The 72089-nt window shown below is 36.0% G+C and overlaps 1 protein-coding gene, 1 long non-coding RNA gene and 1 other non-coding gene across 4 annotated transcripts; 1 reads left to right on the top strand and 2 right to left on the bottom strand.

The window, feature by feature from the left end:
* Positions 1-18211: 18211 nt before the first annotated feature.
* Positions 18212-19466, top strand: LOC133295364 (disease resistance protein RGA5-like). The gene is made up of 3 exons (XM_061494191.1): positions 18212-18348; positions 18568-18640; positions 18742-19466. The coding sequence occupies exons 1-3, from the start codon at positions 18340-18342 to the stop codon at positions 19005-19007; spliced, it is 348 nt and encodes a 115-aa protein (XP_061350175.1). The 5' UTR covers positions 18212-18339; the 3' UTR covers positions 19008-19466.
* Positions 19467-29845: 10379 nt separating this feature from the next.
* LOC133295363 (uncharacterized) lies at positions 29846-33757 on the bottom strand. Of its 2 annotated transcripts, none has more exons than XR_009749324.1 (6): positions 33520-33757; positions 33358-33391; positions 32889-32985; positions 30831-30910; positions 30374-30538; positions 29846-30270 (listed from the first exon to the last, which is right to left on the bottom strand). It is a non-coding gene; the product is annotated as an uncharacterized LOC133295363 (long non-coding RNA). The 2 variants fall into 2 exon arrangements; XR_009749325.1 differs by having other exon boundaries at positions 30374-30532.
* A 28396-nt stretch (positions 33758-62153) lies between these two features.
* LOC133295367 (small nucleolar RNA R71) lies at positions 62154-62259 on the bottom strand. The gene has a single exon (XR_009749327.1). It is a non-coding gene; the product is annotated as a small nucleolar RNA R71 (small nucleolar RNA).
* Positions 62260-72089: the final 9830 nt, after the last annotated feature.

Genomic DNA, 72089 nt, shown 5'->3' with positions numbered 1-72089 from the left:
TGCCAAACGGTGACACTCACTGAGGAGTGTAGCGTTATCATTACGAAGAAGTTTCCTCCTAGGCGTCATGATCCAGGGAGCTTCAATATTCCTATTGAAATTGGGAACACCAAAATTGGCAGGGCATTATGTGATCTAGGGGCTAGCATTAATTTGATGCCCCTTTCTGTTTGTAATTCCTTGGGGATCATCGAGTTGAAGCCTACTTTGGCACCCTCTTCAACTTGCTGATAAGTCTGTAAGAAAGCCCAGTGGAATAATAGAAGATGTTCTTGTGAAGGTGGACAAGTTCATCTTCCCTGCTGATTTTGTGGTGCTGGACATGGAAGGGGGAGCTGAGATGCCTCTTTTGCTGGGTAGACCTTTCTTAGCTGCATCTCGTGCCTTGATTGACGTTGAGAATGGGAAGCTAGAGTTAAGGATGAATGATGAGTCCATTATCATCAATGTCTTTGATTCTATGAAACAATCTTCTGGCAAAGGTGATTGTTTTAGACTCGAGCAAGTGGGGAAGGAAGAAAAATCTTCTAGTCAAGTGCTTGATGAAAAACTTGAGGCGCATAAGATTGTTCCTGCTAAGGAAAAAAAGAATGTAGTGTTTGAAGTTCCTGAAAAAGCAGATGATTACAATGAAGATGGAACCTCAAAAGTGGAATTGAAGGATCTTCCTCAAACTCTAAAAGATGATGTCAAAGAAGTGAGGACGCCTCAAAGGAGGCGTAATCCTACAAAAAAAAAGGCAATGAGAAAGGAAGTGGTGAAACTCTTTGATACGAGAAATTGAGGTAAGCTCCACAGAGGTCAAGTAATTAAGGGAGGTAACATTTCGTCTGTGCCCTTAAAACAAAGGGAGAAAAAGAAAAAGAAAAAGCAAGAAAAAGAAAAAGGGCGAATGTAAAGAAAAGGTGGTTGATAGGAATTAATTCCCGAAATTCTGTGGAAATCTGAGTGGAGCAAAACCATTGACTTGAATGTGTTAAAGTGAAATAATACCAGTTTTTCAATCTCATTGTTGTTTGAGCTATTGTCCATATATTCCTACCCATTAACCCGGCCAAGTTACAATCTGTGAAGTCCTTTTGATCAATTGATGCATGTGTTTGATTCTTCATTTTTAAGAATTTTTGAGAATATGATCAAGCTTATGGTAATGTTATTGCTGTGATGGATTGAGTGATTGATACTCCCCCAAACACTTGAGTGTTGAGCGTTATATGTTTTGTCTTGGTGAGGGGTGTTCAAGCTAGATTCTGACATTTTTATGAGAATATAAGGCATTGTTAGGAGTTCTTTGCATTAATTCAGTCATGCTTAGCATAGTGATCTCTTGATTGTCTGTGTGATGTTGTGTTGGAATAATAGAATGTTTCCTGGATTGAGTCTTGTACATTGCTGGGGACAACAACGTTTAAATCTGGGAATGGTTTGATGTGCCTCTGGCAAGTGTAGTTTTCAGTGTTAAAATTGATAAGAATTGAGTCATACAAGAGCAACTTAAATATATATTTGCTAATTATATTGATTCTTTCTTTTCAATAATATTTCTCACCTATTGCTTGTGTTTTTACAGGAAACAAAGTGAAAATTGTACAAAGCCTGTTAACGCAATTACACACGGGTACAGCACTACAAGTTCCAGCAACATGGCGCGGAATGGCGCCACTATGGCGCCAACCGGCGCCGGTTTCGTGAAAGAATTAAAAAGGTCCAGAAGCATGGCGCCACTTGGCGCCAAAATGGAGCCAAGTGGCGCCAAAATGATGACATTGGTGGCGCCAAAATTCCAAGCAAGATAGCACCCAATTGAACCCATCTAGCGCCAACTTTGGAGGAAAAAAATGTCAGAGTCATGACGCCTAGTGGCGCCAAATTGACGCCAACTGGCGCCAATTTACGTGTAACCCAGTTCCGACTTTTTTAATTTAGACAGAGGCATGGCGCTAACTGGCGCCACACCGGCGCCAACTGGCGCCGGTTTGCAGGAAAATTATACCGTGCTGTGCGAGGGAAATTTTGGAAAAATAGAAGAGACTTATAAATTGGATCCTCATGACAGAATTAGGTATTCAGACCTATTCTTCTGAAGAGAGACGACGGCGGTGCTCAGAGAGGATTCCTGGGATCAAGTTCTTCTTCTACCTTCTCTTTAATTTTATGCTTTCATTGAATATTGGATTTTCAGCCATGATTATGTTTGACTAGTTCTTCTTCGAACCTTATGCGTATTTTATATTTTCTTTGTTAGACTTGATCAATCTAATAGTTGAGGATAGTTTGAGGGTTAGAACCTTAGATAGGAATATTGGGGTTTTCATCTTGAAAGGGGGTAAGATAACAATTACTATGCATGCTAGGAATAGATGTATATTCAATTACAGATGCTTAAATTATTGAGTTCATTGCTTAATTCTCATGATGGGTTACTAAGGGATTAGGATTCCAATTGAGGTTAAAGCGGTAAATTGCCAAGGGATTGGGATTTAACTAATTAATTCTAGATAATAATTTATCTGAGTAATTATATAATTGAATATTGTAAATCAATCTAGAGTAAGAAGTGGGGATGGTGAGTGTGTCCTAGCTACAATGTTTTTCTCATTTTTACAAATCAAATCATTCTTGTTCTTATTTTTATTCTTTAATATAAAAACACAAAAACAAGTCTTTACTTTTAATTCTATTCAAATCGACATTATTTGTCACAAACAAAACCATTTGAACTCATCCATTCTTGAAAGGACTATTATTTGATATACGATCACAATCCCTGTGGAGACGATACTCTACTTACTATTATATTACTTGTGTGATCGGTATACTTGCCGGAGAGCATCACCTACACAAGGCTAATAGATCAAGTCAGACCCGAAGTATTTCACACAGGCCTAGCCTATTTAAGCTAAAGCTTAGCCTAGTCCAGCTCATTACTTTTTCTAGGAAATCCCCAATGAAAAATACACATTATTCCATCTTTTCTATCGAATCGATAATAATTACTACCCCCATTCTACGAAATTGTACACCACAAATAAGAACTAATAAAGAGATCTTTTCAAAAAAAATTGTATTATATATAATACATAATAAAATTACATAATTGATCAAAACAAAAATTTAGTTCTTTTTACAAGCTTAATATGTTGATAAATGTGCGAACCTAGAAATTCATTTCGGACAATTGAATGTTTAAGCCTATTAGACATTCAATAATTAAAAAATTAACTAAAATAATATTATTTTATTATTCAAAATCATTAAAATAATAATTTTATTTATTTTATTTAAAAAATAATATAATATATTCCGACCTGTAGGCTTCTAGGCCCGACATGTAAAAGAAAGCCTATTACTTGCTTTCTAAAGGCTTTTTTAAAAGTACGAGTTTGTTATATTTAGGGGTGTTCACGGTCTGGATTGGATCGATTTTGAAAGCAAAAATCATTCGATCCAACCCCTTCGGTTTATTCATAAAATCATCCATTCGGTTTGGATTCTTTTTCAAATCTAATCTGATCCAATCCAATTTTATTCAGTTTGGCTTGGATCGATTGTCAGTTTTTTGAAAAGCCTAAGATTTGTATAATGATTATTGTGCAAATAACATATCTTTTGTATGTATCAACTTTGTAAAGTTTGTATTATCATTATTGTGCAATTTAGAAGCATTGTACAATAAAAAGTTGAATTACCATCTTTTACCTCCAACTAAAAATTTATAATATGGTTGCCTGAGATACAAAGTAACACAAATTTTCATCTTATAGAAGAGTTGTTGTACAACAATAACTCATGTAATAAAAATATATATACGAATCTTACAACAAAAGCATAACATAGATCAAGCACAACCCACTTTCTCCAGCATGATGGGTTAACGGGTCTTGGATTTATAATTTTGCTATATGGTTTTTGGGCTATGATTGGGGAAAGGCCAAAGTAGGTAGATGGTAAGGTTGGAGAACCATTGGATCGATTTAGATTGGATCAATTTTCACCAACCAATCCAAAAACCTATCCAATCAAATTAAATTTTGAGACTTTTTTCGATTTTTAATTTTTTGGTTTTCGATTTTTCAGTTCAGTCACCGTGGTTTGGATCGGTTGTTGAACATCCCTAGTTCAATTTGATTATATATAATAGACATAGTCTGGCCTAATATAGGCTGAGCCATAGGCTCCTTGTTAGAAAAGTATATAAATCATTGATAGGCCTTCACTCAATAGCTTAAGCTTTTGAGTTGAATTGGTTCTTTACATAGTATCAGAGTGTAACACCCCGTAGTACTCTGGTTGTTAACATACATGATATTTAGCATACACAACGGAAGACTTTATTTGAAAAAGAAATAAAGCGTCTTATAAAAGTACGAGTAAACTTTTTTCAAAATATTTTCTGAAATCATAAACATACATCTACTAATTAATCCCATGAGCCAGTATTAGCGGCCATTGCCCATTAAGATATGACATCAAGTGTCATTCCTGACGGAGTCTCATGGATAGCATAACGGCTGTATTTCGAATAACTGGGAATTTGGTCCCATACATACACTTAACCTGTTTGATACAATAATTTAAACAGATAACTTGCAAATCCCACACAGACTGCAATCCCCTCAATGGGTCAATACAAATAATAAGGCTGCATGCCCAAATTAACTGAATGCATACATCAAGTCTATATTAATCCTAAAGCATAACATCAGTAAATCATCCATGGCTCTAAGGATACAATCATAAGCCTAAATAAATTCATAACATAATCTCAATACAATAATTAAGCATGTTAACAAATCTACATGCGGTAATAAGTCTAAGCATAGTTTAAAATATCAGCTGAATCATGAACTACTCCAATGCGGGGGCCTTGCCCCTATAAGCATCACCACTGCTCTGGGTACCTGAAATGATGTCCCTAAACGGGGTGAGATAACAACATCTCAGTAAGCTCAAGGTTCATAGAGGATCCTCTAATCCCCTGAGCCCACTTCCTGCATGACAAGTCAGATATAAAACATATAATACAAGCATACAACATAAGTATAGCATCATCATATCATCCTTGTGTAACCCCAGGGTCAAAGCCATAGACGGTTACACATGTGTGACTTCCAGGGTCAAGCCATAGACAGTCAACACAACCTCAGTATGAAATAGCTCCAAGAGTCAAGTCATAGGCAACCTACATACCATGATCAATGGCCAGGATCCTCATAACATATATCATCAGTGCATCATCATAACATCAAGATCATATAACATCTATATGAATGTGAATGAATGCACATATACATCATACCATATACTTTCATACAATACAACCATAATGCCCACCATCATGGTGGGGCCACAAGAGAAATGAGTCAACTAGAACTAGGAACTTACCTCACTGAGCTTATCACAAGCTAACTCCAACAGTAAAACACGTATCCTCCAATAAATCCTTAAGTGCAAGGTTCTCTAGTCACACATAGAGTAGGAACCATTCATATCATTAATTACATAGTAATTAATCAAGTCATATACAAGACTTAACCATTTAATGATTCCACTTTCCATACTTATATGCCAATAATATGCCCATTACAAGTCTAGACCATTTATTACTTAATTACATGATTTTAGTTCATAAGGAATTGTTCACTAAGTCCACAATAACTCATTAGACCCTTAGTCCATTAATAAACTCTCTTAGACTAAGGAATTTTTCACTTAACTTACAACTGATCAAGACATTTACCATCAAAATATATCCTTCATAACCTTGAACATTAATTATTATAAGTTGCTAAGGGTTCCCATAAATTCCCTTCGCCTAAATATCACTTTTATGGTTTTCCTATAATTGTAATGCTTTTGTTTTCTAATCCCTGTGTCCAACTCACTTGTTATAACACTCTCATATTTTAGTATGTTAATCTAGACTCAATTACCTTCCCAACAAGGTATCACACACCTTAATCAGAGCTATATAGCTATGGTTATGATTTTTGGAAGTTCAACTCACAAATCTGTTTTTAGGCAGTGCAGGGGATCCCAACATCCCTCACGGTTTTCGTCCCTGTGAGAGTTCCAAAAGTCTGATTTCTTTCAAATTTTAATATGTTGTAGTGGATACGTATGGCTTTAATGCGAGGTATCATAAGCTTAATTTGAGTAAGTAATGAAAGAGATATGAATTTTAGAATTTGGACCTTTGGAATTGTCCCTGCGCGACGCGAGTTTGGGCAGTCTGGACTCAAATTCACTTTCTGGACAAATCATAACACATAAACCTCTCAAATTTTATGAAAATATAGATGACATCTCCGTCTTTAAAATGAGGTATCATGAACCTCATTTTACCAAGGGATGAGGGAGATATCGCCTTCCAAAGTTAGGGTGTAAATTAAGGTTTTTTAAGCTTGTTTCTTTGTCCTTTCTTCAGTTAATTAGTCCCAACACTTAATTAATCCACTAATCCATGATTACCTTATTTTTAACACAACTAATCCACCTTATACTCAAGAGGTCAGAATCATCATGTGTCTCTTTTAGGGTCCAAGTTCATCTTTTTCCATGAAATCCATACAAGGATCTAAAGGTTATACCTTTACACATCAAATCAACCATTTCTTGATTCAAAACTCACACACCCTCAAGAACAATCATCAAAACTCTTTCTTTGAAAATTTTAAACAACATTTTCCCCAAACACAAGACAAAATCGAGGATTAAAAGGGAGGAGGAAAGGATTTTTGGGTCTTCTTTTTCCAAAGGAAAGCTTACATCTTCAAACTCACACTTTTAGTTCCAAGCTCCACTTTTTACCAACAAGGATGCTCGTTTAAACAAGAACACACTTTCAAAAACATGCTCAAGAGTTAGAGCTTATGAACACGAGAGAAAGATGAGATTTTTCAAGAAAAGTTTAGGAAACTTACACAAAAACTCAAGAGAATCAAACACACAAGTGATGTTCTTCAAGAGAACTCAAGAACACAACTTCATAGCTCCTTGAACCTTCAAAACAGTGGCTGTTCATGAGGATATTGACCACGAAATTTTGTTTCACACCATGAAAATGGTATGGTTGTGAAGAGGAGAGTGAGGGGAACAAGTTTGGTGAACGAGATTTGGTGATTTGGAAAGGTTTTGGAGGTGGAATCTTAAAGAGAAGTGAGAGTAAAGTTTGAAGTTTGAATTTTAAAGAAAGAAATGAGAAGGGGGATGCTGATTCAGAATGAGGGGGAAGGGGAAGGGCGCCCTAATTAGTGGTGTCATATCACTTTAGTGGCACTTTGTCCTTTAATGAAACCCGGTGTAATTTTTATCTGAACCGTCGTCAAATTTTTACCCGGAAACCCCCAAGACTCTAACTTTAAGTACTTAACATTAATTTTGTCTAATTATCATGTTCATAACTTAAAAATTTTATTAGTAGATCACAGATCCACTAATAGTTGTTTAATTGCACTATAGTTTTTACCAATGTTCTTAATTGTACCCGGATTTCATAATCTTCTTAATTTTGACATTTTTTGTAACATCCCGCGTAATTAGGAGCTTATATAAATTGCAATTAGAAAGGTTTTATGCATGACTTGAATTCGAATTCTATAAACAAGTAGGGTAGGATGGATTTTAATTACATTATATATAGAAACCTTAGTTACTCCCTAGTGGGTACATAAAATAATAACTAATAGGAAAATATTTAATTTGCAATTAGGGAGGTGGATACATGTCATGAAATCAAACTACATGTAAGTATAGGATAGGATGAAACTTTAATTACAACATATAATAAAATCCTAGATAATACTTAGTAAATGATTTAATGATCCATTAGGAGGTGAAACTTTGGTCCTTATGACCTTAAGGGGCCACAGCCCAAGTCTTAAAAGTGAGGACTTAATTCAGCCCAAAAATCCCTCCTTAATCTCATCCATTGGCTCATCCTAAAAAAATCTGAATGGCCACTCTTTATTGGACAAAAATCTGACCAATCATTCCCTCTCATCACTTCATCCTTATGTGCATGAGAGGAGTGAAGCAAATCTGATCTGGTTAGTCCTTGCATGTGTGCCACCTAAGCACTAAAAGGGAACTTTGATTCTCTTCCCTATGCCACGGCCAAGCTCTCTCCTTGAACATGATGTATCTTCCAATACAATAGAGCTGATCCCTCCACATGCTCATGAATCACAAAAGCAAAGAAATTCTGATGCCTTGTGCGCACAACTAATGAGAGAAGACATACATCAGATTGCATGTATCTCCATTGGCCAAGAGAGTTGCTTACTTACCCATCTTACCTTCTCCCTATGCGCATGGTCTTGGGGAAAATACAAGTCAGATTGTTGTCATTCTCTTATGCAGAACCACGCACCACCCCCTCTCATCATCGCAAGTCACACACATACATTCCCTTCTTACCATCGTCCTTGAGCGCACAGTAGGAGCTAGACAATAGGAATTCTGGTCAATTCCATTCAGAAAGAAAAACTCATTCTTATCTTCCTTCCCTCAAAGCCGTGAACCCAAGAGAAGCATACCATTATGCTCTCTTTGATCCCCTACGCAAGGACAATCATCAAGCAGAGAACTTGCAGGCTCCTTCCTCCTCCCTATTCCCCACAAACCGTGAGTTACGTTAGAGGAGAACGATCATCCAAGTTTCCATTTCCTTCCCTGCATGATTCGGCTGTGTGGCAACAGCCAAGGAGAGCACCGCATGAGTCTATCTTTCACACCTTTCTTGTTCGGCAGTGAATGTACAGGCAAAGAGGTGTAGAAATTCTCTACTCGCTTGTTCATCCTTCCCTCTTCGGTTTGATGAGGGGATTCATTGCATGCAGATTACTCTTTTGGTTTTTAATGGAACTCCCCTGCATGCAGCGGAAAACCCAACTTATGACAAGAAAGATCAGCATCTTTGAGTCCTGACTCAATTTCCTTCACCTGCTAGAACAAGTGAGCAACTCACACATTACTTGCTCTATGATTTCGCCATATGAGAGGGTGAGTGGGCTATTCCTTATGTATTTTCCGTTTTAATTCTTTTGACAGTGGGAATGTGAGGGTGCTACCTTCTTTTGGTTGATGCTCATGGACTGATTTGGGGGGGGCATATTTGGGAACATATAAAAGGTAGGAATATGAAACCGTGCTCTCTCATTTTCCTCTCTCTGATTCGGCCTTTTGTGTATTCAAGGAGAAGAGGGTTCGTCATTCTTCTCCTTTGTGTGCTGCCGTTAGAAAACCCATGAACTTGGTGCTTGTAAGCCCAAGGAGATTCCGATTGGTGAGCTTGGAAATGGCTCCCATTAATTTTGTAGAGCTGCACCTTGGATTAGAAAAAGATTATTAAGGGTTACATGTATTTAAATTGTTGAAATCAGCATGCTTTTAGCCTACATAGCGCACCTTTAACCATTTAGGGCATTCTATGTAAATGATAAATTTATAAGCATCTAGTGACGATGTAAACCGAATCTGTGTGCATAAGGAATTGTGGGTTTTGTCTTTTGTATAAATGAAAATGGGAGGCACTTGTTAAGGGTTAGAACCGAACCCATTTGTAGGGAAAATTCTGATTATGTTACTTGCTGTCTATTGGTGAAATAAACTCCATGTTAGAAGAATTAAATTAGTATAAAAATCATGAAATATTATTGAATCAAGCCTTGCATGTATTTATAGCCTTTGTAGGCAGCGTGTTGTATGTATCATTGGTGTACTCCATACCTTGTAGGTGATGCCCTGTCATTGACTAATTTGTGGCACCTGGTTGATGCCTAAAAATCGTGTGGCATGTCTTAGAAATCTTGATTTTGTAGATTGTTAACCTTTGGCAAAATTAAAGTTAAATCAGAAAAAAGATTAAAACCATCTAGTTGATGATGAAGTTAGTAATTGAAATATGGTAAATCGACTAGAAGCCTAGAATCGGAAGCGTGGAGAGTACATGTATTTTATTGGAACTGTAGATGTGAATTCTGATTTTTGGTACCTATTGCTTAGGTGTGCTAATCTCTAAAACTGTGGGCTGATTGGTGATATTTGGAATGCTTGATTAAAAATCTAAAGTGTCCAAGTAAGTGTTTGGTGGTATTACCTAATGTGACTATTAGCTAGCGTATAGAATTGTGAATTGTTGCTCACATGTGCCTTGGATTAATGTGTTGTTATATGATATATGTATGCTGCCTATGAACGTGACAAGATGGGAAAATCATGAATGAGAAGTAAATGCTATGTGGCAGCTTGGTACGGAAAGTACATAAAAGATATGCTATTATGATGATGATCTAGTCATGCATATACACCTCATAATTCATTTGTTTCTTGTTTGTGTGTGAAGCATATTATGGCATACATGCACGAATTTCATGCTGTTCATGGATTAGAATATTTATATAAATATGCATACGATTGAACACGCATCATATAGGCATCCCTTCGGTACCAGGGTATGGGACACTTGGCTTCCGTCCGCATAGGCCACAGTTGAAATTCACCTTTGAGGGAGTCATTATGGAATATCCACTGTGTATGTATGCGCATGACGGTGCTATGAGCGTAATGATGGCGTTATATACGCACTATGAAATGTTAGTACGCGCACGAAAGTGCTATGAGCATAATGATGGCGTTATATACGCACTATGATATGTTAACGAAAAATGAAATATTGATGTGACTGTTTATAATTTTGTGCCTAGTTTAAAACTGTTGCATTATTGGTTTTGCTATCACACTACTGAGATTTTTCTCACTCCTTTGGGGCTGCAATTTTTATAAAATTGCAAGAGAACGTAAGAGCATATGAGGACGTGATTATATGGATACTGTTGTTAATTGCTGCTGTTTGGATTGTCTACTGTAGACTATTTATTTGATGGATGAATGTATTATTTTGATATTTTGAGAACATGGATGAAAGTTGGAACTATGATTTAGCTATTGTTTTAAGACTTTTATGATCAGTTATTATTTTGGAAAAATTCTGAAAACGTTTTGGGAAAATAATTTCTGAACGTTTTATTAATTGCTGATTTATGAACAGTTTTGCGAGCACTTTGCGAGTTATGTTTCGAGGGGCAAACGACCTCCGATTTACTAATAATTTATATGCATGCGAAGCCCCAGATGTACTCTTTCTATATAACAAAGAATATTTTTTTGAATCGTTGAACTTGATTTTATACGAATTTTACAAGACATCAAGGTCTGTGAGGAAAGTTAGGAAATTCAGCAAGCTATGTATTTTTTAAATTGTCACTCTGAATTTTAGGAACAACCAGATTTCGACTCAAGTTCTTAATTGTAACTCAAAAATGATTTTTCAGTATTTAAGTAATGACATTAGAACTCTAATCCGCTTAGCAAACAACTCTCTTGGATGCATGCAAGGGAGGGTGTTACATTTTTGGTCTAATTATGACTTGTTAGGCATATATTGGTCTTTATTTGCATTTTCTCATTTTTTTCTCGTTCCGGGATTCTATCAGCTGGTGCTACAGCAGTACAAAATACCTGGCAAAAGTGACTTTTCAAAAATATCCCAATATGGGTATCAAACTTCATCAAATCATATCCTAACCTCATTCATGATGTTTATATCGTTAGATTAGCTCTCTAACTATAATTTTCTCACTTGAAGCTATTCTACTGACTGTTACTACATCAACAATCAAAATTAACAGATGAAAATTCAACTGTTTAAAATACCCTCAATATGGGTATCGAAATTCTTAGAATTTCAATCTCATTTCATTTGTGACCATAAGGTCCTCATCATAACCCTCTAATTTAATAGTCAGATAATTAGGGTTATTATACAGAGCCTCGTGTTCTGGGTTCGATACTCACTACCCTCACTTTCTCTTGTGGAATTTCTTAGTACAAGTAGGCTGAGCCTGTGCATTATTCAGCCTTCGTGCCCAATGGGCTCTCGTGTGAGAGGGTGTGTTAAAAAAATATATAAACCATTTTTGAGCCTTCACTCAATAGCTTAAGCTTTTGGGTTGAACTAGTTTTTTACGCTCTTGTTAGAGTACTTGGCCCATTTACATCCCTACTTCAAAGTATATGTTATAAATGGAAGACATATGTGAATAAGTGCCTATTTGGATCTCTCTTTTTTAAGCTAGAAGCTGCCTATATGCAAAAGTTAGGCTAAACAAGTTTTGAAAAAAGTTCTTATAATGAAAAAAATGGAAGGTTATATTTACAAACTTTTTTGTTTACAAACTCTTACAAACTACACTATGTCTCCCGTAAGACATTCTTAAGTAGAATCTTACCGGTCAGACATAGTGTAGTTTGTAAAAAGAGAAAAAAATGTCAATATAACCCTAGTCTAAAAAAAAAGCTAAAAGCCAAAAGCTACTCATATGAGCTTATTTTTAAGCTATTATCAACTATTCTTGAGTTGTGTGCTTTTTTTTAAATAAAGAGATATAGAGTTAGAGAGAGAGAATTTTATTGAAATATGTATTTTTAAGTTAAAAATTTTATTTAATCACCAAACAACTTTTAACCTTTTTTTAAGTTTACCTTATAAGTAACTTCTATTTTAAAAAATAGAAAATCTAAACATGCTCTAAATTATCTTTCCGATCCAGAAATATTCAATTTTAAGATGTAACAGTTCTCTCCGACAAATGAAAATTTAACATATAACAATGAAATTAAAGATTTGTAATTTTGGTTTCCAAAAGAAAAAAACGAGTTGTAATTATTTTTGGAGAAAGATGTGACTATACTTATTTGTTCAGAAAATAATAATGATAAGAACAGATATACTTCAAGACTCCGTTAGTGATCAGAATCTGTACACGAATTTTGTCTACGGTGACTACACGTCAAATCTCGGAATCAGAATGTGGCCACGATTCAAAGTCATGTCATGAAATATTTGAAAAATCAACACGGGGGCAATCAAGTTAGATGACTCCAAATCAAGTCAATGCATTTTTTTTAATTAAAATTAAAGTTTATTAAAACAATAACTTGCAATACTTATAATTTCAATAAAAAGTAATAAATTTATTAAAATATAATTTTTATTTAAAATTAACATATAATGTATTTCCTATGAGTAGTGTTTAAAAATCCAGTCCGACAAATCGACTCGGCCGAAGTCAGGAGTCAGGGAGTCACAGGTTCAACCGGGAGGTCATGGGGTCACTTCGCTGACCCGATTTTATACATTAAAAATATATAAATATATATTATATATGAAAAATTCAAAAAAATCAAACTATCAATCATTAAAGATTCAAAATATACTTAATATAATTCAACCAATTACTTTTACAAGTCAATATTCACAAGCTAATCAAAGTATAAAACACATATTTCAATGGAGAAATGAAAAATTAACAGTATGTGAAAAAAAGATCCTTTACCCAATAGAGAATAGCGGAGGAGAGGCGGCGACACGATAAATTAACGGTCACGATAAATTAACGAGAGGGAGAGAAGAACCAGCACGGTGGAGGAGATCACCAGAACAAGGAGACTGGGTCTGGGTCTGAGAGAGAAGATCGGAAGAGAAGGAAAAGAACGATTTTGATTTTAGATCTAATTCTAAATCTAGCCAGCAACGAGTTTTTGTTTTTTTTTACTCGTCAAACAAGTCATTTTGTGTATATATTTTTTTTAAATAAATGCAGTGACCCTTTTGACCCCTCTAATCTGGGAGTCACGAGTTCAACCGTGGGATTTCAGGGGTTAAAGGGGTCAACGTGCAAGTAGGGTCCAACTACTAACCCGAATCCTCAGAGGGAGGGGGTTAGTGACACAGAGGGGTCGACCCCGGAGTGGGGCAGGATTTTAAAACACTGCTTATAAGTCACCAATGGTGAGGCATATTTTTTTTTTCCATATACAAGTAGACATGAAACTCATAATCCAATATAATCTATCCAAATCAATGTTATTAAAATCGGCTCGGTTCTTTATCCGGTCGAGGTACTGAGTCAACCAATGGGTCACTAGTTGAACCGCATGACCCGATGATTATACATAAATCTATAATTTATATTAAAAAAATTATAATCACACTCAAATAATTGAAAAAAATAATATAAATTCTAAATATTTTAATAAAAATAATAAATATACATTATTGTCTAATAAAGGATCCAACAAACATATAATGCTTGTGATATTGGCGTTTCAGGTTCAGTAAAAGATATCTCTGAATATAAATCAAATCAAAATTCCTTGTATAGTGCATAACTGAGATAATATTAGTATTGCAAATACATAATGTACATAAGTCAATAAGCAACAAATCACTCAAATATGTCAATTACATATATTTTTTTGGAATTTTTTTTAAAAAAAACCTGGGCCGGGTAATCGGTTAACTGATCGGGTCACCAGTTTTCAACAAAATCTGTCGGGTCGTACCGAGTCTGGTATTTGGCCAATCCAATGTGATAACTGGACAAGTCAAATGACTGGTTCAATGGTTTCCGAGTGGACCCAACCAGTCCGGTCTGATTTTTACAACATTGATCCAAACCCCTCATCGGCCACTAGATCAAAACCCCTCATCGGCCACTAGATCAGTTCTTGTGGCTTGATGCATATTTTGTTATAGAAATAGATATAAAATATATTGTTATTTAAAGAGAATATCTTATCTCTAAATTAATCGAAAGGAGTTGGTTCAAATGATACTTATTTGATTCTGTTTAAATAAAGTCTTGGGTTCAAATCTTTATGAATGTAAAAAATTTCTTTTGGAAGAGCAAGCCACACCATATGGATGTTATCGGGTCAATTAAATTCTTCATATCTAAACAAAAACGCTTTATGGGAAGAGAAAACTCGAGGTGAGGGGTCATTGATGCTGAGTTATGAAGTCAACGAACAATTTCCCTCAATTCGATTTGTATATACTCTTCCTTTACTTGTAGGTTATAGAATGCATTGGGTTGCCGCACAATCACCTTTCATTAACTAATAATAATCAATAACTTGCGTTTGAAAATGGAAAATTGACTTAGTCAATTGACTTTACAAGAAAATCTTGTTGAATGGTTAATTAAATCGCACAAAGCAAACAAGAGAGGCAATTAATTAAGATAGTGTCTATCAAAGTTTTGATTATTTTTTCATTGGAAGAGGAAGACATAGAAGAAACTAGTTTTGCTTTCTTCTAATATAAATTAAAACATACTTTTTTGTCTGGTTAGTTTTTTCAATATTAAAAAGAAAGACATCCTCCAACTGGAATTTTTTTTGTTATTTATGGCGGAGCTTGCATCTGTAGGGAGAGATCATGTAGTTAATTTCTCTTGTTAGTTGTTTTTTTGTTCGTCTGCCGGGGTTTAACCCCTTTTGTTTATCAAAAAAGAAAAGAAAAGAAAGAAAGACATTTTTGACTTCTACAATATGCATTATATAATCTTCAACTACCATAAAGTTGAAATAAAATAAGTACAAAAGAAATATTTAGTTCACAATTCGAGTCAACACGAGTTAAAGAATAAGTGAGTAACATAAGACATAGCAGACATACACAGACAGGCTAATGGTTGGCATTTGATTACAACTGTAGTATTAATTTTAAGACGAGCTAATTAGACGACTAGTAGCATATTTTAATATTAACTTCAAGACTTCAACTTTGTTAATTATCAAGATGAGCAGATTAGAAACAGCTAATGATAGGAATTTGACTCGATGCCTAAACCAGATAGCTCAATATAATCATTGTGTTGGACAAAATATAGTGTAAACTGGAGGGTAAATGAGATAGGCCAACCTACAGGGGCTTACGAGATAGCCTATATTAGGTTAGACTTGACTTATTATAAATAGTAAAATAGAACAGACCCAGACTTTTAAAAAAACCTATCTAGAAAACAAGGCATAAGCTTTTTTTGTATATGTTAGGTTTCTAAGCCTACAGGCAGGTCTATATCATATTATTTATTTAAAATATAATAAATAAAATTTTTATTTTAATAATTTTAAATAATAAAATAATATTATTTTAGTAATTCTTTTAATTGTAGAATGTTTAATATGCTTAAACAGGCTAACAGACCTAAGCCAATGCTTATATTTTTTAAATATAGGTTAGATCAGACTTGTAATTTAGGGCCTACACAGGCTAATAGGCTAGGCCATACCCAATATTTTTTTACATAAATCTGACCTATTTAAGCTAAAGTCTAACCTATTTACACCCTATTTCGGATGGCCCAACAACATAACGGCCCAAAGGTCCAAGCCCAAAACCTGTGTCCACATAAGCCCTACCAACTTTCAACCTCACAATCCCCAATACGCTGATGTCCCCTAGTTGAGATACCAAAATGTCTCATCTTGGGATTATAACTCTCAATGAGACCGCCATAGATTCCATAAGAGATAACTGCCCTTTGTCGCATGCTGACACCGCCAGGCACAGAGGGTGCATCGCTGCAACCGTAGTAGCACCTGCCGCCCTTAGCAGCATCTGCCACCCTTGGCGAAACCCAAGAAGAGTTGACCCTCTTCTCACCAACCCACAGAATATCAACATGACCTTCATCTATAAATACCCCTCTGGATACAGAGGGAAGGTATCTTATGTATCGTTATTCTGCCCATTTACCTTGAGTCATACACACACATACCCGATCTCTCTTGTTATCTGTTAACTTCATACTTGGGACTATATCACCTAATTAACTTGGTCTTTACATGTGCTAAAGGTATAACCCATATAGTAGCTCCATCCCAGAAGGATTTATAGTGTGCTTATAATTTGCAACGGTACACACCCACTATAAACAAAGTTAATTAAGAAAGGATTGTAAGTCATAATTAGCTGCCTCGAGTTCGAGTCGTGTGCATATAATTGTGTTACAAAATCGGTAGAGAGAGTTTTGGTATCATTGTAGCTCTACCCGATTCGATTGGATGTCGATTAATTAATGAATCTGTGGAAAAATCTCAAAATTAAAAAAGAGAGGATTGCAAGGACCTATAAATTAAAAGTTTGCTCAGGCTTATTTTTAACTTTTCTTCTTAGAAGGAGAAATCATACCAAACATTTTTTTTTTTCATAAAAGCTCTTTAAAAAAGTAACTTTTTGAATGAACATAGATAAGAAAATGAACTTTTATCTAAAGCGCCATATGTAGAAGAATTTCTTTCCGGCTTCTAATTTTGAGGATTATTTATGATATTTATTAAGGATTTAACATTTTCTGATTTTGCTCTACAAAAATTTTCTTTGCCATACTCGCATAAAAGTGAGTAGATTCCATTAATTTTTTCTCTCTTCTTGTCAAAATAGGGTCCGCTCATTTTTAGCTAAGTGTGGCAGATAAAAAATTTCTACAGCAAAAGTAAAAATATTTTTTTCCATTTATTAAAAGGGGAGCTCTTTTTTTATATATAATTTGAAAATAAGTTTTGCAATTAAGAGAGAACATTTGGGCTACTTTTAAAAGATCATTAACAATATGTTTTGAATTTAAGTTAATTTTAGTTACCAGATGTATGGATATAAATATAGATAGATAAACAGGATAGAAATACCTTTTCAGTGTTATATATATATATATATATATATATATATATATATATGAGAAGGATCAGTTTACAAATTTTTTATGCAAATTACACTAAGTATGATCAGTCATACACTTTTGATCGAAGTATGACCAATCAGATATAGTGTAGTTTGTAAGAGTTTGTAAATAAAAAGTTTGTAAATATTTATATACTTTTATCTGAACATGGGCTTCATATACTTTTATTGAGTATAAAAAAAATATTTATACATCAAACTCATATATAATATATATTTCCTAGTGTCCTTAGACAGACTAATCTCGTCTATGGTCCATCAGTAAATACGCATATGTACAACTACCTTTAATGAAATTAAAAATTTTCTTCTATAATATAATGCTTATTTTCAAAATTATCCCAACATTAATTTTGTACGAGACTTCAATTTAATTGTTAGTTTCATGGATATTGCGAAAAGCTTGTCTAACAACCACGTCTATTTTCAGAAAGGATATTTTCCACAATGATGACGCGGTTTGACAAAAACAATGGCCGCTCGATTGAGCTAAGCAGTTTCCCATAACTAAAAATAAGCATTAATTTTTTTTCTCAAGACTGGTTCTACGAAACCATGTTTACCCTTCAAATCAAACACTTCCTCAAGACATGTTTTATTCCACAACAACAAAAATGCCTATAAATACCAAATGCACAAATACTTCTCCAAGCACTTGTCCAACTCCTTTAACCATAAACCACTCTCACACCCCTTTTCTCCAAGCACTTCTTCTAACTCATTATCAAGATTTTCTCTTAAACAACATTATGGTGAAGGTAAGGAATCTTCTTTAACTACACCATGTAGTTTCATTTGTATATATACATATATATATATATATATATATATATATAATGTTATAAACCTCTGTGTCACATAATAGTGATCAAAGATTTATTACTTAGTTTCATTTCAAAGATTAAAAAAATCTAGTCAAATATTGTTCTTCTCATCAAATAATGTTATCTATGGTTCTGAAATGCTTGCAACAAAAGGTGGTGATAAAAGTGTCAATGAATAGCCCGAAGTCCAGGTCAAAAGCTATGAAGATTGCAGTTGGAGTTTCAGGTAAGAAAAGTTACAGGCAATTATTAATTCTCACCGTTTTTTATTCATGAAGTTCAAAATCATAGCTAAAAAAATATATATGTTCTTTGCAAAATCTTCAGGAGTGGAAACTGCAGCTATTCAAGGGGAAAACAAGGATCAAATAGCGGTAACTGGAGAACGGATTGATTCAGTTTGTCTCACATCACTTCTAAGAAAGAGTTTTGGCCATGCAGAACTTGTGAGTGTTGGCTCTGTGGAAGAGAAGAAAGAAGAGGGAATTACACTACCAATAGTGTGGCCTTATGTGAGTGGTGTTCCTCAGTACCCAGTCTATGACATAAGGCACCCATCTCAATATCAGGAACCTAATTGTTCCATCATGTGATCAAGAGACTTTTCAAAGGAAGAATGATAGCAAGAAAACATACATTGAATAGGCTTTTTAATTTATGTAGCATTGTTGCAACCAAATCCTTCTACTGTCTGCAACATGTTGGACCTCGTTTCATCGATAAGCATAAGACAAAATGTTAACAAAACATTAAAAAAAAAAAATGCTACTAGAGTTATATATTGTAGAAAGAAAAAGAAAAAGAAAAAAAGAGAGAGCGTGAAAGTAGAAGAGATAAAACAGTTATATTTTGAGCATGTATGGTGTGATATGGGAGAGGGTTTCAATGATTTTATGCAATATTTTATATTTGTAGGATGTAACAAATAAAGTAAAATGCAAATTTTGAAACCTGATCAGGGTTACGGGTTATGTTGAATTTGTGGTCTCAATTGTTAAGGTTTCATGCAGAAATAAAATTTATGCAAACAGAGGAATACAGAGCGGGAAAAGAAAGAGAGTTTATTTTTTAATGTATGACTGCACTTACATGTGCTCGAGGTTTGAGTGTTTTGGATAAGTGGCCTCAAACTCAAGAGGTGGTAAATTGAGTTTTAAAAATATTTTTGCAAAAAGCCCCACTTTCTTTCTTGAAAATGAATTTTTTGAGTATATATGATTTGCTACAAGTAGAGACTAAAGACTAGTAAATAACACAAGCAAATAATTAGCAAGATATGAAATTAAATATACGCAAATGATCTAACAGTGCTTATGTGAAAAGATAAGGGTTAGAGATATTGCAAACGAGATGTATCCTGGTAACACCCTTTTTGCACGAAATCTGAATTTCTTTCCTTTCAAAATGGTTTCTATTACTTGGAATACATGTAATTGGTTATGGAAACTATCTAGAAGTGTTTAGATCATGTAAATTCCTTTCCAAACCAATTTTGACATATTAAACTATTCATTTTGACATTTCTTTAAAGCTTAGTATTAAAGATGCATTCTTTTAAGTTCAATTGAGTGGTTTAAGATCGTGAACATGTGTGATTACACTGTGCAAGGCTGCTTAAGTGCTTAAATTATTTTAAAGACCTTTTGATGCACTTTTGACTTATTAAACCAAGATTTTTAAGCACTTTATGATTAGGTAACTATATGTACGACTTGAGCTCATGCAATTCTAGAATCTATACACCTTTGCATATTTTTCTTAAGTCCTAAATAAGTGTACCAATGAGATCTTGGACTTACCTTCATGCTTTAAGACTTGATGCTTGATTTGCATTGCTTTCACATAGACTTGACTTCTTTTGGATGTTGCTTCATTCAAGGATCTAGAGCATCCTTCTTTGAGTTTGTTTCTTATCATCAAAACCATGTTGACGTGGCATCATCAAGTGTAACAAATACGTGGCAACTACATCATCACTTTGATTCTTCAATCTCTCCCTTTTTGATGATGACAAACTTTAAATTGAGAAAGGGGGTTAGTGTAGCATATATTTATTCATTTGAAAACCAATACTCCCTCTTAGACCATGTTTAGTTTATTCCATTTAGGTTTCAATATCTCCCCATTTTTACCTTTCAAATTGACTAGTTGCATTTTTCTCAATTTAATATATATTTCTCCCCCTTAGGCTACATCAAAAGTAAACAAGTAATCCAACATAGAAGAGAACATAAAAGAGTATGCAATAAAGATAAGAGGGCGATCAAATCTCAAGGAAAACATGATTGATAGCATTAAGCAAAAAAAGATACATACATGAAAAGATACGTGTAGTACTCAAATATATCATAAAAAAGGAGTACAAAGTGTCCCAAAAATCATAGCCTAGCTAAGAAAGTGAAAAAAATAACATCAAGAAATCCTAAACTAAGCATCATCCTCAAAGCTAGAAGCTGTAGGAATCTCCTCATCACTGGAAGTGTCCTTGTCTGAAGTAGTGGCCTCATCATCATCATCACGAGAAGCACCATCATCACCAGCAGGAGGAGCAATACCAAGAATAGACTCAATGCGAGTGAAGTGAGTAGAGATATCATGATGGAAGGAAATATGAGTGGCTTCCTGCCACTGAAGGTAAACAATGATGTCATGAGAAGAGTAGCCTCAGGGAGCAAGTGGAGGAGGCAACGGAGGAAGTGGAGTCAACAGCAGAGGGATCTGCTGGCATATCAGCAGCCTGTGGAGTATTGGGATCCTCATTTATGTCATCGGCAGAGGCGTCATCATATAAGGCCTCATCATTCTATTGCCACTGACTATGTAAGCTGATGATGTGCATCTTGCAAGTAGCTTCTCTCCAAAGTAGTTGTGACCAGTCATGAGCTTCTTTTTCACTTCACCATCCATGGATACACCCTTAATCTCTATAATGTGCTAAATGAGCATAGGATATGGCAGGTGAGCAGAGGAGCCATACGATGCATCTCGCATCTCACAGTAGAGTGTATGGCTCCAGTCAATAGGAAGCTGATTAAGGATAGCCCACATGGTGAAGAGATCATTCTCCTGAACAATGGCATGATTGGAATGCCTAGGGAGAATGATGTGAGATATCACATATAGTAGGATTCGAGAGGAGAGATAATCAGCTTCTTGGCTGAGAGTCGAACCAGGTTTGTCCGTGCAGCCCTAGGACGGAGGATGGAAGTCATTAACTCAACACGGTCAAAGGAATGGAAGTCTGAGAAATTAATCCCATCAAAAGTGAGTGGCTCATTAGCGATCACATCATCATCCTCCAACTGGAAATTGCATCCAATGAGCTACTCCAAATCATTAGGAGTGACCAAAATATTGACTTCCTTGACGCGAGATCGCAAAGTGCTACGAGAGTAATCGAGGTTCTTGGAGAATGCTCTAACAAGCACCTTAGTGTATTGACAATAGAGCGCAGCAAATTGACGCAAGTTGGCAGCGTCAATGATATGCCTCCAGCATATGTGTGAATCTAAGTAAAAAAGATAAAGAATCTTGGATAAAAAAGCAGTAATTACTTTTAATTTGATAAATCTCAATCAGAGATCGTACAATTGATTTTCTTCTGATTTTGTAGGAAAAGGACAATAAGGAGCCAAATTTTGGAAGTACAAAATCGAAGTTCCACGCTAGTAGACGGAACCCGCGCTAGTAGCGCCAAACTAAAGAAGCAAGAGGAATCCTCGAGTTCAGAGCCAAAAGCTGAACCTGAGATGGCAGCTAATAATCTAGCACCACCGGAGGAGGAATTGATGTAGTTAATCTTGGCTCCACAGTTCACAAGGCCGAATTCTAGCATCATCAAACCACCAATCAACGCCAATAATTTTGATATACAGCCAGCACTGATAACCCTGGTGGAGAAAAACCCATTTGGCGGAGAAGATTATGAAGACCCCCATGATTTCATAGACAGATTTCTGAGAATCTGTGATACTACCAAGCATAACGGGGTGTCAGATGATGCAATTAGACTCCGACTATTCCCTTTTGCTGTAACAGGGAAAGCTCTTAGATGGTTGGATAGATAAGCCCCCAACAATATCAGAACGTGGGATGAGCTGGCAGCCAAATTATTCGCAGAGCACTTCTCCAAGGAGAAATACAACAAGTTGGTGAATGAAATCACCAACTTCACTCAACAACCAGGAGAAACTCTATGTGCAGCTTGGACCAGATTCCAAGAACTGATCAGGAGGTGCCCCGCGTATGATCTGCCAGACGGAAAGAAGGTCAGAGTCTTCTATAATGGAATGACACCAGACTCCAGAATGATTGTCAATGGTGCAGCCGGTGGGACCATAGCAAAGAAGACAACAGCTCAAACTTTAGAGCTGATCGACTTCATGGCGAGGGCTGAGAACGTATCAATGGCAGTTCAACCAATTCAACCAGTTCAACCAAGAAGGGGAATTCTGCAATTGGGAAACAATGATGCATCGCTAGCAGAACAAAAGACCCTTTCTCAACAGATAGCCAGTTTGAATGCTAAGTTGGAAAAGATGCAACTTTCTACAGCTCAAGTTAACTCGTTTAACTGTGAGTATTGCAAAGGAGAGCATGAGACCAACGAATGCCCAACACTTGTAGGAGCTGATTCCTTTCAAGTTAATGGAGTCTGGTATGATCCAAGACCACAACAGAACTTCCAGAGAAACCAGAACAATGCTCCAGAAACAACTTCCAAAGGAGATTTCAAGGGGGAGGTTTAGATTACAAATCTGACCAATATTTACAACCTCCTCCAATTTCACAAACTCCAACATCTGAGCTAGAGAAAGCACTGATACAGTTGACAAAGGCAACTGAAGCGTTCATGAACGAGACCAGGGCTCATCATAAAAATCAAGATGCTTCAATCAGAAATCTGAAAACTCAAATTGGGCAGTTGCCGAGACAATTAGCTGAGAGAAGTCCTGGAACATTCCCCAGTGACACTATAATCAACCCAAGGGAGCACTGCAATGCCATCACTATTAAAAGCGAGGATCTAGAAAAAATGAAAGCTCCTACATGCAAGGATGAGCACACTCAATAAGGAAAGGAAGAAGCAAAAGAGCAATCTCCTGTAGTTCAGAAGAAGCAATGGAATTTCTCACGTTTTGAGAAACCTCCATATCCCATGGGGAGCAAGCAACATGAACAAAAGAAAGCAAATGTCTAAATGTTTAGATATTTTTAAGAAATTGAAAATTAACATTCCTTTTGTAGAAGCTCTGGAGAAAATGCCTTCGTATGCAAATTTCCTGAAGGAGACATTGTCTAAGAAGCAGAAGCTCACTGAGGATAAACCTGTTAAACTAACAGAGGAGTGCAGTGCAATCCTACAGAAAAACTTGCCTCCAAAGTTGAGGGATCCAGGGAGCTTCAATATCTCGGCAAGATGACCGTAGAGACAGTCTTATGCGATCTTGGTGCCAGCATAAATGTGATGCCCCTCACCCTGATGAAGAAGCAGGGAATTGATGAAGTCAAGCCAACGAGGATGAATGTTCAACTGGATGACCGCTCAACAAAGCAAGCACATGGTATTGTGGAAGATGTGCTCGTCAAGGTAAACAAATTTCTAATTCCTGTTGATTTTGTTATTCTTGACATTGATGAAGATGCCAATATGCCTATTATCTTCGGGAGGCCATTCTTAGCAACCTCAGGAGCGCTAATCGATGTACCTAAGGGTGAGTTAATAATGCGCGTGAATGGAGAGCAAACAACATTCAAGGTACTTAAGTGTGAAGCTCCATTGCCTGCATCTCAACCTAAAAACTAAGTTAACTACATTGCGGAGTAAAAGGTTGAGGAAAGGAACAAGAAGGAAGTCCATCAGCGGCATGAGGAAAGCAAGCCAAAGGTTAAGATGGAAAAGCCCAAGAGCAAGGAAGAACATGTGAAACCTAAGCTTACATTTTTTGAGAAATCTCTTCCTCACCCACGTGCGTATGATCCTGGAAGGACACAATACTGGATCAAGAAGACTGGGTCATCAATGGTAGCATGCTTCCAACCACCGTAATCACAGGGGGTATGTGAAGCTCGTGACGTTAAACAAGCGCTAATTGAGAGGCAACCCAATAGTCGTTTTTCTATTTTTATTTTATTTATTATATTTTCTTAGGTTGGTTTAATTTTAACAAGTCAAGTAAGTGGTGAATTAGTGACCATATGAAAAAGTCTAAATCTGGGAATTGGCGCTAGTAGCGCCAGAAAATAAAAAAGAGACAGAAACTCCGTGCTCACAACGTGGAGTTGGCACTAACAGCGCCAAAAATTTATGATTACCCATGCTAACAGCGCGATATCAGCGCTTCCAGCGCCATTATTTCCAAAAAAAATTAGTGAGCTCCGCGCTCACAGCTTGAACTCCACGCTGTCGGTGCCAGTGTCTTCACCATTTACCTTGACTTTAATATTTTTCTTTATTTTGTTATTTTGAGATTATGGTTTGATTATGTCTCCTTTTGCATATTGAGTCTTATGATTATTTCTTTTGACGTTTAACAAGTGTGTGTGTTCCACCTGCGCAGAAGTAGCTTCTCTCACTAGTTTACTTTATTGCTGAGGACAACAATATTCTAAATCTGGGAATTGGGCGCATACCATATGCGATAACTGCCAACTGAAGAATTGCACAACATAGACGTCTAAGAGAAAAAATTTCCGTAAAAGGGGAGATACTTTAACCTTTTGTTTATTAATTTATGCTATTTTCAATTCAAGTATTTTTATTCAATTTTTCAATTTTTTTAGAAAAATTAAAAAAAAAACATAGTGAATTCCTGAACAAGCGTTCCTAGATTTTACAAAGCCTACTCAGTAAGTAATTAGATTGAATTATAAGAAGCATGATATCTGTGGAGCATTTAATTGTTTTTATAATCTGAGAATGATGACTGCTCGTTTGTATAACTGTTTTGTGAAAATTCTTAGATAATGCTTGATGTGAAATTTTGAAATTAGATTCTAGTTTGAATTATAACTGTGAGGATTTGAACCTAAATAGAAATATTTTTCAGAGAGGTCTCACTGTAGTAGTTTTCTAGAACTTGAATTGTTTCTCTGGCTTGCATGCATTGTTGACATGATAAAGGCATGTTTATTCTTGTTAACTTAGATCCAAATAGCCTACCTAGAAGAATTTTTCCATTGTTAAGCCCTTTTGAGCCTTAGACCAATTTATTCAAAAACCTGATGAAAGTTACTTAACCATTTCTCCATTGATACACCTTGAAAGAGATTGAAATGCTGATCAAAAGAAAAAGTCAAGGTACTTCTCAAAAGAAAAGTTAAGTAAGTTGAAAAAGGAAACAGAAGAATGGTCTGCAAACATGCAGCTCAAAAGAGAAAAGAAAGAAAACATCTGCAAACAAGGAAAGAAAAGAAAAAGGTAGTGAAAAAGGAAAAAGAATCCCAAATTGATGAAATGTGGCAGAATTAAAAGACTGAGAAGGAAGTAATGTCAAAAATCTCAGGATTTCAGTCTCTCAAATTAATCAGCCTCTGACCAAAAGATTCTTACCCCCAAACCAGGCCAAGTTATAACCTATCAAAGAGCTTTTGATCAGTCTATGCATGTCAAATGGGTTCCTCAATCTTAGGAATTGAGAATATGTTCAAGCTTATGGAATTACTGTTACACTGATGGAATGAGTGTGAAACCCTCAAACACTATAGTGATGAGAGTATATTTATCTGGTGAGGAATATTCAAGTTAGGATATGAATTCTTGATACAACTGAAAAGCATTGTTTGAAGTTTTTAATAGGGAGTTATACATACATAGCAGTCTAATTTCTTAAGATGTTCATGTTCCATGTTTTTCTTCACAGAGTTAATCTTTGCTTCTGACTTTAATCTATTACATTGCTGAGGACAATAACGTTCAAATCTGGGAATTGTTTGATATGCCTCCAGCATATGTGTGAATCTAAGTCAAAAAGAGAAAAAATCTTGATTAATCCTGGATAAAAAAGGCAGTAATTACTGTTAATTTGATAAATCTCAATCAGAGATCGTACAATTGATTTTCTTCTGATTTTGTAGGAAAAGGACAATAAGGAGCCAAAATTTGGAAGTACAAAATCGAAGTTCCCCGCTATTAGCGCGGAACCGCGCTAGTAGTGCCAGAAGAAAATTACATCCAAAGACATCCTTTTCGTAAATTACTCCATTTTCTCTTTCCTCCCATCTAAGGGTGGGTATAATTCGATTCAAATCGATTTTTTTTGGCTGAATCAAAAGGAACTGCTTTAAATAGATTCGGTTCAAAGATTCAAAGACCGTTTATTTTTTGGTTTAAATAGATTCTCTCGCGTGCGTTTATTTTTTCCAAACTTGTTTGGAACCGGCTTATGATCTTCAAAATCAGTTTATGATTTATAGCTGCTTCCGAACCAGTTTAAAATTGCTAGGATATGTAAATCAGTTCTACATCAATTTTAAACAGGTTGTGACGGTTTGAGTTAAAACAAATCAATTCAATTCTTCTAATTTTTCAAACCAGCTTTATTTTATTTTTAAACCGTTTTATAAAACTAATCCAATTCTCAAAATTAGTTTAGAAAAATTGACTTCAATTCGATTTAATTCAGTTGACTTGCATAGCGCTACTCCTATCTCTCAACCGAACTTTCAATAGCAATTTGATCGGGGGAAAATCCCTCTCATTAAAAGTCAGCGATGCTGCTTGTTTGATAGGCGGTGGCTGGTGGCATACTGGCTAGTTTTGTGAATTTTTCTTAAAATGCATTAAAAAACATAAATACTAGAATGCAAAGAAAACTCGAAAAAATCATCTTATCAGGATACAGCTTGCCAAAGATTGGAATGTTAAGATCTTGCACATTCCCCGTGAGGGTAATGGTGTGGCAGACTCGCTGGCTGCGTATGCTAGCAATTTATCTTACCCTATCCAATTGTTTGATGATCCTCCGTCTGGTTGTTTGCACTGTCTGCTGAGTGACCAAATGAGAGTTCACTGGCCTAGGCTTGTGCCTACTGCCTAGTGTATTTTAGTTTTGTTGTTTTGTCTTTTACTTTCCCTTTGTTTCCAAAAAAAAAAATCATCGCCAACCATTCAAAAAAATAAAAAATTTATCTGAATGAGATGGGTAGGGATGTGTATGGATCGAACCGAACCGAATTTTTTGAAAAATCGAAACGAATTTTTTAAAAAATCGAAACGAATTGGTTTAAATGGTTTGGTTCGAATATGGTTCGATTCGGTTCAAAACTGGTTCGGTTCGGTTGGAAACGGTTCGGTTCGGTTCGGAACCGGTTCTGATCGACCCTATTTTGAAAAGAAAAAAATTTAAAATTTAAAAAATAAAGTTATAAAAATTAATTTGGTTCGGTTCGGAAACGGTTCGGTTCGGTTCGGTTCTTAAACTGGTTTTAAAAATCGGTTCGATTAATGATCTGATTCTTTAAAAACCGGTTCGGTTCATGAACTAATTTTTAAAAATCAGTTAGTTTAAGGGCGATTCGGTCTGATTCATGATTCAGTTCAGTTTTTTAGTTATTTTGCACACCTTAAGGACCCAACTACAAAGACATATCCGCAATTTATAATGCTTAGCTACCCAATTAGTCGTTGGCATTTCTATTTATCCCCACCACTCGCCCACCAAGATATTGTCAGCGTCACCAGCAGAATAAGCACGTGCAATTTTGAATAAAAAAATGTATAGCTTAAATATCTTATTCTATTATGCAATGCAATCGTAATTAAATCTTTGACAAATAATATTTTATTTCTCTTACATGAAATCTACAAGATAAAATTTATCTTAAACTTTACTTGATCTTATATTTTTCTCTCTCTTCATGATATCTTCTCCAATCATCATGCAATTTTCAATTATCTTGAATACTAATTCAAATCAGAATAAATATTATTCTAAAATCTCAAATAATCAGTTAATTAATAATTTCAAGACAATAAAATATTATCAATTAAATTAACATTAAATTGATTGTAATCATCAAAACATATTTTAAATCAATTAAACAATTAGGGTATAACAAATATCCAACATTATCCACCCTTCGTTCCCAGTGAGTTCTCGTGTGAGGGGGCGTGTTAGAAAAATATATAAATTATTTATGAGCCTTCATTCAATAACTTAAGCTTTTTGCTTGAATTGGTTCTTGACACTCCTGTTAGAGTACCTAACCCATTTACATTCCTACTTCAAAGTATATGTTATAAATGGAAGGCATATGCGCATAAGTGCCTGTTTGGATCATTTGTTTTTTTTAAGCTAGAAGCTATTTATAAGTAAAAGTTAGACTAAGTGCCTGTTTGGATCCTCTCTTTTTTAAGTTAGAAGCTACTTATAAGCATAAACTAGGCCAAACAGGTTTTGGGAAAAGCTCTTATAACAAAAAACTCTTTTTTTATAATGAAGAAAAAAGCTGAAAACTAAAAGCTCCTAGGAGGAGCTTTTTTTTAAGCTCTTATCTGTTTTTCTTGAATTGTGTTTTTTTTTTTAAATTAAGAGTGATAAAGATAGAGAGAGATAATTTTCTTGAAATATGTGCTTTTAAGTAATTTTTAAGCTAAAACTTTTATGTAATTTCCAAACAGCTTTTAGCTTCTTTTTTTAAGCTCTGTTTTTTAGCTTTAGCTTTTAAGAAGCTTCTAGCTTAAAAATAAGAAGATCCAAACAGGCTCTAAAAGATTTTGAAAAAAGATCTTATAATGAAAAGCTCTTTTTTTATAATAAAAAAAAGTTCAAAGCCAAAAGCTCTTATAAGGAACTACTAGAAAATTCACAATCAGCAAGGGAAAAATTCCCTTGCAAAACAGCCAAATTCCCTTGCAAAAACTGTCTGCGACGGAATTTGCGAGGGAACACCCTCCCCCGCTAAAACCCTCGTCGCAAATAGATTTGCAAGGGAAATTTGTCATATGACAATTCCCTCGCAAATTGCTACGGAAAAATTCCCTTGCAAAAAAAGTAAATTTCCCTCGCAAACAATAGACCTATCTACAATGTTCTTCCGTCGCAGATTGCGACAGAAATTTCGAGTATAATTTCCCTCGCAAATTTCCGTAGCAGAAGTTGCAAGGGAACATTTTGATTTTCCCTCGCAAAATACTACGAAGTTTGCAAGGGAATTTTTTGAGTTTCCCTCGCAAAATGCTACGAGTTTTGCAAGGGAACATTTTGAGTTTCCCTCGCAAAATGCTACGAATTTTGCAAGGGAACATTTTGATTTTCCCTCGCAAAAGGCTACGAATTTTGCAAGGGAATTTTGAAAATTTCCACCACGAATTCTGGAATTAAAATAAAAAAATGTATTAAACTTTTGTTAATTTCCCTGTAAACAACAAGGATTCCAAATGAACATAAAATACATAAATTGAGCAAGAGAAATCCAAGAAAATACTGGATAAACAATTAAATTAAAATTAAATAGTATATCAACAAAAGTGAACAACAACAACTATCAAATCTACAACTAAAATGTCTTTAAAGTTGTAAAAAAAATAAAACATACAAAAAATATCTGATATATCTGAAGTCCTAAAAGAAGTAAAACATACAAACAACTAGTATGCCTCTAAAGTCCTAGCAAAGTCGTCATCATCATCAGGGTCATCATCCGGCGCCGGTCCCTTCGACTTGTTGCAGTTGGCTTCCTTGTCCTGCATTAAAAGTCGGAGTTGTTCCTGCATTTGTTTCATAATGTCAGCTTGCTGCTTCATAAAGTCCGCTTGCTGAGTTAGCTGCTCTGTCGTAGCATGTAATTGCTCCTTCGTAACATGCAATTGCTCCTGAATCTGGGAGTGAGACACCTTCATCCTTTTAAGCTCATCTGCAAATACATTATTATAAAACAGTAAGTTAAATGTTTAAAATAAAATATTAATAGAATAGAGATTGAAAACATAAAAGAATTAACTATGCATTGAGTTTACCTGCAGAAACACTGTCAACCTGGGTAGAGCTTACTAGGCTTCAGTCGGCTAGCATATTGGATGAACGTTTCCAAACCCTCCAAGAATGTTCAAGTTAGTTGTCTTCTATCAGTTAGACAATTGTACATCCAACTCCTATCATGATCGTCTTCCATACTCCTGATTCTATAGTAAGTGTGGAATTCAAATACCAACAAACATCGAGTAATTGCCACATATATGATGCAACTTACTGCAGTAAGTGGCAAACAAACACAAGCATTCAACAACTCCAGCAAGCAACCAGAGAATGGGGGTAGTAAACCAGAAAATGGGGACATGCATTTAGGGGGAGCAAACAAAGAATGGGAAAGTACACAAGATAAGGGGGACATACTATGCAAATGGGGCATTACATATATGCAGCTATGTCATCACAATACAAGCATGCAATTATTTTTCATTCAAAATTTGTTACCTGAAAGACCTGAAGTAAAAAATCTCAGCGAACGGTCGATATAAATGTGCACAAGAGAATATCTGGCGAAATGTCTCCAACTGCGCCAAATAAGCCAACCATTTGTTATTAAAAGATAATATAGTATGTATATGAATAAATATAAGAATGATAATAGTTCAGCTGTCAAAAAGAAATTCTTATATTGAAATAATTAATTGAAAATAATTTAATCTTTATGAATTATAATTGATTTGATATGGTTAAGTTTAATTTGATTTAGAAACCTAAGCAATATATTACTTTGTAGTTTAAGCATATATCCTCATCTTTGTTTTATAGCTGTAAAAGCAGAACGTAAGCAACTACATAATCATGCTTATGGTCCAGAAAGTGAAAGTTTGAGGGTGGATAGATTCGATATGATGAAAAAAAGGGACCCTTTTGAAATGTGCATATGATGAAAAAAATAGGATAATTGTGATAGATGGAGACAGAATAATTGACATAGGAGGAGAAAAATACAAGAATGAGAGATTGATTTAGATGATATAACATTTTTCTCTTTCTTTTATTTCATTCAATCACATGTCTTTTTTTTTGGATAACAATCACATGTCTTTATAACATAAATAATACGATAAAACGTTAAGGATAATAAATAGTCATAATCTTAATTGATATCAATCTCAATCGATTGATATCAGCCTAATCTAATTGATTATATATAATCTTAATTGATATCAGTAACAATTAATTGATATGAGTTTAATCCTAATTGATTAAAATAAATATAATTGAATACAATAATGCAATAAATACAATAAATCTTAATTAATAGCAATTGTAATTAATTAGTATCGATTTAATAATAACTAAAATGGAATCATGAAGAATTGTTGTTACAAATAACCACTCTATATGTGCTATAGTTACATTTTAAGGAGGCACATTCCTGTACGAGCCGTTTCTTTCCTTTGGGGATGCACTTATTCAATGATTTGCCATCTTTTATATCTCCTAGTTTCATGGCTGATTGCAAGGGTGTGCAGTTTTATCGAATTGTAGTTAGTTCAACATTTATCCCTTGTATTTTATTTTATTTTGGTTAAAAAATGGAACTGTTTTTTTTTTTTTTTTGTTTTTTCTTCTCATCCTTAAAATTTCTAATTTTGAACTTAATATTCTTGTTTCTGTTTCGATTAACTGTTTACTTTTTGTTCTACCGGATAACACAAAGTTTGTTTAGTACAAACGGGTAACACAAAGTTTGTTAGGCAGTTATAGAATCTTCTGTAATGATGTCTAAAAAAATTGATTACCTACTGAAATTTTTTGCTATGGTATTCATCTAGATAAGGACACAGCTGATTCTGTTCCGATTTGTAGCATTTGAGGGTGGAAAGTTACTGCTCCTAGCAATTGGGGATGTCTTTTCCATGATTACAACAGTAACTAACAAATATAGTTCCTTCACTACACCCAATCAAACAAAGCCTAATTTTCCCCTTTGCGCGTAAGTTCTTATCCGTAGATGATACTATATTTTTATTACACTATATGTTAATTCCTTTCCTCAGCTTTTAGATCAGAGAACCAAACCAAAACCTACTTTTAATCCAATATGCTAAAGATAAATCTTGGTGAAATCGGTTAGAAATTGCAGCAAGCATGAGCACTAGCAAGTCCTCTTCAAATTAACTTGCTTTTGTTTAAGAGAATGCCACAGCAACACACCCAAAAATACTTTCCTTAGCAAGCAATAATTACAAACGCATAATTGTTCAGATTTTTCGAAATATTTTATCATTCATCAAACTATATTTCCTTCTCCAGCTACCTCTTATAGATTAACGAATAAGCTAATTAAGGAATAGAAACAAAAGCAAAGAAAATTACTAAACAGAGGTAGAAGCAGAAAAAGCACGAAATAACATATATATATATATATATATATGCAGAGAAAAAATGAAAACGAAGATCTATATATATATATATATAAACCCTAAAGTGAGAAAAAATAAATAAAATAAAAAGCAACAGATGAAAACAAGGGTAGCAGTGGGACTCAGAACTTACTTCAAATTACTTCAAAGCTTGCAGCGTTCAGCCGACAACTTAGATGATGAAATGCCTTGAGGTTTTCTATACTTCAGAATAAAATTCAAGTAAATGCCTTCAAAAGAAAATTGCAATCAGAAATTCTAATTGTGCAAAACGCAAGCTACAATCTAACTTCAGAGTTTGATTTTTCCACAAGACCAAACACCAAAACAGATAGATATTCACCAAAAATCAAACAAGAACAAAAAAATCGCAGACAAAAATTGATAAAAGATTTTCTGATCGAAACCCCAATTCCCAATCAGAAAAGAAAAATTAACAACACACCCAGCTCCTGAAAAGAAAAGAAAAGAAATGCAACAAACCCAGGCGTTCCAGTGAATTTCATATATACCAAAGGCAAGACTCAAAGATCGACACCTCGAAAGGAAGAGAGAATACAAAAAGATCGAAGCAATGAAGGAAGCATGAAATCGGGATTTACCTCAGTAACAACTCCTGCCTTGAAATTTGAAAACCTAGCTCCCGCCATGAAAACCCAACTTCAGCCGTTAGATTGTCCAATAATGCAGAGTTAAAAGAGAGAGAGATCGGAGAAGAAAAGAGTTTAAGATAATGTGTTGATATATGAGGGTTGAAATTTCACCTTTTTGTACCTCTGGCAGGAATGCGTACCTCTGCTGGGACAAATCTTCTGAGAGCACGAACTGAACAAGCGAGAGAGAAGAAAACAGAACAAGCGAGAGCACTAAACCGTCGACCCACCCTAGCAATCTCTTCTCAACTTCCGTGACACTCTTCGCCTGAGCAATACCGTGAGAGTCTCAAAGAGGTGAGTGGGAGAGGAAAAATTGGAGGAAGGATGCAGTGAAAGTGAAAGTGAGAGCGAGAGCCAAAGGGAAAAAAAGAGAGGGATTTTTTAACCTAACACCTAAACAAAAAAAAATTTACACAATACCTAAACAAAAACAAATATTAAATTAAAAAATAAAATACATAGGATATAATATTAATAATACTCAAAAATAATAAGAATAAAGACTATAAAAAAGAATGTATATATATATATATATATATATATATTCAATAGAATATAAATATCAAAAATAGAAAATTAAATAATAAAAATTATTTTATTAATAAAATTCACAATTATAGTGAAATAGAAAAATACTAATATAATTAAATAAAAACGAACAATCATATTATTCTGTAGCAGAAATTAAAGAAAATATCATTTCATCATGTGAGTCTTACACTCACAATGGTTATAAGAAATCTTCAAACTTAACTACTTTCCCTCGCAAATGACTATGAAATTTCTAAATTTAAAAATTTCGCCAACTTTTTTTTTGGTAAACATAGGATTGTCAAAATTTAAAATTATATGTGTGTGTGTGAGGTTAATATTATTCATATTGTACAAGATAATTTGATCACATATACTGATATGAAAATATGGGGCCATATGAAGAGAAAATAGAAATTAAGAATATATTCATGTGTTTTCTGTTTCTGTTTCCTCCTCATCATATAAAGCAGTGTTTTAAAACCCCACCCCAGCCCCCCGGGTCGACCCGGGTCAACCTTGACCCCTTTCCTCTGAGGGTTGGAGTCACAAGTTGTACCCTAAACCAAACAATTAGATCGATTATGTTGATCCAACAGTTATATTTATTTTCATCTATGTATGGTTATGATTCCTCATATTCACATTAAATATAAGAAATCATAATCATACAAAGGTAAAAATAAATATAAAAGCCACCATTAGGTATGAATAATAATGAGTCAAGAATATGTCAAAAAAATCCCAGTACGATCAGATGGTAAATGAAGGAGATATCGAAGAATAATCAAAGATTGCTCTTTATTATCTTAAATTAGCATATTTTCTAAAATGGTTATCTCCCTCTTTTCTTTACTCGTGACTGATTTCCATACTCTCTTATCATCAAAATGCTACTTACACACATTCAAAGTTAGGGACCTCAAGACTAATTTTTTTACAAGGGGCTAAAGTGGGGACCATAGTCCTAGAATTGATCAAAGTTAGGGTTTAGGGTTTATGTTATTCACGCACGTTCAAAAGGCTGCTGAACATCTTGAATTTGGAACCCTAGCTTTCTTTATTGGGCTGGACTTGACTTTTAATTAAGTGGTTAAAGCCCAACTACAAAGACCAATGCCCTTTTTGGTAGCATCGATCAAAAGCATGTGTCACTTTTCATTTAATTTGTACAGTAATGACGACGAGGGTGGTTGGAACAGGAATCTTTCAGACATTTTTCTCTGCTTGTCACTATTGAACAATTTTTACACACACCTTAAATATCAACAGAGTCTTATCTTTCCTATGACTAGCTGATATAGGCACTGCTGTCACTACATGCACTCAATGTCTGCCATAAAGGATGCGATGACATATTTAATGATTTTTTCTCATACGCATGATGCGGCGACCAATTTATGCCCTTGTCCCTTTTAAATTTGATTTATATATTATTCTTGAATTTTGTGAGGGAATATATTCCCTCTTTCCCTCATAATTTGGGAGGGAATATATTCCCTCGCAATTTGCAAGGGAATTTGAGAGAGAATTTATTCCCTCGCAATTTGCGAGGGAATTTGTGAGGGAAATTGTGAATTTTCAGTTGCAATTTTCAGATCCTAAATTTTGCGAGGGAACTTCCGTCGCCAATTTTTTCCCTCGCTGTTTCCGTCACAGACTTATGATTCTTACGAGGGATTCGATTTCCCTTGCAAATTGCGAGGGAATTGCGACCGAACTGCAAGGGATTCTGCGACGGCAATGTAGTAACGGAAATCTTGCCTATTTTCCCTCGCAATTGTTTTTCCCTTGTAAATTCCGTCGCAGTTTGCTTTTGAATTGTGTTTTTTTTTTTTAATTAAGAGCTATAGAGTTAGAGAGAGAATTTTATTAAAATATGTGATTTTAAGCTAAAAAATTTATTTAATCACCAAACAACTTTTAGCTTTTTTTTTTAAACTTTTTTTTTAAATTTTAATTTATAAGTAGCTTTTAATTTAAAAAAGAGTATCTAAATATGCTCTAAATTATCTTTCGGATCCGGATACATTCAATTTTAAGATGTAACAGTTCTCTCCGACAAATGAAAAATTAACATATAACAATGAAATTAAAGAGTTGTAATTTTGGTTTTTTTAAAAAAGGAGTTGTAATTATTTTTGGAGAAAGCTGTGACTATACTTATTTGTTCAGAAAATAATAATGATAAGAAGAGATATATACTTCAAGACTCAGTTAGTGATCAGACAGAAAATGCCCACGAATTTTGTCTACGGCTCTACACGTCAAATCTCGGAATCAGAATGTGGCCACGATTCAAAGTCAAGTCATGAAATATTTGAAAAATCAACACGGGGGCAATCAAGTTAGATGACTCCAAATCAAGTCAATGCATTTTTTTAATTAAAATTAAAGTTTATTAAAACAATAACTTGCAATACTTATAATTTCAATAAAAGTGATAATTTTATTAAAAAATAATTGTTATTTAAATTAACACATAATATAGTCTTATAAGCCACCAATGGTGATGCATATTTTTTTTTCCAGGTAACTCATAACCTAATACAATCTATCTAAACGAATATTATTAAAACCAGTCCGATTATTAATTCGATCGAGGTATTAAGTTATTGAGTCACTGATTCAGCGAGTGGATCACTAGTTGAACCGCATGTCCTAATGATTATACATAAATCTATAATTTATATTAAAAATTATAAACATACTCAAAAAATTAAATATAATAATATAAATTCTAAATATTTTAATATAAAAATAATAAACTATACATTATTGACTAATAAAGGATCAAACAAACATATAATACTTGTGATATTGACGTTTCAGGTTCAGTAAATGACATCTCTGAATATAAATCAAATCAAAATTCCTTGCATAGTGCATAACTAAGATAATATTAGTATTGCAGGTGTTAGTATATAGGTGTACTAGAGACAATCTGAGAGTCAAATGGACCAATGTACTTCTTTATTTGTTATGAATATATTTTATGAATAAAAGCATTATTTATCTTGTTTCATATTGCATGTCTCAAATATTGAATATGAGTAACTGGATAAAGCCCTTGAAATGGAATGAATGTCACATTGAGGATTTGTGATAGGGATCATAATCATGAGGGCTCAATGACACCACACGTCCATTGCTAGAAATATGTTCCTAGTCTAGATATACCGATAATGGGCATTAGTGATCTCGGGTAAGACTAGCACGACTCAGCTACTTGCATGGAGATGCAAGGTAGAGTCCTCGTGAGCTACAGACATGGAGATGTCTTAGCTAACTCGTGGGTGGACCTATTAGAGAATAGCTCGCACTGAATTGACCCACAAAGAGACACTACAAGAAAATCTCACAGATAGTATCAATATGTAATGTCTCTTATTATCCGGGTGTATCTTTCCTCAGACCTGACGTTGTCATATAGACCTGTGCTCTGGAAGGCTTGCTTTGATTGTATATCTTGTATGCCTGAAACATGGAGACTCGTAGGTATACTATTGGGCATGCCCTAAGGACTCAGGCTAGTGTGACGAGCTAAAGGAATTCGTCAATCTCTATGAGAGATTAGGTTATCCGTAGAACGGTTAAACCGAGATGAAATTTTCGGGACTCAGGAATCTATGCATAGTAAAGGAGTCATGAGATGGCCCACTCTTTAGAGTCCATAAATGAAGATTCCCTATTTCGGAAAAAGCTAACCCTAGACCGTAGGGGTTGATACGTTTTCCTTGACTTAGGAGTTCGAGCGGTTGGTACAGGGCTCGATGTCGGTTGATGAGTACTTGGCTAAGTTCAATGAATTGGCCAAATTTGCACACTTCGGGATTGCTATGCCTACACTGGCATTCTTGGCTTCTAAGTTCTGTAGGGGACTTAATGAGGACATAGCAGACAGGATAGTGGGAGCGACATCCCGAGACTTTGGCACATTAGTTCAGCAGTGCCGTGATATTGAGAACGTATGTATGGTGAGCAAGGCCAAAAAGGCCAATATATCTGATGTAAATGGAGCTGGTAGTTTCACTTCTTGGAGAGACGAGAAGTTTGGAGGAAAGGGAAAAAGGAAGCAGTTATCTACTAGGCAGGCACCGAATCAGTTCAAGAGGACTTCAACTCAAGGGAGTGCAGCTAGCCCTCCCAGTACTCCTAGGTGTACCGGATGCGGGAGATCGCATGTTGGGCCGTGTGCCACCAGTCAGCTCATTTATTTCCATTGTGGCAAGGAGGGCCACTATGCCAGAGATTGTCCTTCGTCAGCTTCTAGAGCTGCAGCAGTACATGTGATTCCTCTTCAGATGATCCCTACTCCACCTACAGCGGCACATGTTGTGCCACCAGCCACAGGCCGAGTGTATACATTGGATCACCAACAGTCAGATAGAGCTCCGAACCTTGTGAGAGGTACTATTTCCATTGGTGGTTCCGCAATTGATGTATTGTTTGATTCCAGAGCTACGCATTCTTTCATCGCGACCCCGATTGCTGTGGGGCTTGAGTTGCCTATTTCTGTGCTTTCTACACCGTTGCGGGTGACTATCGCCACCAGAGAAAAATGTTATACCTCCGCTGTACATCACGATGTCGTATTTCAGTGGGATGGCCGCGAGTACTCGAAAGATCTGATGGGATTATTGATGGCTAATTTGGAGATCATCCTTGGCATGGACTGGTTGTCCAAGAATTGTGTGATGATTGACTGTTGTGCTAAGAAAGTGGTGATGTCTCCGTGTGATTCCACTAACAAGTTTTCTCCTTACATATCAGTGCTGCAGGCTAGGAGAGCCTTGAGAGCAGGGACATTCAGTTATGTCATGTTAAGAGGTTTGGTGAGTGGGTCACAGGAGGATATTACTGGCATTCCTGTGGTGAGGGAATACCTCGAGGTGTTTCCTGAGCAGATTCCTGAGTTTCTGCCATAGAGGGAGATAGAGTTCTCTATTGATTTATTGCGTGGTGTGAGGCCTATTTCATTAGCTCCACACCGGATGTCTCCACCTGAGTTAGCATAACTGAAGAAGCATATTGAGGATCTTTTCGGGAAGCATTTTATTCGACCGAGCGTGTCTCCATGGGGAGCACCGGTCATTTTTGTAAAAGAAAAAAGATGGGACCATGCGATTGTGCTCCGATTATAGACAGCTGAACAAAGTGACAATCAAGAACAAGTATCCCCTCCCTTGTATTGATGATCTGTTGGATCAACTTAGGGGTGCTTGCGTGTATTCCAAGATTGATCTTTGGTCCGGATATCACCAGATTCGGGTTAAGCCGGAGGATGTCCCCATGACCGCATTTCGTTCGAGATACGGTCATTATGAGTATTTGGTGATCCCGTTTGGATTTACCAATGCACCGACAGTGTTCATGGATTACATGAACCGTATCTTTGAGCCGTACTTGGATCACTTTGTGATCGTCTATATCGATGATATATTGATTTACTTCAAGAGTAAGGAGGAACATGCAAAGCACTTGAGGATTGTGTTGCAGGTGCTTAAGGAGAAAAAACTTTATGCTAAACCTTCAAAGTGTGAGTTTTGGCTCAAGTCGGTGAAATTCCTTGGGCATGTGATTTCTGCAGAAGGAGTTGCAGTTGATCCGAACAAGATTGAGGCTGTGTTGTATTGGGAGAGACCCAAAACGGTTACTGAAGTGAGGAGTTTCTTGGGTTTGGCTGGGTACTATAGGAGGTTCATTGAGGGATTTTCCAAGATGGTATTGCCGTTGACTCGCCTTACCCGGAAGGAGACTCCATTTGTATGGACTCACGAGTGTGAGGAATGTTTCCAAGAGTTGAAGGAGAGACTGACCATTGCACCAGTGTTGGTCTTTCTTGATCCTGCGGAGCAGACTGAGCTTTATTGTGATGCCTCTGGGAAGGGATTGGGATGTGTGTTGATGCAGACTGGCAGAGTGATTGCTTATGCTTCGAGGCAATTGAAGCCTCATGAAGAGAAACTACCCGACTCATTATTTGGAGTTGGCGGCGATTGTTTTTGCCTTTAAAATTGGGAGGCATTACCTTTATGGCTTGAAGTTTGCCATGTTCAACGATTACAAGAGTTTGAAGTACCTGTTTGATCAGAAGGAGCTAAACAGAAGACAGAGAAGATTGATGGAATTCCTGAAGGACTACGACTTTGAGTTGAAGTACCACCCGAGCAAGGCCAATGTAGTAGCTGATGCTTTGAGTCAAAAATCCGTGAGTTTATCCAGTTTGACGATGGGTGACTATGACGTAATCGAGAAGTTTCGAGATTTGACAGTGACCTCTCTGTTTCGGGGTGCACTTCTTGAGATGGAAGCAGTGAGAGTGGAAAATGAACTAATGGAGAAGATTAAAGAGGCACAAGTGCAAAAAGAGTGCCTTGATTATGTGAAGTACCAAGATGGTGTGTCTTGGAATGAGGACGAATTATTAATGTTCCAGAAGAGGATTGTAATTCCTAGAGGTCCTTTGACTGAGGAGGTAATGGCAGAGGCTCATAAGGGCCAATTCACTGTCCACCCTAGAGCTACGAAGATGTATCAAGACTTGAAGAGGAATTTCTGGTGGCCGGGCATGAAGAAAGATATTGATGTGTATGTGTCCACGTGTTTGATATGCCGGAAAGTGAAAATTGAACACCAGAAACCGTTTGGTAAGCTTCAACATCTTCAGATTCCGCAATGGAAGTGGGAGAGCATTTCCATGGGACTGCCTAACACTCAGGCTGGTTGTGACACTATCTGGGTCATTGTGGACAGATTGACTAAGTCTGCCTATTTTCTTTCAGTAAAGGTGAACTTAACTACAGAGCAGTTGGCCAAGCCATATGTTCGTGAGATCGTGAGGCTTCACGGGGTGCCCGAGAGTATCATTAATAATAGGGACCCGAAGTTAACATCTCGGTTCTGGGAGGCGTTGCAGGGAGCTTTTGGTACTCAATTGAGATTGACTACAACCTATCACTCTCAGACTGATGGACAGACTGAGCGGACCATCCAGACATTGGAGGATATGTTGAGGGCCTGCACATTGGAGTAGGGCTCAGCATGGGATAGGTACCTATCATTGGTTGAGTTTTCTTACAAAAACATCTTTAATGCTAGCCTGGGCATGGAATCCTATGAGGCGTTGTATGGTAGGAGGTGTCAGACTCCTACCTGTTGGTCTGAGGTTGGAGATAGAGAGTTATTTGGCTTGGACTTCGTCCAAGAAACCACCCAGAAAATCCCGATGATCGGAGAGAAGCTGAAGCAAGCACAGAATTGCCAGAAGAGTTACTATGACAACAAGCATCGGCCACTGGAGTTCAGTGAGGGTGAGCACGTGTTTGTGAGACTTTCACCTGTCACCGGTGTTGGTCGGGCCCTCGGAGTGAGGAAGCTTAGCCCTAGATTCATTAGGCCATACCAGATACTTGGTAGGGTAGGGCTTGTTGCCTATCGGCTTGCCTTGCCTCCGAACTTGACCAACATCTATGACGTGTTTCACGTCTCTCAGTTGCGGAGATACATAGCGGATCCTTCGCACGTGGTGCAACCTGATGATGTGAAGGTTCGGGAGAATCTAAAGACTTCCGTCGGACCACTTGAGATTCTTGATAGTGGTGAGAAGAAGCTACGAAGTAAGGTCATTCTCATGGTTAAAGTGCAATGGGAAGGAAGGACTCCAGAGGACTGTACTTGGGAGCGGGAGGACAAGCTTCTCTGGAAGTACCCCGAGTTTAGGGACATGCATGTCTCTAATTTTGCGGACAAAATTCTTAAAATGTGGGGTGAATGTAAGAATCTGCACCGTTAAATTAGGAATTTAAATAATTAATTATGAGTTTAGAAAATAATTCCATAATTGAACTTGAATAATTATGTGAGGACTTGAATAATTGTAGTAAGGTCTTAATGATGCTGAAAGTCACTTTTCTGACGAAAAGTGCAGATAGCGGTTCTATTTCACGGTATAAGTGCGTACCGATGAAGTATCCCGGAAAATTATAATAAGTGTATAAATATTCCTAAAATAATATTTAGAACTGGTATATCAAGTTTGAGGTTGAAATAATGAGAACTGACGACAGGACTGATATCGGCTACGTAAAAATGCGTACCGGCAAACCCCCAAGGGTAGCTCAGTTGGCAGCTGAGCTCCCAAGGGATTGCTTGGTGCAGGGATCAAACCCTGCCTCAAGCAGTTTCTTGGAAAATCTTTGGGGGCCAGAGGATAAGCCAAAAAATCTTCGGTTGGGGATTAGTCTCGTCCTTTCTCCGGTTGCGAAGCTTAGTGCACCCACTGTTACAATGAGGGGCTAGCCCAAACAGGCCGTACCCCGAGGGCATGGTGCCCGGAGAAGGTTGAATGGGGATACCTCCTGGCAATGTACCAAAAAAAAAATGCGTACCGGCAAAGTGCTGCGAAAATTATAATAAAAATATGATAAATCTTAGAAAAATGGCTGCTAGGTTCAGAATATGAAGTTTAAGATAAAAATGATTAGCAGACCTATTAGCGCTAATACCGACAGATTAGTTTAATGGACCTATAAATATTAAATGGGCGCACAACCCTAGGCCATAATTCAAATGCTACGTGAGGCTCTTTTGGTTGCTGATCAGCATTTACACTATTCCATTGTCTTCCTCTCATGAAAACCACCAAGAAACTAACCAAGTCATCACCTTTTCCACTTGATTCTTTCTCCTCCACCTTGTGGGCACTTGAGAGTATACATTGTGAGGGAGAAAGGCACCTTCTTGCTGAGTAGAAGCTGTTGTTTGTGGGAGGTTAGGGGATGACTTCACTGTTTGGTTGTGAAGGAGTCATCTTCTTGGCACTTGGTGCTTAAAGAAGCTATTTTTAAGTGTAAAAGACCAAGCTTGGTGTCAAATTCATGACCTTGCAAAGTTAGAACCTTTGAGCTGTGGTCGAAGTTCCAAGCCACTTCCTTTTTCTGAGTTTTTGAACCTAGAGGTAACTTATGATCGTTCCTTTTGAAATTCCATGGTTTGAGATTTGAGTAATTAAAGAGTGAAACTTTGATCATTCAAGTTAAAGGTTGATAAACTATGCTTAAAATACATTAATGAACTTCTGTTTATGGAGTTATTGGATTCCAAATAGTGGAAGGACCCTTAAATTGGTGATTATGCAGAAACTACACAAGTTTCTGCATTCTGTTTTATAAGTATTCGAATACTTTTCGTGCAGTATTTGAATACTCATCAGCAGGTAGTCGAATACTCATGAAGGAGTATGGGATACTTTTCAGGAAAGAAAAGTATTCGAATACCGTAGTAAATGTATTCAGATACCTGGTGATATTCGGATACTGAGGGAAAAGTATTCAGATACTGAGGGAAAAGTATTCGGATACCCTGTGGTATTCGAATACAGGAGTGAAAGTATTCGGATACCTGGTGGTATTCGGATACTTTAGTGAAAGTATTCAGATACTTTCTGGAGACATGGAGTATTCAAATACTCATCGAGGAGTATTCGAATACCTTTTGCAGATTAAGCCTAAAATCACTTAAAACAAGACGGGAAGTCTTAAACACTTAGTGAAACCTTGGACTATGAATAATAATGATTATTTCTGTTATAAACAGACTGTGATTGTACTATTTGGTGATCTTGGGCTGTTGCGGACTCTTGATTGGACTGTTAGCTTGAGAGGTAAGCTTTCGTGTCCTCGATTTTTCCCATTGTTGGTTCCACCATACCTCATGGAGGGGTGGTTATACGCATGCTGTATTTTTATGAAAATAAATGATGATTCTTGATATGCTATTAAGCTATTGATTGAGTGCAAGTGCCATATGATATGTATGTGGAGTACCACCTAGACGGTAATCTTGAGTATGTGGAGACATACAAGATGGCAACCCGTGGGTGAGGTACAAGCCGTGTTCCTTGTACTGTAGGTTGTAGATTGATGTAATTCCTATATTTTTATTCTCTGGCCAGTAGGATGCTTACACACATGACATGGATATATGCTGCATTGCAGAGACTTTGGAAATTATATTGTTAAACTGTTTTGGAACTTATATTGCACATGTAAGTGAGCTGGGGGTGGAGAGATCCTTGAGGACCCCTTGTCTTACTGAGATTTCTTTTTAGAGATCTCACCCCGTGTTGGGGCACATTTTCAGGTACAGGTACCTCGGGGGTTGAGACCTCTGGCGACAGGAGGCCGGAGCTGAGTTGATATATGCATGTGTACCTATTATCGCTTTTGGATTTATACATGCCTTGTTATTATGATATGACCCTTGATTTGAGACATTATTTGGCTTTGTTGCCTGATTTGGTGAGTATGGGGGTTGTTCATGCCACATTGATTTCTGTTAGGCTTTTAGACTTGAGTTGTACAATGTATCAGGATTTTTTTCGGTCTACGTGTTGTAGTGCCGTGACTAGATACACATATATCTTTTGAGGTTAATTACTTAGTTATTTATTGCAATTTACATACAGGCGATATTTTGAAAAGAATAAGTAATCCACTCGGTTAATGATTAATGATGGCATAATTGAAAAGAAAAAGTTAGCTTCCGCAATTAATTAGTTGTACTATTACCATTGTATGTTAATACACCGGGTGCACATGGGGTGTTACAAAAACCATGTTGATGCGGCATCATCAAGTGTAACAACTTTGAGTACGTGGCAACTACATCATCACTTTGATTCTTCAATCTCCCCCTTTTGATGATGACAAACTTTAAATTGAGAAAGAGGGTTAGTGTAGCATATATTTATTCATTTGAAAACCAATACTCTCCCTTAGACCATGTATAGTTTATTCCATTTAGGTTTCAATATCTCCCCCTTTTTACCTTTCAAATTAACTAGTTGCATTTTTCTCAATTTAACATATCTTTCTCCCCCTTTGGCAACATCAAAAGGAAACGAGTAATCCAATATAGAAGAGAATATCAAAAAGTATGCAATAAAGATAAGAGTGCAATCAAATCTCAAGGAAAACATGATTCATAGCATTAACAAAAGGCGATACATACATGAAAAAGATACGTGTAGTACTCAAATATATCATCAAAAAGGAGTACAAAAAGTCCCAAAAATCATAGTCTAGCTAAGAAAGTGAAAAATAATAACATCAAGCAATCTTAAACTAAGCATCATCCTCAGAGCCAGAAGTAGTGGCCTCGTCATCCTCATCATCATCGACACAAGAAGCACCATTATCACCAGCAAGAGGAGAAATACCAAGAGTAGACTCAATGCGAGTGAGGCGAGTAGAGATATCATGATGGAAGGAAATATGAAATGCTTCATGCCACTGAAGGTAAAGCATGATGTCATGAGAAGAGTATCCTCGGGGAGTAAGTAGAGGAGACAGCAGAGGAAGTGAAGTCATAGCAGCAGAGGGATCTGCTGGCATATCAGCAGCCTGCGAAGTACTGGGATCCTTATCCATGTCATCAGCAAAGGCGTCACCATATAAGGCCTCATCATCCCATTGCCATTTACCATGTAAGCGGATGATGTGCATCTTGAGAAGTAGCTTCTCTCCAAAGCAGTTATAACCAGTCATGTGCTTCTTTTTCACTTCACCATCCATGGATACACCCTTAAGCTCCATAATGTGCTGAATAAGCGTAGGATATGGCAGGTGAGCAGAGGAGCCATACGATGCATCTCACATCTCACAGCAGAATGTGTGGTGCCAGTCAATAGGAAGCTGATTAAGGATGGTAGACATGGTGAAGAGATCATTCTCCTGAACAATGGCATGATTGAAATGCCTAGGGAGTATGATGTGAGATATCACATATAGTAGGATGCGAGAGGATATACTCAGCTTCTTGGCTGAGAGTCGAACTAGTTTGGTCCGTGCAGTCCTAGGACGAAGGATGGAAGTCACAAACTTAACACAGTCAAAGGGGTGACCAATTAGCTCCAACCGGAAAGTGTATCCAATTAGCTCCTCCCAATCATCAGGGTTGACCAAAATGTTGACTCCCTTGAATCGAGATCGCAAAGTGTCATGAGAGCAACTGAGGTTCTTGTAGAATGCTCTAACTAGCACACCAGATTATGGACAATAGAGCGCAACAAATTGACGCAAGTTGACAGCGTCAAGAATCTAGCAAATCTCAAACCCCTGAGCAGTAAAGAATTCAACGTCCAAGTACTTCGGCTCCAAAATAGGACGAGTGGAGAATCGCTCGACGAATGTACGGACCTCTTCGGCATTGCCATCAAAGAGGCGACTGAAACCGAAATGGTCAACAAGGGTAGGAGCAGAGGCAAGGACGTCAGCCCTCTTCTTGGATTTGCGCTCACGCTCACCATCAGCCATAACTTGGAGGGAATCAAAGCTGGTACAGAAATGGAGAAAAAAATCAAAACTGGGGATGAACCAAAAACAGGGGAAAGAAAAAAAAGGCAAGGCAGACACAACGAAAATGTAGATACACGTGAGGTTAAATTTTTTTTAACAATGTGAGAGACCAACTGAAGCACGCGAGGAATGAAATGGAGCCTTGGGTGGATTTCGGAGAACTCGCACGAAGAGTCTCCAACACCAATGTAGAGAACATAGACTCAAATGGAGAGGAATTGAGTTTTGAAATTGAGGATGTTAGTGGTGGAGGGTCACAGTGTTTTTAGAGGGAGTGGGGTGATGGGAATGGATTTGGCAGAGATGGAGAAATGTTTAGGGTCGTAGAAAGAAAACAAAAATGAAGTAAAATGAACAGGCACCAATTTTTAAAGCATCATGGCGAAAAATATATGGATATCTAGTTCGCCATATTAGGATATTGATATCCGAATATCATATCCGGATATCATATCCGGATATAGATATCCGTATATTCAATTAGAAATATCCGGATATATCCAGACAGAAATGAAAACATACCCAAAAGCTACCTTTAAACCAACAAAACAAGTCATATGACATACAATTCACAGCAAGCAGTTAAGTGGTATACACAATGACTATATTTGGCTATGAATTGTGAAAAATACCAATACAACACAAGTCAAAGTATCTTTGCAAAGCTTTTCATTTGATCAAGTTCATGATACCTCATTGAAGTTAATTCCCTTGAAGGAATGCATCTGCAAAATACACTTAGGGAAATCTTCAACGCATAAGTTAGAAAACAAGTTTGATAATGTATTGGAACTAATAAACTACCCATGCATGTTCACAAATATGATGGATCAATCAAGCCAATTTCTCTTCTCAAATTGTAAAACACTTCTTTTTGGAAAGGTTTGGTAAAAATGTCGGTCAATTATTTTGAAGATTCCGCAAATTCCAAAATACAATCACCATTTTGCACATGATCTTGAATCCGATTCTGCATGCTTGTGAAACCTTAGAGACTTTGTTTTGCTAGCAATTGTTGGGACAAAATTTAGGCAGTGAACTATTAGTTTTGGGTGCCTAATAAATCAAATAAAATACAAGAATAGGAAGAATGGAAATGACTTGGAAATTATGAGATCAATATGAATTCTTCACTGTTAACGTATTACGGTATTAACTAGAAGTCAGAAAATTTGGTTAGTGGAATTGTCATGAAAACCGAATTGGTGTATGTTGGGGACTTAGGATTTTATTATGGTAATATGTTATTAATTAATGGGAAGGCAGAAATTGGTGAGCACAAGAAGCATGGTACTCGAATGAAATGTAAGAATAAAGAGGCATAGGAATTTGTTATAAATAATAGGTAATATGAATAAAGTTCTAACTTATCGTACCATTGATTAGGTGCACGTAATTATTAAAGTGTGGGCTGGTTTTGGTGCCGTTGATTATTGCGTGGACACAAGGTAAGTGTTTGGTGGTATTACCTAATGTGACTATTAGCTAGTGTATAGAATTGTGAATTGTTGCTCACATGTGACTTGGTTTAATGTGCTGTTATATGCTATATATATGCTGCCTATGAATGTGACAAGATGGAAAATCATGAATGAGAAGTAATTGTTATGTGGCAGCTTGGTATGGAAAGTACATGAAAGATATAGTATTATGATGATGATCTAGTCATGCATATTCATCATGCATCCCTTTTCTTTTGTGTGTGTGAAAGCATAGCATGGCATACGTGCATAAATTTCATGTTGCATTGGCTAATAATAATATCTATATAAATATGCATACGATTGAGCACGCATCATATAGGCATCCCTTCGGTACCAGGGTATGGGACACTTGGCTTCCGTCCGCATAGGCCACAGTTGGAATTCACCTTTGAGGGAGCCATTATGGAATATCCACTGTGTATGTACGCGCACGACGGTGCTATGAGCGTAATGATGGCGTTATATACGCACTATGATATGTTAACGAAAAATGAAATGTTGATGTGATTGTTTATAATTTTGTGTCTAGTTTAATATTGTTGCATTATTTGTTTTTCTATCACACTACTGGGATTTTTCTCACCCCTTTGGGGTTGCTATTTTTACAAAATGGCAGGAGGACGGAAGAGCATATGAAGTCATGATTATATGGATATTTGCTGTTATGTGCTGCTGTTTGGACTTTTGCTGTTGTTGTTCATTTGATGGGTGACTGTATTAAATTGAGAAATTTGGATAACTGTTGGATTATGATTTTATTGTTTTTTAAGACTTTTATGATCAACAAGTATTTTGGAAATAAATTCTAGAAACATTTTACGAAAATAATTTCTGACGTTTTATTAAGAGCTGATTTTCGAACAGTTTTGCGAGCTATGTTATGAGGGGCAAACGAACTCCGATTTTCTATTATTTTATATGCATGCGAAGGCCCAGACGTGCTCTTTCTATATTATATGGAATATTTTTTTGAATCGTCGAAACTAATTTTATACGAATTTTTAAAAACAGCAACGTCTGCCAGGAAAAATTACTATTTTCAACAAGTTAAGAAAAAATTACTATTTTCAGCAAGTTAAGAAATTTTGAAAGTATACTCTGATTTTTGTAAGGAACCCGATTTCAATTACAAGTTTTGATTAGCAACATCAAAATGATTTTTCAGTACTTAAAATATGACAAAATAATTCTAGTGGACACCCAATGGGTGCAGCTCAGTTGGTAACTTGGCGCTGAGTTAGTGGGGTTGGATATGTGTTCGATTCCTGCTGAATGCATTCTTGGGGAGGGGGCTGAACCTTTAGCCATCACTGTTCCCCCGCACTCCGGATTAGTCCCATAGCCGGCTCAAAGAGTCGAAGCTCGTGGGGATACCGGAGGGAGCCAACTCGTCTCAAAGAGATAATTAGGGTTGGGTAACTCCAAAAAAAAAAAAAAAAATTCTAGTGGACCAAAGCCCACCTAGCTCCTCCTCCTACATAAAATATGTAGTGACCCAAGGGTCAAACTATGAGAGTGAGGTGAGAGCTTATATACTCTCCCACTTCCTACTAATTGTCCAATGTGGGACTTGTTAAACCCACACACCTCTTCATCTTCCCTTTTCTCTTTTCTTTATTAACCCACTTCTTATTCATAACCAATGGATCATTGTACATTAAATCTTTCATTAATTCCAACAGTGCCAAGTGCCAACAAATTGTTTACATTTATAATCGAACTCCCCTTTTACACGAACATGCTCTTTTTTATTTTTTAATGTATCTAAACTTTTTATATAAAAAAAAATTATGAGCGCTACCCCGAATCCTCCTATATGTACAGACATAAATGAAATTTTTTGGATCCGCCACTCTCGTGCATCATAGATTGTAACTAATTATAGTTTACCTTATTTTCCTATTTTTTATAATTAATATTGTACAGTCTTAGGACTATAAATATGTATAGCGTTCTCTTTGTAAACAATATAGTAAAGTATCTTTTGGTTATCAACAAATATTACGGGACTTAATTTAATTTCTTTTTTAAAAAATTAACTCATGGTCCTTCTGAAATTTAAAAAGACCCGGACTAATGTGGATATTCTTTGAATTTTAGAGAAATCACAATTTCAACTAATAAGGTCTATTTTGAATTTTAGAGGGATCATAAGTCAACTTTATTTCTCTAAGAAATTAAAATGGATCCTATAATTTTTGCTAAGTAACGATAAAATACTTTGCTCGAAACAATATACAATTTCTAGTTTCGCTTAGCCTCTGTTTCTTATGTATTTTCTCAACGTATCAAGATATTAGGTTCCATCTTTGAGCTATCTCTATTGTTTGCTTTTCGTCTCTATCCATCCCCATTGATCAAGCTCTAGTCGCCTCCACTGTTTTCGTATCTAACCTAATGTGTCTATTATAATTAATGTTTATACTCCAGCGTACGATTCATATTAGGCTAAGGACCCACATGCCATTAGAGTGTAAGGTAGACATTTCGTCAACCATTGCTTGGCACCATTTTAGATGTGATAGTGCTTAACTTGTGGTTTAAGAATGAATACAAAGGAATAAGGAGAATAGTATTGACCTCAAATATCTGTGTAACGAAGCAGAGAAAGGTTAATAATGAAAAAAGGTGATTTTTTTTTCAAAATACCATCAAAGATCCAGAGAGCAATAGTGATTAATCGTGTAAATAGGTGAGGTTAGGCTAGTTCAGGCATTGACTTTAATAACCTAAAGGGGTGTATTGGATTAGGATTTTAAAAAATTATTTTGAGATAATTTTTTTATAGATTTTAAAAGATTATTTAAAATTGTAGTGATTTTAAAGACTTTTTTAAAAGACTTTTTCTACAATCAAGATTTTATAAGATTGAATTTTAAAGTATTTTAATAGAATTTATAAGATTCGAAAGGACAATATGGATTTATAAGATTTTAAAAAATCATATAAATTTTTAACAAATATTCAAAATTACAAGAGTCAGTAAAAAAAATAACAAAGAAAATGCAATGATATTAATAAAAAAATAAAACTTAATATAATTTTCTCAATCAGTAATTTGACGTAACTTGAAGTCCTACAAAGCAGTAGTTGTAACTTGATGTCCTACTAGGCAGTAGCTCTCCACATATGTATACTAGCCTTTTACGCATTAACAAATGAAAATTATCTTCTTCATTTTGGTATCAGAGTTATGCATATATGATTATAAGACCCAAATTTTTTGTTATTTATTAAAATAATTCAAAATTTGTATACAGAACCTAAAGTTCATGATAAAATTTCCTGTGAAATTTTTTGCTTTTGATCTTAAAAACCTTGAGATTTTTGTTCTATGTAATGAGAGTTTTCTAACCATATAATCGATATTGTTTTAGTGATGTAAAACAAAAATTGGTTTGGAGGGGTTTTTGTTGCCCTATTATTTTTTCACTGTTTTATGTTGTTTTTAATACAAAAAACATACCTTTTGTGGTAAAAAAATTGTGACCAATAGCTTGAAAAAATATTTTTTAAACTTCCAAAAGCTCTAAAAAATCTTCTATTTTTTATTTGGATTAGATTATAATCTTGTTGGATTGTTATTTTTTGTTGTTTTGTGATTAAAATCACTCAAAAATTTGTTGTTTTTGAGCTCTGACGAAGCTCTCATGGAGGAACCCGATTTTGAGCAAGTCGACCCACCAAAGGAAAAAGAAGCACAATAATAGAGAAATCTCAAGAAATCTTAGGGGTTATGGTGAAATTGTGAGAGGGACATCCTATTTATATTTCTCACTAAAAAGTCTCACGAAATTCACACCAATAGAAAATCCACTAAAATCGTCAATTTTTTTGAATACCTCAAGATAATTTTTCCTTTGTTTAAAATTCTGATTGAATACCACCAGATTTGGACAGACTCTAAAATAATCTTTTAAAATCCTAATCGAATACCACGTAACTTTTTTTCAATCCTTTAAAATCCTAATTGAATACCAATGGATTTTTTTGTCCAAAAATAATCCATTAAACTCCTTTAAAATCTCAATACAATACACCCCTAAGCTTATATAAGACATTTAGGGCCTACATTGGCTTATTAACCTATTAAAGGCCTGGTTTATAGGCCTAACCTAGCCTATTATAAAAAAGATCACAAAGATCCTTAAATATTATTTATAACAACATAAAAAGTAATCCTTAAATTTCTTGGCAGTATTTATAAATATATTATTTTATTAAAAAGAATTAAAATGCCAGCCTGCAGGCTTTTAGGAGAGATTTTTTAGAATGAACCTATGGCCTAATTTTTAAATGAATTTTTCTAAAAATCTAAACTTTGATTTCTAAATAGACTAGGCCAAGTCATACCTAAGGTAGGCCAGGTTGTAGACCCCTAATAAACCACCTAGCCTACTTACACCCCTATCAATGTTATATCTTTTAAAGACAGACGTGAACAAGAAAGGGGCAATAAAAGGCTATAGTTGTATGTCTATCTTTCCATTGAGTACGATTGTGAACAAAACACGTACAATCAAAAATATAAGGAGGCTTTGCATACACAGGAGCATAAGTGAACAAGATATGATGAGAAACTTTATTATCTAACACAGAAGACGACATACAATTTATAAGATAACATGATGTAAGCACAATACTGCCACAAAAGTGAAGAGGAACATTCACATGCAGAAATGGAGTTTAGACTATTGCAACTAGTTGTCGGTTTTTGCATTCAACTACACCATTCTGTTGCGGAGTATAAAGACAAGTAGTCTGATGTAAGGTACCATGTTGAGTCAAGAATTCTTGCAAGCTAGAGACCGTATATTCCTATGCAATATCACTACGCAAAATAAATAGTGGTTCCAAAATCGATACAAACTTTAGCATAAAATTTCTAATAAATGGAAAATAATTTAGAATAATTTTTCATCAAGAAGATCGAGGTGCATCGAGAGCAATCATCAACAAAGGTCACAAGATATGTGAATCCTAAACATGACTTGACTTGATTTGGACCCCAAATATCCAAGTGAATAAGAGAGAAAAAAGCCTCTACCCTTTTGTTGTCATGACTAGCAAAGGAAGAACATGTGTGTCTTGTTGACAAGACTCACAGTTCAAAGATTGTAAATGAGACAGATGAGAGACCGTCTTCTAAAGTTTGGGTAGACTTGGATGTCCCAGATTACAGTGAATGAGGTCAAGAGAATCTGTCATGGCACATCTCACTAAGAGACTAGGGAGAACACAATGGTAAAGCCTATGTGACTTGCTACTAACTCCAACGTCTTTCTTGTACTTGGATCCAACACAAGAACAAACTTTATCTTAAAGATAATGGAAAAACGAAGAGAACGAATGAGTTGACTACTATATATTAAATTAAAAAGGCAATAATAGCAAGATGGTAAAGGACTCGTCACTAGCTCCAATCAACCTTCCCGACCCGAATCCAGCTCAATGATAGATTTTGCATTAAAAATAATGGAACAATGAAGAGAACGACTGAGTTGATTGACTTGATTTCATTTGAGATATGCTTATGTGGTTCTTGAGGCAAGGCCATTCTTACTATTGTTTATCTCATTAATTGTCTTTCTTCCTTTGTTTTAGATAATGTCTATCCCTTTGAATGTCTCCACCTCACCTCACCCAATAGCAATACTCTTAGGGGGCGTTTGGTTCAGGAATTTTTTTTGGAATAGTAGGGAAATGAGATAGATAGAGAAATGATTGGAAATATAGATAAAGTGAGATAGGTAGAAAAATGTAAAAAAAAGTTGTTTGGTGGGGAAAAACTTTACTGGGAAAATTAGGTAACTTTATGAAATCAATAGTGCATTAAAAGCCAGAAAACCGGTTTTCCGAAAAATCCCACCTTCAAATTGGGTTTCTAAACAGTGCGGATATCTATGTTTCTCATAAATCCAGACAAATTGGATAGATGAATTTTTGGTGAAAAACGTTGAAACAAATATGGTGTTTCTAAAAGCCATACTTGAGAAAGATAGATATTCGCTGAAAAGCTCCCAACCAAACACCACCTTAAAGTATTTGGTTGTGCATGCTTTATTCTTCTTTAACCACATGATTACACCTAACTTGAGCCTTGTGCTCACCTATGGAGCTTTCTTGGTTATGGTTCTGACCACAAGGATTTTTTATGTCAAGATCCTGTCTTTTAACATATTTGTATCTCTGGCCATGTTGTCTTTCAGGAAGATACTATGTTTTCACCTTCTCTTAGTTTAAATCTATTCCCTTTACCCTGGCTATTTTCTTTAATTATCTTTTTGATGATCTTTTTCTAGTGACTCAATCCAAGTACCTTTTGTGAGTTACCAGACACCTATAACAATCTAATCATTCTTACTGAAGAATTCCTAGCTACTAGTCTAACCTTTGAGCTTCCTTCATCCCCACCTCTTGCACGACCACAATGTGTAAGAACTATACCTGCATACTTCCTTGATTATCATTACTTTTCTCAAATGCTTCTTTCCCATGAACTTCAATCCTATGAAGAAACCTCTATAAATCCCCATTGAACAAAAGTTATGCATGAAGAATTATATGGTTTTGACAAACTAATAATTAAGACCCTCTTGACCCTTTTTTTTATAAGACATATGTATAGTTTCCTTGCCAAAGGCTATATTCAAGAATATAAGATTGATTATGAGCAGACCTTTGACCCTGTTGTTTCCATCACCTTTGTGCACACTCTACTTATCTTTGCCATTATTCAGAAATGGGTCTTTAGATGGTTGTGAAAACACTTTCCTGAACAGTGAGTTGGAAGAAAAAATTTATAAGCCCTTGCCTCCTGCATATAATTGTTGAGCAAATGAGGTTTTTCATCTTCATAAGGCCTAGTGTGATTTTAAGCAAGTCCCTAACTTGATTTTCTAAGTTTCAAAGCACTATTAATTAACTTGGTTTCTCTTCTATCAATTGATGGGACAAAATTTCATTCTCATCTGAGGCGTTCTTTCTGCAGAACGCAAGTCATTCCGCCCATGTTAGTACATTAATAATATAAATATTGTAGTAAACACAATAATTGTTTACTTGTGTGCATAAGTAACCGTAAAGGTGAAAAAGTAAGAAGAGAGAAAGAAAGAAAGAGAATAGAATGTGTGAGCTGTCCTTTTACTTTTGCTTTTTGATTATACTAATTGTTACTTTTTGCTTTTTTTACAAGGACCCCTAAAAAGTAACTACCAAAAGAGAAATCATGACACCAAGGCGCAACAAGAGCAGAGAATATTGCTAGAAGTTTCTGAGAATCAAAATTTGTTGGAAGAGAGAGAAAAACAAGAGGATAACTTAGCCATATTCATCACCATTAAGTCATTCTCCTTTGTCAGATTCAGATATGGAGAGACGTCCCTAATCCAACATTGCAGGGAACGCGTAGCAGTATTCACAAGAATTCCACTACTGCATATGCCCTATAAATAAAGGATCAAACGAAGGCAAAATGAGCTTTTTCGGGAACAACATCATTGCCTCCTCTCTTCTTAATCAACTCTTCACACAAGCAAATCTGCAAAAGTCTCAATTTTTATCTTTCTACAACTGATTCATTGAGTCTCTATTTGACGTTGTTATTTTTTAGTCTGTAGTTTCTTTTCTTTCTACTTCGTCTTATCTATGAGATTTCAGGTTGTTGAGATTTTGTTTGTCTTTTCAGCCATGTTTGTGAGTATAAGCTAATTTCCTTTTAATTTCCTTTCGGAATGGATAATCCATAAAGCTGTTAAATCCCTGTAATTGAATTTTTGTACTGAAACTAATGAATTTCTGTTGTTTCTGTATTTTAATATCTTGTATCAATGGAAATTAAACATAACCTGAAAAAGGAACTTGCATAAGGAAGAGATTTTAGACTGTTAAACAATAGGAAGAAGGTGCAGAGTGTGGAAACATTTTCACTAATTGCCTTCAGAATAAGGGACAACTTCGTTCACTTAAGATTCTGATCAAAGTAATTTTTTGGCAATGAAAGAGACTTGAACAGGTCCATTGGATGAGGTCCTGAGCCTAGATTGTAGCTGGTTTAACAGTGGATCAATGCATCGATTCCTTTTCTTTTAATTATCGTTCTGCTTATCATTTCATCTGTGTTGTTTCTTGAATTTGCTCAATTTAATTTCTGCATTTATTTTTGTTGTTTCTCAATACAAACCAACTTATTCCAATGATTTGTCGTTCTTTCTTTTAACTAGGAAGGATTTAAATATATAATAACTAGAGGAATTGTTTAAAGACAAATTGAACCTTTTGTCATAATGGGAACACCAATGTGATAACTGGGAATGTGCGCCTAGAGCAATTCAATACTGTTTAATTCATTCTCTTTATTCATTAATACAACTTATAATTCACTTAGCAATACTTTCTTCGTGGGAACGATAATCTGGGACCTTAAACTCTCATTTATTACTTGATGTGTGATGTGCCTCTGGCATATGTAGTTTTCCAAGCTAAAAATGATAAGGATTAAGTCATAAAATAGCAAATTATTTACATATTTCCTTATTATGTTGACTTTTCCATTTCAATGATATTTCTCACCTATTTGTTATGTTTATATAGGTAGAAAGAAAGAGAAATCGAAATTTTAAAAGACTGTTGGCGCGAGTATGCACGGGTGTTGGTTCTGAGCTGCACCAGTTTCCCCTGGGCCATTTTCCAGAGAAGTGGCGCGATCCGGCGCCATTGTGGCACGATCCTGCGCCAGCCAGGTTACTAGGTTACTTTCCAGAAAAATGGAGCGGTTCCACGCCATAGCCGCGCGGTTCTGCACCAGTTTGCAGGAAATAACATCACCGTGCTTTTTAAAGGTAATTTTGGAAGAAGCACGAAAAAGGAGTCTGAACAGACAGAGAAGGGGATTCGACCATCAGAACCGTTGTGCTTCAGAGAGAGAGAGTTCTTGCGAGGAAATCTTGTTCATCCTTTCTCCTTCCATCTTCTATTTACAGTTTATGTTGAATTTTTGTATGTTAGCCATGATAATGGTTGGCTAGTACCCTTTATTGTAGTTAGGTTAACAAACCCTATGTGAACCCTTGTTACAACGGATTGATTGATTTTTACTCTTTTATATATTTACATTTATCTCTACTTTGTGCGTAATTTCTATCTTCTTTGTTAGAATTGATCAATCTAATAGTTGATGTTAATTTGAGGGTAAGAACCCTAGATAGGAATATTGGGGTTTTTGATCTTGAAAGGGACTAGGATAACAATTTGTATGCGTGCTAAGAATAGACGTATATATTATTGCAGATGTTTCAATTTATCGTGTTCATTGCTTAATTCCATAAGGAACATTGCAAGGAATTGGGGTTCCAATTGGGATTAAAGGGTTAACCTTGCAAGGAATTGAGGTTTAGCTACTTGATATTTTTAGATGATAAATTGTCTGATTATTTATTTAAATGAGTATTTTAAATCAATCCAGAGTAAAAGGTGGGATCATATCGTGAGTGCACTCTAGTTACAATGCTTTCTTATATTCCATAAAATCAATCTCTGTTTTATTTTTCATAACAAAAATCCAAAAATACGTTTTTATCTTAGTTCTTATTGTTACTCAAATCCACAATATTCTTCACATATATTTGAATTCTTTTCGTCTTAAAAGGAACGATTATTTGATATTTGATCACAATCCCTGTGGATATGATACTTTTCTTATCATTATATTACTTGTGCGATCGGTACACTTGCCGGGAAGCATCAAGCTTTTGGCGCCGTTGCCGGGGATTGGCATTTCTTATATCATATAATCTTGATCTTTAAGATTGGATTTTGTGAATATTTTTATTTTTATTTAAAAAGTGCTACTAATCTCTTTCCTGAGTTGTATGCGAGGTAAAACTGAAGAATTTCTGTTTGATTATGAGATTGCAAAGACTGAAAGGAGAAATAGAAAACTTGCTTGGAAAAAGCTTCAGTTCAAAGAAATTGATACTCTGTCTGAAGAGATACAGGAGACACCAGTTGAATCACCAATCATGGCAGCAAATAACGATGAAGAAAATCCACTCATGGATACTATTCTTACTCCAGCTTTTAATAGGCCTAACTCAAGCATTGTCCAGCCGATAATTGGTAACAATAATTGGGAGCTTAAGTCTTCCACTATTCAATTGGTGGAGAGAGCCCAGTTTGGAGGAGAGAAGAATGAAGATCCTCACAGATTTATCGACAGATTTCTTATGGTATGTGACTCAACCAAACATCCTCAGGTGTCCAATGATGCAATCCTGTTGCGGATGTTCCCTTTTGCTGTTAAGGGAAAGGCTCTTAGTGTAACAGCCAGTTGTACACCGGTATTGTTAACATTAATTATGATATTAAGCACAGTTACAATCACAGCAATTCATTCATAAAAGTACGAATAAACTTTTTCCGATTATTACGCGAGCATTTAAAACAATAAAAGCGTAATAATTAAAAGCTGTGACTATAACTGTTAGATCTTGCGAAATACTTATTTTAACTACTTTTGCTTTTACTTTACTTATTATAAGTTACTAAGGGGTTCCCATAAATCCACTTAGCCAATTACTCAATTTTACGTTTTTACTTCTTTGAACATGGTTCACTAATTAATTTACTGCGAACACATCGCTCACAACCAGACCTTCTTCTCAGTTTATATTTTTTTTCTTACTTAATTCCCTTTCTAATAAGCTATCACACTCTTCAAGCAGAGCTCATTTGCTCCGGTTGTCACCGTTTGAAGTTGGACAAGCAAAACAGCCAACCAACCCCAAAACAGCTCAAAACCACTCACACTTCTCGAATTACTGCACACAATACACTCATCCAATTGCTCTCAAATTTTTATCCTACAAACTAGACATCTAAAAATTCATTTTGGTGTATCACACGCTCAATTTGACTGAGAGACGAAGCGGGAAACAAATTCCCAAAAACTAGCCAGAATAGCCCCTGCATCAGAGGTTCCTGGACAGTACGAACTCAATAAATTCCACAGGGCTACGTACAATCCAGAACTGGCTAATATTTTAACACCATATAGGGGACATCTCAAGCTTCAAAATGGCGTATGGAACGTCCCTATCGGACATCTTTGGAGGGAGATATGCTCTCCCAAAATTCACCTAAATATGCCAATTCTACAGAAAATTCGCCAGAGTTTCCTTTGTTTTTCCATAAATCCCCAAATTTGTACAAGCTCATTTATGCCTCAAATGTACCTAATAACCACATATTAATACAGTAATAATCCAATGGGTGGCACACACCAGGACCAACAACGCCTTGGGGCACTTACAACCCAATCCAGTTTATAGTTATTAGACACATAGCTCACTTTAATCATTCTTAAATAGTTGCAATCACTAACATCACTTTCATGCATTCTTTCATCATACTTGTAATCATCATCTAAAATAAGCCTCAGGCCCTTTCATCACAACTTGTCATGCATCAAGGTACAATTACAATATTTTCTTTACAACTTACAACTTACAAATTAAACTTAATTACAATCTTCCAATATTAAAACTTAAATATAAATGGTAAAATAAACTACATGACATGACTACTAGACTTAGGCAAAATGGCATGAACAAATATGCTAATGAAGCTCATCCTACATACATATGAGATGTTCATGCCCTAAGTCTAGCCTAGGCCACACGGCCAACAAAATGCAAAATGTTAAGCACTCCATTGCTCACTCTGCGGGCCTCTTGCCCGCTGCTCCAACTCCACTGCTACCTCCTGAAATAAATGCCCCGAGACAGGGTGAGATATACGAATATATCTCAGTAACCCAGAGGTTCTGGAGAAAACTCCGCCCAATGGTTCACTTCGATACATATAAGTAGAATAAAACAACCACTTTGAAAACGAGATATAGCAAGGGATTTAGAGAAACTGGGGAATATTGGGATACAAAATACGACGATGCAGGATGGTAGCTACCAATACCACGCACGCCCTGGGCATATATAAGCCTATGGGTCTCATCCAAGGTGTGTTCAAATAACCACAACCAAGGTACCCCTTCCATCCATAACACCCGAGACATTCCTAGTGTGCTCCTATCCGGATCACACACCACGACCCTCGGTCAACTGGAACTCCCTCTCGGAGACCTATCCAGTGGAAGTCCGCACTGCCCGCAGGCTAAACTAGTCTACTGGCCAGAGACTCGGTACATAAGTACCCACTGTGATATATGCATGCATGCCAATGCTATTCTACACTACTCATACACACTACCTACCGTTTCCATCAACTAGCAAGGTGGAACAGAAAAGGGGAACAAGCCCCAGTACCAAGAGGTTACCTTAAATAGTTTTCTCACTTAGCTCCGTAGCAGCTTAAGTTCCAAGTCTGTTACTCAACAGAACGCCTACACATAGGACGTTTCCACTTACTCAAGGTTCACAAAATGCATGCCAATTCTCAATTTCACATGCATAATATAATCACTTACCTCAATCCACTTGGTCCAGGACCAAGGGCAATTCACTAGTTCAAGGTTCGGGATTCAAGTCGACGTACGGCAACCTATACAATCACGTACAGCCATCAGTATGCGTCAAATAACGTCAAAACGCGAAAAAAACACAAATCCTCCCCATCACCATGATGGTTCGGCCCTTGTAGTGTTATTTTAGGATTTATTTTTCTAAATTTTCTTTCTCATTTTATTATGTTTCCTTAGGTTTCCAAGAGGCCAATTCAAGTGCCGTTTTTCCGTTTTACGTCTTTTACTCATCGTTTTGCTAAATAATTCACTCTAGGTTCATTTATGTCCCTAAACACAAGTTATTATTTTCCATTGATTCTAACACTTTCCAACCACCACACAACCCATCTAATCACCATATAATTACACAACACATCATCCAAATGATTTTTCAACATAAATTCCCCTCTTTTTCACTCAATGGCCGAATTGCAACCTATGGCACTCCAAGGGATTTTCAATCAATTTTAACCATTTCCCACCTCCTATCATCCTATTATATCATCATATAATCATACAACAACTCATCAATCAAAGCCCAACAAAATTTCAAAACTAAAAGTCATGACATTCCTCAAAATTTCTAAGTTATATTTTCGTAATTTTCATCAATAATTTTCATGGCATTTCTAGCTCTCACACATCATTCTAAGACATTATCATCTAAGACACATTTTCCAATTGAGCTCTGTAACAACACAAATCATCAAATTCCCCCTTAGGGTTCATGAATTCAATCCATGGATTAAATCGTTAAAATGGTGAAGAAACTTACTCAAAAGCTTGGCACAAGACTCCTCCAAGCTATCATAAACCATTGGAGCTCCAAACAAGTCCATGAACATCATTTTTCTCCAAAATTTCGTGGCTGTAAATGGCCAATGTCTCACCAAAGAGAGAGTTTCAAGGCTCAAGAGTGGTACCAATGTGTTTAGAAGGTGATTTCCATTGAATTTCAACACAAAAATCACTTGATTTGGTTGAGAATTGGTTGATTTAGCAAGGAAGAAAGTTTGAACCAAAATGGCTAAGGGGAGCCCGGGGGGGGGGGGGGGCAGCTCGGTTTTTTTGCTGAAGGGGGAGGAGAGAAGGTGATGATGAATAGTGGTGATGAGGTGGATTAAGTGGATTTTAAGTGGGGTGGGTCCCACGCCACCTCACGCGACTTAAAACTCATCCGGATTTCTCTACGATTCCACTAAATGTCTGTAAATTAACAACCTATTTAGAAACTATAATTTTTAACATTAACCATTCTCCTTTAATTACACTTGATTAGGTGAGTTCAGAGTTTTCCGGTCGTTCGGAGAAAACACTGTTTTAAGCTATTGCGCGCGTTATTGGCACGCTTCCCCAAACTGACTTAATTCCATCAGATTTTATCAAAAATCATATTTCCTAACTCAATAAACCATTTATAACTCATATTTAAAACCTAGAGCTCAAAACTCAATTCGACACGTTTTACGATGAAATCGTACCGCGGTATTTTTACTCGCGAAAAACACTATTCACTGATTTTTCTGAAACTTGTCTAACCACTCAATTTTTTGTTCTGAATCCATTTCCAGGGTTTTTTTATCATCTGAGACCTTCAACTCAATTTTTATCTTCCTAGGGTTGCGTGTTGACTAATTACCGTTTTGCCCTTTCTTTGTATTTTAGCCTAATCTTCAGGATTTTTCACTAATCCTTCACTTAATTGCTCACTTAATATTTTAATATTTGATTTAGAAATGTGAGGTGTTATACTTAGTTGGCTGGAAAGGCAGCCTGCACCTAGCATTCCTACATGGGATGATTTGTCTCAAAAGTTTTTTGCTGAGTTCTTCTCTATGGAGAGATATAATCAAATGGTGAATGATATTACCAATTTCACTCAGTTAGAGGGTGAAACTATGTGTGGAGCTTGGAACAGATTCAAGGATTTAATGAGGAGGTGTCCTCATTATAACTTGACTACTGGCAATCAAGTGAGAATCTTCTTCAACGATTGTAAACCTGACATTCGAATGGTGTTGAATGGTGTCGCAGGTGGTACTATTAAATCCTTGAGAGCAAATGAGACTCTTGAGATGATTGAGAGAATGGTAGCTAATGAAAATGAAGGGTTGTCATCTAAGCCTAAGAGAGGTATTCTTCAGCTAGGAGGCAATGATGTGGTGCTGGCTGAAAATAAGTTATTATCTCAGCAAATGGAAAATTTGACTTCAAGGCTTGATAAGATGCAGCTTTCTGGTGTTCAGGCTCAAGCTGTTGCTGTTGTGTGTGAATATTGCCAGGACAATCATGAGTCTAATGAATGTCCTTCTTTGCTTTCTTCTGATCCTCCTCAACAAATGCAGGTGAATGGCATTTGGTATGATCAAAGACCTCCGCAGCAAAATATTCCAAGAAATCAGAATTTTTCTGCTGGATGTAGTAATTTTCAAAGGAGGGTTCAGGGAACTGGTCTTGACTTCAAATCTAATAATTATTTGCAACCTCCACCAATCCAAACCAGGGAACCTTCTGATTTGGAGAAGCTAGTAGGACAAATGGATCAACATTCTAATGCTTTCATGGAGAAGACTAGAGCTAATATCAAGAACACAAATGCATCTATAAGAAATTTGGAGAATCAAATTGGGCAACTAGGTAAACAAATTGCTGATAGAACTCCAGGTACCTTCCCTAGTAACACTGTTACTAATTCGAAGGAAGATTGTATGGCCATCACAACTAGAAGTGGCAAAGTGATGGTATCTCCAGAAAAGCCAAACATAAATGTGGGAGCTGATGAGAAGCTTAATGAGGTTGAGGAGCCAGAAAAAGAAGTTGTAATTCCTTCTAAGGTTGTGAAGCCTCTCCAGAAAGGTGAAGAAGAAGAGCAACTGATTGTTGCTGAAAAGAAAAAATTTGAGATGAGTCTTGGATATGTGAGAGCCATGGCACCTTATCCTGAAAGATTCAAGAAAGATGCTCAGAAGCAGCAATTAACCAGATTCCTTGATATCTTCAAAACGTTGCACGTAATATACCCTTTGCTGAGGCTCTGGCCAATATGCCCAATTATGCCAAGTTTATGAAGGACCTTTTATCAAGAAAACACAAGTTGCAAGAATGCCAAATTGTGACACTCACTGAGGAGTGTAGTGCGATAATACAGAAGAAGTTTCCTCATAAGCTTCGTGATCTAGGAAGCTTCAATATTCCAATTGTTATTGGTAATACTAATGTTGGCAAAGCTTTGTGTGATCTTGGGGCAAGTATAAATTTGATGCCCTTGTCTATTTGTAAATCTTTGGGGATATCTGAGCTCAAGCCTACTATGGTTTCCTTGCAACTTGCTGACAGATCTTTAAGGAAACCCAGTGGTATAATTGAAGATGTCCTTGTAAAAGTGGACAAATTCATTTTTCTAGCAGATTTTGTGGTGTTGGACATGGAAGAGGAAATTGAAATGCCTCTTTTATTGGGTAGACCTTTATTGGCTACTGCTCGGGCTATGATTGATGTTGACCAAGGGAAGCTCGAGTTAAGGATGAATGATGAGACTATCACCATCAATGTCTTTGATTCTACGAGACAAGCTTCTGATAAAGGTGATTTTTTCAGACTTGATATTTTAGAAGAAAAGGTGAAAGAAGAGAAATCTTCTAGTCAGGACCTTGACGAAGAACTTGAGGCACGTGATATTGTTCCTCTTAAGGAAGAAAAGAGTGTTGTGTTTGAGGTTCTTGAGAAGAAGGATTCTGACAAAGAAGATGGTGCCCCAAAAGTAGAGTTAAAGGAGCTGCCTGAAACTTTTAAATACATCTTCTTGGGTGATGAGGAGACTTATCATGTCATCATTAATAAAGGGTTGTCTGAATAACAGGAAATGAGGTTGACAGGAGTGCTGAAAGAACATAAGACTACCATAGGGTGGTCTATTTCTCTATTTGAAGGGTATAAATCCCTCTTTTTGTACTCACAAAATTCTCACGGAGGATGATGTCAGACCAGTAAGGCAACCTCAAAGGAGACTTAATCCCACAATGAAGGAGGTGGTGAGAAAAGAAGTGGTGAAACTTCTTGATGCTAGCATGATTTACTCGATTTCAGATACTGCTTGGATGAGTCCAGTGCAAACTGTTCGAAAAAAGAGAGGCATCACCATAGTCCACAATGAAAAAATGAACTAATTCCGACCAGGACTATTACTGGTTGAAGGATGTGTGTGGATTATAGGAGGTTGAATGCCGCCACAAGGAAGGATCATTTTCCACTTCGTTTTGTGGACCAGATGTTAGAAAGACTGGCTGGGCATATAATAACCCTAATTATGTAATTTTTAAATTAGAGGGTTATAATAAGGACCTTATGGTCATAAATGGAATGATAATGAAATTCTAAGAATTTGGATACCCATATTGAGGGTATTCCAGTCAGGTGAATTTCCATCTGCTATTTTTGACTGCTGACGCAGTAATAGACTGTAGAATAGCTCCAATACAGTGAATTTAAGTTAGGGAGCTATCCTAATGATATGAATATCATAAATGATGTAAGCATAAGATTTGATGAAGTTTGATACCTATTTTGAGGGTATTCTGAACAGTTGAGTTTTCACCTGTTGTTTTTGACTGTTGACGTAGTATCAGTCTTTAAAATAGCTCCAATCTAGAAAATTATAGTTAGAATGCTAATCTAATGATATAAACATCATGAATGAGGTTAGGATATGATTTGATGAAGATTGATACCCATATTGGGGTATTTTTGAAAAGTCACTTCTGCCGGGTATTTTGTACTGCTGTAGTAGCAGCCAGTAGAATCCTGAAACGGGGAAAAGATGAAAAAATGAAAATAAAGACCAATATATGCCTAACAAGTCATAATTAGACCAAAAATTTTAAAGTTAAGATGATTATGAAATACGGGTACAATTAAGAACACCGGTAAAGACTATAGTCCAATTAAACAACTGTTAATGGATCTGTGATCTACTAATCAAATTTTTAAGTTATGAGCATGATAATTAGACAAAATTAATGTTAAGTACATAAAGTTAGAGTCTTGGAGATTTCCGGGTAAAAAATTTGACGACAGATCAGTTAAAAATTACACCGTGTCTCACTAAAGGACGAATGCCACTTAAGTGACATGGCACCCCTAATTAGGGCACTAATAAACCCTTGGTTTATAAGGTTTTAATGCATGAATTAGCTTAATTTGTGTGATTAATGGAAAAGAGGGTTAATGTCCTGGAAAGTCCTAAATACAAGTTCTGAAAGTTATGTTGAAAATTTACATTGTTCTTGTAGGAAAATGAATCTCAAGAAGCAAAAGAGAGAATGAAGAAGATTCTGAAGAAATTGGAGAATTCAAGTGTTGAGCGCTAAAACGTCCAAATCAAATGTTTTAGCGCGCTGCTGCAGAATGAAGCCAAAAAGTGTTGGTGATGAGCCCTAAAACGGCTAAAGCAAACGTTTTAGCGCTCTGCTGTTCAAAAAGATTCGGGTCTTAAGCGCTAAAATGGTCAAGTGAAATGTTTTAGCGCTCTAGTGTTCAATAAAATGTCAAAATTCCCTGGAAGTGTGCGCTTTAGTGGTCAGGATGAATGTTTTAGCGCTGAGGACAGTTAAAAGTAGTTGGGCATCCGTCAAGTTGAGCGCTAAAACGTCCAACAAGGAACGTTTTAGCGCCCATGTAAGTTTTTGGATGTTATTTCATTTTTGGAACTTGAAAACTATAAAAGGACAAGGGGCTTCACACTTGGGGATCTTATCTGACTTTCCATTCTCTGAATTTTAAAATTCCTTAGGTTTTAGTCTTGTAGTAGTTTAGTGTACTTTATGTAATTGTGATTGAAGATTGAAGATTCAACAACATGACAATGGAGTTTGATCTTTCCTCTTCTCTTGTTATTTCTATTTCTATGTCTGAGTAGAGTCCTTTGTAGTTGGATTTCAATGGAACTCAAAGATGAATTTATGTATGGTTGATTGAATATTATAATTATCTTTTATGTGATGATATGAAATTGTCTTTATCAATTCTTTCCATTAAGGGAGTAGTGTAGAACATGAATGTTTACATTATTTCTGTAACTGACAATTTCATCATCAGTGTTCTATTATTCAAGGGATTGGAATTAGGACTCTGATGTAATCTTTAAAATCTTAGTGCTTAATATGTATTAAGAAGGAAATTACCAAGGGATTGGGGTTTTTGATTAATGTATCAACCAAGATAGTAAGGGATTACATCTTGGTGATAATAAAAAGGTTGATTGACATCATATGGGAGATAAATCTTAATTGGATCGATTCTTACATAAGTTTATGGTTGAGGAACTTTGATTTCTTACTACTTTTTGTAAAATTATAATTCACATTTTAGTTATTTTACCAATTCCAAATATAATTCAAATTCTGGTGACAATTATCAAGGCATTCAATGAATTCTTGTTTGATTCAACTTAATTATAAATGGTTAGTTGGTGTTTGAACACAAATCCTCGTGGGAACGATCTTTACTTATCATTTTATTACTTGTACGACTAGTACACTTGCTAAAGTTGCAACAGGCACCCTTCCCCTTCCCCCTCATTCTGAATCAGCAACCTCCTCACACTCTCTCTCTAAAATTCAATTTTTGAAATCTCTCTCACTTCTCTATAAGATTCCTCCACCAAAATCTCTCCAAAACACAAAATCTCCTTCATCAAAGTTGTTCTTTTCACTCTCCTCTTCACAACCATACCATTTTCATGGTGTGGATCAAATTTTCGAGTTCCTCACACCACCATATAGCCATGGTTTTTGAGAGTTCAAGGACCATGGAGTTGTGTTCTTGAGTTCTCTTGAAGAACAACACTTGGTTGCTTGGTTCCTTTGGTTTATAGTGTAAGTTTTCTTAAACTTTTCTTGAAAAATCTCATCTTTTTTTCTTGTGTTCATGAGCTCTAACTCTTGAGCATGTTCTTGAAGGTGTGTTCATGTTTAAAGGAGCATTCTTGGTGGTAAAAGATGGAGCTTGGAGCTAAAGGTGTGAGCTTGAAGCATTGGTGCTCATATGAATATGTAAGCATGAAACTTTGGAAAAATGGTGACAAAAATTCCACCATCACCACCTAAACTATTCAGCCATCATGAGTTCTTAAGGGGGTTGATTTGTTTAATTGATAAAAATTGGTACTTGAGGTTGTTAAGTGTGGACAATCATGACTAGGACCAAGGGGAAAGGTTAAAAATGCAACCTTTAAGCTTAAAAATGCTAATCTTGATTAAGGAATGGATTTAAACTCTAATGACTCTATTATATAAAATCTGTCCTAAATAGTATAATTAGGGTTTTATGTTTAAAATTTAATTAAATGATGGATTAGTTGACTAATTAAGTGTAGGACTTAATTAACTAAAGAAATGGTAAAGTTAATAAGTTAAAAACCTAGTTTGTATAACCTAAACAATTTGGCCACCTAAGGATCAATTAGGGTTAGTATGTTAAAAATTGGTTTAAGACCTAATTAGGACATTAATTTAGTGGTTAAGTGAAGTGGATTATGCATAATACTTTAATTAATGATTAAACTCTAAGATTATATTTAAGTAGGGTTTTGGTGCACTAATCAAGCAATTAGTAAACTCTAAGTATCATGACATAATGTGACTAAGGGGATTTCATTATGTGACTTAATAATAGAAAAATCCAAGAATTAAAGTGAATTAGGATTTATAATCAAAAGTAATTAAGGTTTGTTAAGTAAACACATTTAAGGCTAAGTAACCAGTTTTTAGGCGAAATTGGAAAGAGGATATCTCCCTCCATAGAGGTTATACAGGGTGTTCCATATATAAAAATGAAGCTTGAGATGTTAGCTATGTGGTGTCAAAAATTGGTATCAATTGAAGATGTATTCCATTCTGTATATTCGTTTGACTGAAAACTGCACATAGAAGCCATGTGCAGGGGCTGTACATGGCTGCAACTTCCATGAATTGTTTCTCCCTCAATTCTTACTCAAATTATACTCATAATATGTAGAATTAAATATAAAGGTGTCTATTTGTATTCATAAAATGTTTAGAGAAATTGGTCTAGTAGATTTTTCAGAATCGTAGAAATGGTAAAAGATGTTTAGAGCTCTGTTCGGAGTTGGCAAACAGCTTTGTTTGTCCAACTTCAAATGATGATAACCGGAGCTAGGAAACTCCAAATGAGGCATGTGATACCTTGTTGGAAATTTAATTGAGTCTAGATTAACATAATAAAATATGAGAATTTTATAACAAGTTAGTTGCGCTCAGTGACTGGAAAACAGAAGCATGTACAGTTGTGGGAAAACCGTAAAAGTGATATTTAAGCTAAGTGGGCTTATGGGAACCCTTAGTAACTTATAATAATCATATATATGACTTGAATGAGTTGAAAATAATATAATTTACCTATGTGAGCCTTGCATGTGATTCTAAGTTATGTAAGTAATCGAAGATTAAGGTGGCTTGTAATAATGCACTAAAATATGTAATAAGTAATAATTGGTCTAGACTTGTAATGGACATATTATTGGCATATGAGTATGAAAAGTGGAATCAGTAAATGATTAAGTCATGTATTTGACTTGATTAATTAATATGTAATTAATGATGTGAATGGTTCCTACTCTAGGTGTGCCTAGAGAACCGTGCACTTGAGGATTTTGTTGGAGCATACGTATTATATTAGAGTGTGGGTTTGTGCTAAACTCCCTGAGGTAAGCTCCTAGTTCTAGTTGACTCCTCTCTCTTGTGGCCCCACCATGATGGTGGACATTATGATTGTATTGTATGAGAGTATATGGTATGATGTATATGTGCATTCATTCTCATTCACATTCATATAGATGTTATATGATCTTGATGTTATGATGATGTACTGATGATATATGCTATGAGGATCCTGGCCAGTGATTATGGTATGAAGGCTGCCTATGACTTGACTCTAGGGGATGTATCATACAGAGGTTGTGTTGACTGTCTATGGCTTGACCCTGGAAGTCACACAAGGGTAACTATCTATGGCTTAACCCTGGAAGTTACACAGGTGTAACCGTCTGACCCTGGGGTTACACAAGGATGATATGATGATGCTATGTTTATGCTGTATGTTTGTATTATATGCTTTATATCTGACTTGTCATGCAGGAAGTGGGCTCAGGGGTTAAAGGATCCTCTATGAACCTTGAACTTACTGAGATGTGGTTATCTCACCCCGTTTGGGGACATCATTTCAGGTACCGAGAGTAGTGGTGATGCTTCAAGGGGCAAGGCCCCCGCATTGGAGTAGTTGATGATGCAGCTGATGATTTTATGTTATGATTAGACTTGATGTTGGCATGTAGACTTGTTACCATGCTTAATTATTTTGTGGAGATTATTGTATGTATTTAGTTAGGCTCATGATTGTATCCTTAGAGCCATGAATGATTTACTGATGCTTTTATACTTTGAATTAATATAGACTTGATACATGTATTCAGTTAATTTGAGTATGGAGCCTTATTGTTTGTATTGACCCATTGAGGGGATTGCAGTCCGTGTGGGACTTGCAAGCTATTTGTTTAAATTATTGTATCAATTAGGTTATCTGTATGTGTGGGACCATGTTCCCAGTTATCCGAAATACAACTGTTATGCTGTCTGTTAGACTCCGTCAGGAATGACACTTGATGTCATATCTTGATGGTCAATGGCCACTAATACTGGCTCATGGGATTAATCAGTAGATGTGTGTTTAGATTTACGCTTTCGCAGTATCTCACGTGAACGTTTTAGAAATGTTTTCAGAAAATATTTTGAAAAACGTTTATTCATTATTTTACGAGGCGTTTTATTAATCTTTAAATAAAATCTTCCGCTGTGCACGCTATAATATCATTATGTTAACAACTGGAGTACTACAGGGTTTTACAGGGCATACTTATTATTGTTTCCTGGATGGATATTCTTGGTATAATCAAATCCCAGTAGCACCAGAAAACCAGGAGAAAACAGCTTTCACTTGCCCGTTTGGAGTATTTGCATATAGACGAATGCCATTTGGTCTATGCAATGCACCTGCTACGTTTCAGAGGTGCATGCTCTCCATATTTTCTGACATGGTGGAGAAAAATCTTGAGGTATTTATGGATGACTTTTCCGTTTTTGGCTCTTGTTTTGATTTATGTTTGCATAATCTGACTCATGTTTTAAAAAGATGCCAAGAAACTAATCTTGTACTTAACTGGGAGAAATGTCATTTCATGGTACAAGAGGGAATTGTATTAGGCCATAAGATATCTGGGAATGGGATTGAGGTTGATGAAGCAAAACTCATGTTGATTGAAAAACTTCCTCATCCTGTTAATGTAACTAGTGTTATAAGTTTTTTAGGACATGCTGGATTTTATAGGAGATTTATCAAAGACTTTTCTAAGATAGCTAAACCATTGAGCCAACTCTTAGTAAAGGATTCTAAATTTAATTTTGATGATGCATGTCTGAAATCTTTTAATTTGTTGAAAGAGAAGCTCACTACAGCTCCTATCCTTGTAGCTCCTGATTGGAGTTTACTTTTTGAGCTTATGTGTGATGCTAGTGCTTATGCAATTGGTGCAGTCCTTGGCCAACGTAAGAATAAATTGTTACATGTCATATACTATGCTAGCAAAATTTTAAATGAGGCACAAGTAAATTATGCCACAACCGAAAAAGAAATGCTAGCAGTAGTGTATGCACTGGACAAATGTAGGTCTTATCTGTTGGGTTCCAAGGTAATTGTTTTTACTGACCATTCTGCTATCAAGTATTTGATGAATAAGCAGGATGCCAAGCCTCGTTTGCTAAGGTGGATGCTCTTGTTTCAAGAGTTCGACTAGGAGATCAGAGACAAGCCTGGTGTAAAAAACAAGGTGGCAGATCATTTGTCGAGAACTCAGGAGAAGGAATTGCAAGATGGTCCTGAAAAAGAAATAAATGACGCCTTCCCTGATGAGAGGGTGATGGCTATCTTTGTGCCTCCTTGGTTTGCGGATATTGCCAACTACAAGGTAATAAGAGAGTTGCTTCCTAACCTTACTAGGCAACAACAGAAAAAGTTTTTGCGGGATGCAAGGAGGTTTCACTGGGATGACCCTTACTTGTATTTTCAAAGTGGTGATGGAATCATACGGAGGTGTGTGCCAAAGTTTGAAGTGCATGACATCCTGTGGCATTGCCATGCATCAGACTACGAAGGTCACTTTGGAGGTAATAGAACTGCTCAAAAAGTTTTACAGAGTGGTTATTATTGTCCTACATTATTTAAAGATGCTAGGGATTATATTGAGAGGTGTGACAAGTGTCAAAGAGTTGGAAATATTTCCCGCAAGGATAAAATGCCTTTAAATAGCATATTAGAGGTAGAACTTTTTGATGTGTGGGGAATAGGTTTTATGGGTCCATTTCCATCATCTTATTCCAATCAATATATTCTGGTGGCAGTTGATTATGTGTCTAAGTGGGTTGAGGCTGTTGCTCTTCCCACCAATAATGCTAAAGTTGTGGTAAACTTTCTGAGGAAGAACATCTTCACTCGGTTTGGTGTTCCTAGAGCTATTATCAGTGATGGGGGGACACACTTTTGTAATAAGCAGTTTGACAGTTTGCTTTTGAAGTATGAAGTGAATCATAGGGTGGCTACACCTTACCATCCTCAAACTAGTGGACAGGTTGAAGTGTCAAATAGAGAGTTGAAGAGAATTCTTGAGAAAACTGTGGGAAATTCCTTGAAGGATTGGGCAAGAAAACTTGATGATGCGCT

This window comes from Gastrolobium bilobum, unplaced genomic scaffold (assembly GCF_033153095.1).
Source record: "Gastrolobium bilobum isolate Gb01-03AN ecotype WA unplaced genomic scaffold, APGP_CSIRO_Gbil_v1 utg73190, whole genome shotgun sequence".
NCBI lineage: Eukaryota > Viridiplantae > Streptophyta > Magnoliopsida > Fabales > Fabaceae > Gastrolobium > Gastrolobium bilobum.
The sequence above is the reverse complement of the archived record's forward strand: the minus strand, read 5'-3'. Positions and strand labels throughout refer to the sequence as shown.

Excerpts from the sequence above, each read along its gene's own strand:
- LOC133295364 (XM_061494191.1), top strand. Across the intron at positions 18,641-18,741 it reads GATTGCAGTTGGAGTTTCAG|GAGTGGAAACTGCAGCTATT; the intron begins GTAAGAAAAGTT and ends CAAAATCTTCAG.